Here is a 72,089-nt window from a genome sequence, read left to right as displayed (position 1 = left end):
TTCCAGTTATCCCTAGAAGAGAACACTACAGAGTGAGTTCCCTCCAGTTCAGCTCTGAACTCCATCTTCTTGTTTCCTAAGTGTAGGAACTTATGAGCTGCGAAGTAGGAGCATGTTTCATTAAACCGAATTGCACTGCGCTGCAAGACCTGACTTCAGGATTCTCCAGCTTCTCAGAGACTACTCAAGGTTTTCAAAACAATGACTTACACATTTGTTTCTCATTTACTGGAAAGAGAACGACTGCAGAGATCTGTGAAAGAAATGAGTAGATGAGCTGTATCCATCATCTGAAAACTTGGCTCAGTCAAAGTGTTGCCTGCAAACGGGATCAGATAAGCTCATGGTTCTTGAGATTTTTCTCTCAGAACAACAAGGGGTGGAAACATCTAAGGACCGCTATCTATCTAAAATTGACAGATATTTAAAGATAAGATCGGGGCGTATTGATGTTCAGTTGAGGACTAAACTGGCTAAACAGTGTCTTCATGCATGCATAAACAACAAGCATAAGCCTGGATTAGTCATATCAAATGATTAATGGAGAGCACATGGTAAGTCATGTACTGCTTTCTATCGCATGTCTTAGAGATAAGCATCTCCTCACTGCCCGTGGCAACAACATGCACTTTTTTCACTAACTTAAGCCTGTTTGATATTGCATTCCCCAAAAGTTCACAGTTCACAGACGATATGTTTTTTGCTTGTGGTTAAAACAGACTTTGTCATGGAATAAATGAAACCTTTTGGCCTAGAAACCTGTCCTGATTGGACCTTCGATTCCTAACCATAAAATAAAGGGTTTTCGTACTGTATTAGATGTTTTAAAGAAGTCTGTTTTAATCCCAGTCAGACTCTACTCACTATCCCTCATCTCAGTCTCTGACGCTTCCTGTTTGTGTTTAAATATAAAACTTTGATAACAGCACATGGGCACATTTTCTGCTCACAGTGACGGTGTTTCTCTGTTGTTATGGAAACAAACTAAACCATCTGGTGTGCACAAATATGAAGATGATGATGAGGTGTGGCATTTGCATTGCCTCTAACTATTCGGTAAAGAGCAGACCACACCTTGTCGGGTTCAGGTTTGTGAACCCCAGATTACCTACAACACTAGGTAATATTAATATCTTAAAATGATTGTGATGCTCCACTGACCTGTAAAAAGAAAAATAGTGCCTGTGTTTGTTTTTTCTACTCTGGTCTACAGAAACTGCACTATGTAACTTTAACTAACAGATATCACACATAGGAACATTTGCATTAACATCTTAGGTAACAGACATTGTACGCTATGGTAGTGGGGAATTTTATTTCCATGCACAATTGGACGTTAAATAAAGGCTTTGTCTTTAGAAAAAATATGATTTCATGACTGCAAGCAGTGTAGGAACATGATGTTTGTTTTGCTCTCACTGCCCAAGGCTTAATGCTATTTTGGCTTTGTAACCAATGTAATAAAGAAAAAAATTTAAAAATTTGGCTTGAATATGTACTTTTCACCCATACGTATGAAACTATAACCAAAATGTTATTTGTGATCTCTACACTGCCCTCTAGTGGCACACTGTATTTATGTCATAGTTCCTCAACATGGGAATGTATAATGTTCAATGATGTAACAATGTAAAATGGAGGTTTACACCTAAAATCCCCAATTGACCATTAGCTTTATATAGTTTAGTGCACATTTACTGCTCATTGTACTGCACTATGTCACTTTTAAAGGAAGGTAGGAAGCCACACCCCTCCCTCTCCCATCTCCCTTAATTTCAGGACAGTGCTTTAAAAGTGAATTACTTTCTGCAACTCTAGGGAGTGGCTTTTTGTATAGCATTCCTTTAAACCTGTACAAGATTAGAGTGCTATTGCTTCACACACAGATGGTCTACTTTGAAAACAAACTAGAGGCATTGTGCTGAAGTGTGGCATGAGTTGATATTTCATGAAGGCAGAAAAGCAGTGGAATATAGAAGAGAAATGTATCATATTTAACACGGAAGCTACTTTTGGACACCCTTCAAAGTTCATCTCTAAAGAGCAGTGGCCAAAATGTGGCTATGGTCAAAAGGTCTAAAAATTGATGGGCACTCAAAACACTGCAGATCTGGCAAAGCAGCAAGCTGCAAACTAACAAAAGCAGGAGACACTCATGCAAGATGTGTCATCGAGATGGCGACTGCTCAATGTTTGCAAGAACTTCTACAACAAACACGAGGAAATCCAGAATTTTTTTAAATTAATAAATCAGTTCTGAAGCTGGTTTTGTTCACATTTATGTGTGTTACTACACGCAATGTTTTATTCTTTACGCATATATAACATTTAAATAGTTAATCTTACATATATGTGTACAAGATACAGTCACAGGACTGGAAAAGGTCTCTTAATGCCATGACATTACACTGTAGCAGTATTTGGAAAAATCTGCCTACCCTGGAAAATGATCTCTCTCTGAACGTCTGTTACCCTATATTTTTTAAAAAAGTAAGATATGTAAATACATATTTGAATAGTTACTCCCAACACACACAAGCATGCACACAACAGTAAAAATAGGTGGCATATTACACTGAAGCTCCTCTAAAATGCACAAACATTGGCTTAAAACAAAGGTATAATACTAACAGGTATAACACATAGGAACATTTGCATTAACATCTTAGGTAACAGACATTGTACGCTATGGTAGTGGGGAATTTTATTTCCATGCACAATTGGACATTAAATAAAGGCTTGGTCTTTAGAGAAAATATGTTTGTTTTGCTCTCACTTAATGCTATTTTGGCTTTGTAACCAATGTAATAAAGAATAAATAAATAAAAATAATAATAATTTGGCTTGAATATGTACTTTTCACCCATACGTATAAAACTATAATGAAAATGTTATTTGTGATCTCTACACTGCCCTCTAGTGGCACACTGTATTTATGTCATAGTTCTTCAACATGGGAATGTATAATGTTCAATTATGTAACAATGTAAAATGGAGGTTTGCACCTAAAATCCCCAATTTACCATTAGCTTTATATAGTTTAGTGCACATTTACTGCTCATTTATTGAATTTAACATCACATTTTCATTCTGAAATCTATGCTGTTAAAACATGTCCCTATTTTTGCAGGATCCCCTTCTTTGCCATTACTTTTATAGTAAATGTTAAAAAAACTGTGGTGAGGATTTGATAGCATTCGACTACAAGAGCATTAACAGTTGCTGTCAGTATGCACAAAGCTCTCCAGGTGCTGGACTAGGCATTGTGTGAATGCATACCTCAGCTGATCTTCCAGTTCCTCTCTCCTTTTAGTGACCTAGACTTCTCTGATCCCAGGGGAAATGCTTTAGCTCAGGTGCCTCAGAAAGTAGGGGTGGGTTTACCTTCATCTTCCCGCCAAACAATATTGTACTTTATCAGAGATGGACCCCTCTGGCCCTCTAATAGGTCACATGACGGTGAAGAGAAGGAACTCTCAAAATGAGAACGGCTAATGGGACCTCCTAGAAAAAGAGGAGTGGTGGTGAATCACCATTGTTAAACATATTTAATAGAGAAAACTGAGGGTAAAGTGTGACATGGTGTTGTATTATGTATATGCATGACTTATTTATATTTATTTTTAATTGTCGCTGAAGTCACACAGTTGTTTCCTCATCACACAATGGCAAACTGAAGGGTGAATGCTAGCACATGCTTTGCACAAGACATGTCAATTAAACTATTACTACTTTTTTAAATGTTACTAGCACACCACTATTGGACGGCTCAACGTGCTTGGAGGAGAATGCTAAGTGCCCAGATGTGCTATGCCAATTAACAGATGCTCATGCACAACAAAGCCAACAGCGTGCCCATGGAATCCTGGCTTTGGGTCACTGAGACAAAGACAGGGAAAATAGCAGGGCCCCGTCTGCAGATGGGAAGGGTAAATGGCACATGTACTTTTTTAATGCATGAAGAATGAAGTTAAATCTAAGCCACTAAAAACCATACAGACAAAACAGGGCATTGTAAATGTACATAGAACTGACCCATGCCTGTGTAACACCCCTTAATAAGTATATACTTGGTAATATGTGATATCCGCACATGCAGTTTCTCAATATTAAATCAAGGCAGTGATGGGAGAGGTTATATTTCTGTTTGTTTAAAGGGGAGAGGTTACAGTTGAGTGTGTTATCTCACCGGTGCATGTTTCAACGCTTATTCTGAGTGGGAAAACACTATCAAACACAAACAATGACCTGGTCATACTTTAACACACAGTGAGGCCCATCTTGTTGCTCTTTCTCTTTACACATGAACACACACACCCTTTGTCTTCAAGGCACTTAGGAGAGGGCAACGTGACAAAGACAAGGAGGGAGATCGTAGGATAAGACAGTAGCGCAATTTTACACCAAGGTCACATGAAGAAGAAGAACACCACCCCACGGCCAGCGGCTCCAATCCAGACTTCGTTCAACTTGAGGACATTTAAACAAAGAGGCTTCTTCTCATATTCCACTTTCATCAGGTCTGTTAAAGCCCCCCCCCCCCGAAACACACTTCAGAGAGCAGTCACAGATAAAGCCTTAAACCACAGCCTTCAGTTGACTCTTTTTACTGCTTTGTCAGTCTGAACCCTATCAAGTACATTCATTATTCAGTGTGGAACATGAGATTAACACTGTAGAAAACAAAGTGTGCTAAGAGTTGAAATAATATCAACTTGTGTCATTTCACAAAATGAAAAACAAAAATAAACGGGCAACTTTGCACTGACGATTATAGACTACAAAAAGCAAGTCTTGCTTTTGTTGAATGTAGGTCACGGAGCCGTGAGTAAAGTCATAAAGAGAGTCAGTGGTCATGAGAATAATCCAAAGCTTTTATGATGAAGTAAAAAAAAAAAAAAAAAAAAAAGTGCCCTTAGGAATAAATCCCATCCGCTGCAGCTATATAAACAGCCCAGAACAAAAACACAATATATTTGATTCAATAAAAAAAGCAACGTTGCACAACTAACCACAGCCTGGCACCAGGAGGGCATGGGAGAGAAGGAATGTAAAGCTAATTTTTATATAAAAAAAAACAACAATAATAACTTTTTGGTAAATTATAGAATTCACAATTTTGAAAATATATAATTAACACATTTTACAGAATTATATAATTTGTTATTTTGAGAGATTACACTGTCATTGTGCAGATTATGAATTGTGTAGCTTTATAATTTGCTGTTTTTAAAAATGAAATATTTTGCTAATTTTTGTGAATTTATAATTTACAAATTTTGTGATTTTCAAAAAAAAAATTTTGAAAAATTTTGTAAATTTTTAATTTACAACTTTTTTGTATAATTATATCATTAAATCATGTCATGTACAAATTGTGCAAAATTAGACCATTTACAAATTCTGCTGGAGCCAGAGTATATAGTTGTTGATCATCCTTTGGGCGATTTTGAAGTCGGTGGGCCACATGGTGAACATGAGGGCCCCGTGGAAGCCGACTGGGTAGTGTTGGTGTGTCACGTCCACTCCGGCCTGACGCAGGCGAGTCACGTACATAATGCCGTCATCCCGCAGCACATCATACTCGCAGGTCAGAACGTAAGCCTTGGGCAAGGGCCTCAGAAGGGCGTCCGGCACCAGCAAAGGTGAGGCCCGTGGGTCTGTCAGCGAATGGGACAGGTTGTCGAGAGGCTCTGAGCTCTCTGAGCCCCCTATGGGTGGAGCACTGTAATTGTACGCTTGGCTGTATGACTCGGGCAGGAAGGCGCTCCAGTTGACAAACTTGAGGAAAGCTGCTGATTCTGGTCCGTTATGACCATTGGCGAGCATTGCCCAGTACAGGGACTTATCGCTGGTGAAGTACTGACTCCAGAAACGGACCATAAGAGTGCGGGGCAGGATGGGCATGTGCTGGTTCTGCTGGTAGGATGGGGTGTTGAGGTCCAGTGCCTGAAGGACTGGGTAGATCAAGGCCTGGATCTTCAGCTTTATATGCTGCTCTGGGTCCAGCTGCAACTGTGGTCAGATACACAACAGAACCACATTGGCATACAACTCACTGTTTGATTCACTGCCAGTTCCACCTGCTTGAAAGATTTCCCCAACACATGATGGCAGTAAAGTCTCTCTCTAAGACACGATGCTACACAACTTGCTTTTAAACTGCTGCTAACACAGTAGGTGGGTTTCAATCCAAAACGTTTGCATATGTTTTACTTAATAAATTAATATCAGCAGGAAAAAAAGCACAATGAGTCGTATTTCCATTCACTCCACTGCACTATTTCCATTCCCTGAGAGCAAGGAGACGACGGACCACAGTTGGCAAAGTTGGAGGTCCACTAGTGTTTTGCACAGCCACATTTTAGCACTTTTTTTCTTTCATTAGGTTCTTTTGTTATTCTTTATAAATAAGATTAATAAACACTTTTAATCAGCACAGTGTCAACATTTTTATCATTTAATCATTTTATATCAGGCTTATACTCATTATTATATCTCTCAGAGTTGTTGGTGATATTTGTATTAGTGTGTTTTCCAGAATAAAAGTCTCTGAATGTAAAATATGTGTGGGGAGATTATAAATGAGTTATATCCGGTACAAGACGGTAATCTGAGTGGTCCGATGGTGGACCAGCAGTGGTCTACAGTCAGTGGTGTGCCAGCATTTTAAGGCCAGTGGACCGCTGTCTGGGATTTAATATTTAACTGATTTAATATTTATTGTTTGGGGCGAATGTGTACTTTGTTGTATAGAGCTTGTTCTTAATGTTTTGAGTGGATAGTAAAATTCACTGTGGTCTCTGACTTTTGCTCAGTGCTGCTGTGTGTCTACAATATTCCACCCATGCTCTAAAAGAAGCAGCTCGGGTGCTGGTGTGAGAACAGAGTGGTAAAGTTTGGAGTAGAGGGAGAGTCGAGGGTTAGTCCATTAAAAGCTTGGGTTCACGGTGCTTACTTTTGAAAGCATTTGCGCTCACTTATATTTGTAGCACAAATGTGTGGTCTACTGTTATAAAAAATATTAATATAATTAATTTTCCAAAACCAAATTAATGGCACCTTGCATGACGTAATGGCTGCTAAGACTCCTCAGTGTCTGCTTTGAAAGTCATCACTGTACAAGGCTGCCCTCTAATGTAATACCTGTCTCTTACCTGTTGTGCCACAGCAGCTGCTAGGTTTCCTCCTGCACTGTCACCGGACACGGCAACGCGTCCCGGATCCACCTCATACTGCTCCAGGACGTCCAACCGGAGAAAGTACTTGATCACTCTGTACACATCCTCAAACGGGATGGGGAAGTGGTGAGCAGGGGCCAGTCGGTACCTGCACACAGTTCAGGTGAGGTTACGTTACACCAAACTCCACACAAAGAACTACTGTTAATTAAAGTGGGTGTGGCTATTCGATTGAGCGATTGTTTAATATTTTGCACGTAAATCAATAATTTTTTTAAAGGTTAGTTGTGCTCATTTATGTACCATATGTCTGAACTAAACATAAGAGATGTCCGATCCACCAGAGGGCAGTGTAAAATTAATCCCTGACAGAGGCTCTAGTGTGTAAAGCAACACTAAGTAAGATTGCTGGACTCCCTCTAGAGTTGCAGGGTGTAATATAATGTTACATCACTGTTCTGAAGTCAATGTGTAGGGTAGTTACATAGTGTAGCTTCTGCAGTGCAGTGCTGAGCCCAGAGCTCTGTTCTTTTCTATCACAGCTCAGTGGAGCATCATGATTATGAAGTTGTAATTTTAAGTTAAGCTCAGTATTCCTTCAATGCTCCACTCACAATAAGAAGAATAAAGCCCAAGTCATTTCTACTACATGCTCAGTGCTGCAGAAACTACACTATGTAACTTTGGTGGTGGGCAGGAAAGCAGTGGATCTTTATTCAGTGTGTTTTACATTGAGCCTGGATTGTATATGATACATAATTAATCCAACAGTTCTCATCTGAGTAAAGAGTATGGGCTGCTTTATTTGTTTTCAGATTAATAATAGCCTACATGTTTCCCATTGACCAAATGGGATCATATTATATTGATTATGTGATGGTGTTGCTCAGTGTTCCCATCTACAAAAGGCAGCACTAAGAGCTTCCCTAAGAGTCTCACTACGGTAAACAAGCAAACCAGAGAACCCTGCTATTCAGAGCTAAAAGGTTTGGGTTCACACCAGCCGTAAATCAACATTGTTTTATCTGTGGAGCTTTTCTACAATTACAGCTTATCTTGAAAGGATGGTGTAGCAAGATTTCACATTCTGGGAATCTTTTACTCCACATACTGGAACTTGTTCCAGGATTTGATGGTACTCTGCCATGGAAACATTAGTGAGAACAGGTACTGGATCACAAATGTCATTCCAACTTGTCTCAATATGTATAGGGTGTACATCCACCAATCCAGTGAAAGTGGTTCTGTGGGTTTAGACCCCTCTAGCCAACTCTTGTCATTGAGTATGTTGAGGTTAGGATCATGTGTGGCTGCTCTTGACCATCCCATTCTATCAGTCAGTGTTTTCTACGAAGATTATATCAACATTAATAAAGGCTTATTCCATCTAGTTTTCACAGCCGTCTTGACATTTTCCAGAATGATACTGACTAAAGAAGCTTTTATGCATGTTAATATAACTTTAAGCTTTTCGTGAGAACTGATTTATGCCAGCCTTAGAAACAGTGCATAACTGTAAAGTGTTACTTGGTTGGATCCAGCTTTTCCCTGCTGAATTTTACCAGTTTATAAAATGAATTTCAGCAAAGCCGCTGCCTTGTCTAATCAGTAGGCAATAACAGAACTGCTGGTATATTATTATCGTTCACTACAATTACGGTTTAATATATCCATTGTTTACTCCTTGGGCATTGCACAAACTCTGCCTGAAATTGAAGTCACTAATCATGTGCAAAGCAAAGCAGAGTACCCTGGATGAGGAATGTGTAAATAGCTGTTTTAGGTAGATCCATGGCTTCCTGTATTGTGCCATGCAGTCTGGGTGAGGCCAACCAGGGTATAATGTCCATCGTACATTGTTTGTAAAGCTTGATCTGATCTCTATTCAAAAAGGCGAGAGCTCTGTTCTACTGCCAAATGCATAAGAGGAGCCTGTGTGTTTCAACAGTGATATAGTCATTCATAATTCAGTTCTGCTAAACCCAGTTTGGGTTCAGACAAATGTTTAAGCTACTTTTGAAGTGTTACCACTGGCCAATTTCAACATACTTCCAGCCCCAAAAAACAAGGTAGTCTGGGTTTTGATAGAGGAAAGAGGTGACAGAATACTCACTCCACAGAAACAACAACCGCATTGAGCTCTGTGACCATCTGCCTGGCCAAGAGATCGTAGGGCCCCATTCCTGTAGTAAGAGACACAGAATAAAGGCAAAAGACACACTAAAATATTGGATAAGGTTATGCTGCGTTCTATTTGAACTCAGATGTCGGAACTGGAAAGCCCCCAAGTCGGATTTCAAACACTGAAAGACAGGCCAGCCTCACCAAAACAGTTCAGAATCCAAGATGGCTGCCCACACAGCACCACAGTAGTATTGTACAGTTTATTAGCGCTTCTATCTATTTATATCTCATTAAATCAGTCGTACATACAGAACTGTCCAACTACTGTATGTGTACGTATTTCCCTGGTGTTTAAATTCATAAAGCAGTTATCGCTAACAATGCCAACCAGGAACAAGCTAAAAATGAAACCTACGGCACAGTATTTTCCAAACGTTTAACTGGAATTTGGTCAGCTTTGATGTGACCCCCAGCTCTGACATCTGACTTATGAGGTAAATGGAATGCAGCATAAGAGCTAGGGTTAGTATCCACTGAATTTGTTATTTTCAGACCCGTAATCATGAGTTTTCTCACAGTGGAAAGATGGAATCAAACACTTGAGGGTTTGTCAAATCTAAATCTACATCTAAAATTTTTCTCCTGTCTTTCAAAGATAAAATATTTGATGAGGACAAATATGGTGGGATGCTAGGCCTTGGAAGGTCGTTTACTTTGCATCCATTCATCTGTTTTCACTTATTCAACTTTGACTTTCAACTTCCTTATGCAAGCATATTATTTTATGTTTTATCACCTTAGAATCAACGTGTACGTAATGACCGGAAAATAAAGAAGGAAGAGATAGTCTCAGAGGTTTGGCATGTTGTAATTTAACAATCAAGTTACTGTACAATGCCAATTTGGCCAAGACATAACAGAAGTAAACAAACAAGCAAAATACATATTATTTTACTCCCCAACCCATTAATTCAAAAGTAATGAATGCAGCTAAACTCCAGATTGATGTCAAGATGGATTTTTACATGGGGTCCCAACAGTGTAGCAGCAGTTGGGACCCCAAAAACAAGCAGTGAAGTGTCCTTATGTATCTCAGAATAAACGTGTTCACCCTCACAATGATGGTGCCACCATGTGCAATCAGCGGGAAACTAATAACCGGGGAGGAATTTCAGCAATAATCTGGGGATAAGACTTTTTTTTAATGGATTGTTATTCATTTCCCTCACAGTAGAAAATGAGGTTTGATGCCAATGACCGTAGTTGTCTGGCACAGTTGTAGCATGGGGTGAAGTTTGTTCTATGCTTCACTGATAGCAGCTTGATCAGACAGCGTGATATCCCATGTCACAGATCAGTTCACCAATGCTATGTCAGCCATGTTACGGTTGGTAACCGAGGATTGCCACTGTCAGGATGCATGTCTAACAGTTCCACCAGATGGTAAGGTTTTGTTTTCGCAAATGGGGTGTGACTTCACTCTGAGATGATGAAACTACAATTGCGCAAATGTATACAGTCAAGGAAACAATAGTGAGTCTCTGTAATTATTTTTGTATTGAGCCATGTATCAATCATTAAAAGCTTTTGTAAAACACCAATTAAATTACTGTTTACACATTTTAGAACAGATTTTTAAATAAAGAAGTATATAGAGTCGATAAGATATGAGATAATTCATTTGCAAAAGGATTGTAAGGAATATAAATGGAGAAAAACAAGTGTTTTTGAAAACAGAGATCAAAAATGTTCTAAAAAAACCACACAATATCAGACCGAGCACCAAAACTGTCCCTTACAGATCAAGAGTAATTAAATCTTTCATCTTTGTAACAAATAGTAGAAGATAAACTCCACCCATCCTTTAGATCTGAAAAATCCACAGGTGTTTGTGTCCATGCCCCCACTGAGAAAATATGACTGAAAACAAATGGGACTGATATGATGTGGAGCTGTGTTTCTCAGAACAAAAGACTGACAAACTGCTCCAAAGCTACTGCTCAAAGTACTTCAACGCTTTACTATCACTCAGGAGAGCTACACAGCTAAAAACATCACATCATTCAGTGTGGGTGAGTTTGCTGTTATCAACTCAATACTGATACTCATCACAACCAATGTCATCTCTGTTTAACATGGAGACAACACAATTTGTTACAGCTCAATTATTATAATAGATGGAATTGTTTTGGAATTAATGGAAAACACCAAGCTCGTGGCCTAATCTGAGCTGTTTTTGTTGTTGAGCAATTGAATTCATGTAGTTCTGAGTGGTACAGGACTCACTTGAACTGCCCAGGCACCATCCTCCCCCATGTAGGTAGATAATGGCTCTCCTCTTTTCACCAGCTCCTCTCCTGTGCTTCGGTTGATACACCACCACATCCACACCATCGAAAAGCTCATCCGCCACCTGAACCTTCTCATCTGACTCAGGCACCACCCGCTCAGCAAACGTAACGAACATCATAACGCCCATGTAGTCCTTCAGCCCCAGCAGCTCACTGAAGTCTGCCTATAGAGGGGAGGATAAAAACAGAGGCCAGAAATCTCAGGGTTTAGTGTGCGAGTTTGGATTCGCGCTCTCTGGAATGGACTGATAGGTAATCAACTTATTTGGCCTGAGCTAGCACCCCAAGATGCTAGTACAAACTCTTGTTTAGCATGCTAATGTTAGCTGACACAGTAATGGTCCTGGTGGGCTACCGTAGCCCAGAAACCAGGATATTCACCAAAACAGCATAATAACTACTTGGATTCAAAGCTAACTAGATAAAATATTATATATGGAGTGACTTTAGTGTCAAAGAAGGTAATGGAAACATTTCCCTGAGGCAGAATGTTTTTTAATGAGCAGGCAATACCAAGCAGTCTTTAACAAGACACGGAAAAGCCCAAGATACAGTTTCAACCCAACGTTGAATTAAACTTAATAAATAAACATCGGGGAAAAAAACAATAATAAATAAATAACAAGGCGTCTTCACACAAGGGGACCCACTCTACATGGGCAATTCCGCTAGGTCTTTAATGCTAAATTTTGGTAGTCATTACCAGAGATTAGCAGAGTCAAAGAGATTGATTATTTCCCTTTGGGCAAGTATTTTATTGCTAGCTTGCAGAGTGTGAAGAAAATATAGCCAAATGTTACAAGAAAATGTTCTAACCTAAAATATCTGATCACGTTTTAAAGCAAACGAGCATTTGAATTAAAGTTAAGAGAATAAATCTTCACCAAGTGTTTGAAATCAGACTGCTGTGTACCTGGTGTTGCTCTGACAATAGTAAGAATGAAGAAAATGGATGACTGCAAACATCTGAGATCATATGGTGTTTGCACACGGGTGTTGGTCAGATGACAGACATGCAGCCGGCAGGTCAGTTGATGTTAACTCTGATGTTGTTCTAGTGTACAACTCATTGACCTCACATATTTTCCAGGGTGAAAACAATTTTCTCCATTTTGTTCATAACCTAATAACCATTTACAACAAATACTACTGACTTTCATTAGATCATACAAGAACATTAGCCATAGTTATAGCAGCATGTGCTTGTAAGAGTGGCTTAGTGCAGTGACCAACATTGCTAATGGAGATCAAGCTTCCTGAAGAGTTTAGTTCAAACCTTAATCTGCCTTACCTCATCCAGATAATCAATCTCTTCAGAAGACCTTGATCAGCTGGATCAGGAGGTCTAGATCGGGGGCTGCAATAGTAAGTACTTGGCTTAGACTAGGGTTTCGCAAAAACTCTTTTCAGGTTTTCTTCACCATCACAGTTAGTCTGAGAAAATGACTTTCACATTGTAGGCTCAGCTTTTTCTAACAACCAAAATGAAAAACACTGACATTAGGAGTAGGAAACACTACTTAACCATGACCCTGCCACCTAGTGTCCTGGGTGTATTGGAGACAATGTACTATATTAATTTCAAACATGGCTGCCTCCACATGAACCTTGAAAGTTGAAAAAACGTCCAAACACAGACATTGAAAAGACGACTATTAGACGTATTTTGGACGTCCATTGATGTTATTAATTGGTCCTGAAATAAATTACTTGTTTAAAACGCGTTTTGGACGTCCACTGACGTTATCGATTGGTCACCACTTAACTAACTTATTAAGATGGAATTTGGACGTCCATTGACATTTAAAATATGTCCTTGACGGACAGACTACTTATTTGAACTACTTTATTATTGAATTATTTTATATACTACTATTTTGAACGTCTTGGGACGTTCCTTGTTTACTAGGTTAGATTTGTTACATCAAGAAACCATGACCATGGAAACTGCACTGATTCTTGTAACATATGCACAAGACGAGTTCGCAGTTCCATTGGGTAGATGTGTGATACCACAAGGAACATTAAAAAAGGCATATTCTGTAAATAATCAAAGGCATTTCATTGCAGTTCAGCTTACTATCAAGCATGAAACTATGAACGACTTGGCTTATGACTGGAGTTAGGAAATCCTGGCTTTGATTCAGAACACCTTTCAGCAGCATGTCGCCTGATTTCCCCCACTGCAAATCTAAGCATAAACCAGTTCATTAATTCTACCTTGTCAAAGCTCTAGCCCTGAGGCTTTAGCGGCGCACTAACCCTAACACTGCGCGCTCTTTTCCTTTCAGAGTCTTGTACAGTGGCCAAGCATCCACCAACTATGTGTCAGAATGAGACTGGGCTCTAGACAACAGGGCAGGGATAGTTCAGGCTTCATGTTTTGCAAAGTGGCAGGTTCAATAAAAACAGAGGATTTGTCAAGTTAACTATGTTTTGACAGCAGTGAGATCCCGAGGCCTGAGGGAGTACTTGTGAAAATGAGCACATCCCCAAAGCTGGATGACATGGACAATACTTTTAAAGCCCCAAATCAACAACAACGCAAGGTGAACAGAACTCGGGGATTTAGCAGCACCATAAATAAATATTGATTTCCATAATAAGGTCCTATTATTAGAACAGGTGAGCCTAGTGCTCGGATTATGATCTGATATAATCTGTTGTAACTGCCACTCTGCCTTGCAGTACTTAGGCCTACACATTAAACCTTGAGTAGTGACAAACGTCAAATATATAATATAGAGCTGCAGCACATGGACACACTTAAAACGTAAAATCCTGATTATATAAATACAGCGGTTTATTAAATTAAACTGCAGCCACTTTGTAACTACACTGACATTTTAATTAAACTAGAATCGTTGGATTCTATCATAATATTATGACACTAATGAGCTCGGGGTTAATAAATGCAGCCATAAATTAAACATTGCTTCTTCTACAAAAAATGTGTACATTTTTCTACATAATTTGCAAATTTAAAAAAAGTATAGTTCTAAGCAACTAAATGCATTAAATTACATAATAATAATAATACATACCAAGCGCAATTATTGAATTAAAATAAAGCATTTGAATCACTATAAGTGCACACATGCACATGCAACAATTACATGAAGGATGCACAATAAAAATACACATGAAATAGTAGTATATTGATAAACCATATACTAAAGCAAGTCGTTAGTAAGAATTAGCACTTGCAGTAGTGCATTACTGGTCCATTTACTGCGATAAACACATGCTCAAAGTTGTGTAGAGAAGCCTCTTGCTGCTCTAAATCCATAAATCAGTTTTACCAGGTGGCTTAAACTTCTGAAGAAGCAGTCCGTCAACATGAGCTTCCATCTCTCTTCAATGTCGTCCGGAATGGGCGAATAAACGTAATACGCCGTGAAAGCGCCTAGCACCAAAAACAAAATCACTGCTTTGGACCTCATTTTAATAAATTAACAAACCCTAGGAAGAGTCCACCGTGAACCGCGACCGCAGGGACTAAACTGGAACGGTGCGCGCTCCTGCTTATCAGCGCGCGCACTTCGGAGTAAATCCGCGAGAGTGTGGAGGGGGGGTTAATTTTGGAACGGACAGAGCTGGCACGTGTGCTCGTCTCCAAGCGAACGCGATAAGGCGCGTGGCGCCGTTCACGACGGAATTCCGTCCGCCTCCCAGATGACTCTTTTGAACCGATTCTTTTAAAGCAACTGTTCGAATCTACTCACAGGACTGACTTTTGTCAATGTCCAATGTTTTCATCCGTGGAACAGGCTCAAGACTTTAGAGGGAACCCTGAAAATCACAGGTTTAATACTTAAAATAAATTATATGTCCAGTTCAATCAATAATAACGGATATAATCCAAATTATTTTTGACAACAAATAAAAAATGATATCGTGCTATATCTCAGTGTGATGTGATGTGGAATAACTACTGAAAATAGAAAATAATGTTGTCACACTAATATTTATTTAACTGTATTTATTAGCTTTTTAGCTCTTAAATGTCCCAAAATAAAAACGAAGTTTGCACCAATATTTGACTTGTGAGCCAATGACAATTTCGCTTTTTCTACATATCTTTAGGTTTATCAAATAGAACTAATAATAATAAATAATAATAAAATACTCTGTTGTTCCATAGAGGTTTGTAATGAATTCTCGCAGAAACCTTTTCTAATATGTTGATATAAGGAAACTAAATAGTAAGAGTCCTGTGACTGCTCTGAACATAAAACCAAACTGTGTGAATTCCCTTGAAATTTCTCTCAGGAACCTCTTGCAGTTCCGTTAGTATGAAGATGATGATGGTGATAATGATGATTATGAGGAGGAGGTGGTGGTGGGATTATTTAGCTGATTTATAACTCAGTGAAAATGTCCTTGACACCCATAGTTCCAAAGAATCGGTTCAGGTCAGAGTCAAACTGACTCAAACCTATCAACACTCTTCCCAAATCCATTGATCACAGGTGCCACGCGCTCCTGTTGGGTGGGTTTCCCGGCTGCGCGAGCTGCAGTCACACCTCGTGAGGAGTTCTCAGGAGGCTAGCGATAAAATGCTAACGTCTGAAAGAAAGTCCGTGCTGTGAAATAACCCCCGAAATAACCCCGTGGACAATGTGGAAGTTTAGCGATGATTTTTCATCAAAAAGAAAAAGCCCTACCTAAATTATTTAACCTTTTTGATCAAAGAAAAGTGAGCTTGTAAGCGGCTTCTGCTCTAGCATTTATGAAAACTGTTTGGCTGGTGATGACCCGGTTCTCTATATATAGGCCAACCTCAGTGAGAGAGTATCAGATGTTTGAAACGGGAGCTCATTACGATTTTCACAATGTTAGCGTGTGACTGAAATGTGTTTTACATGTATATTAATATTCATTAAACGTTTTAATATTTACTGCTCAAGTTGCCTGTAATGACATGCAGAAAAATATGGTCAATTTTAAGCACTATTAAAACAAACATAAACACTATTAACAATATTGAACACCTGAGAAATTATAGCAATTATAATTAAGGAATAAATAAAGTTTAAATCTGTAGTTCTAGTGGTGTTTTAATAGAAATGTTGCTAACGTTTCAGGATGTGTGTCATAAGAAATTTCATTAAACATGAACCATTTGACATATATTTAGTCCTGGCATATAACTTTCATAGAGGAACTGAATTAACATATAGACAGATACAATTAGATTCTGTAGAACTACAAATGCATAAAAATGAATGAATAAACAGTAACCCTAACCCCTAGCCTAGCATTAACATGTTCCTGTTCTGGAGTCCACGGCACACATTGTCTAACATCAGTGGAATCCAAGCATAATTGGTTTTAAAAATTAATCATCTGCTGATACTAATATTAATATGGATGTGTATCCTTTGTCTCCTCAACATAATGGGGACAAATTGTAATGTATTTGCAGACCCATGCTAAAAAACAATCTGCATGATTCACAAGCTGTCAAGCTGTTTTTAATGAGCAATATTGTGTACTGTAGATGTCCCATAACACTGCAAAGAATTCCACCCTTTTCCAAACAAGCTCTTCATGGATTACATTGTTGAGGTAAAAACTCTAACCCGGAATCAGTAAGATACACTATACTAGCAAACGTATATCTGTGTCCAAGCCTTACATCACCAAGTGCAATGCCAATCATTGGATGAAGTGTTGTAAACCCTATGGATTAAGAATGGGTTCATAGGCGTGCACAGGAAGCCGAGCAAATATTTTGGCAATACAGTGTTGGTTTATTAATTGCTGCTTGCATGCACCGTAAGACAATTTGTGTCCTGGCCTCAGCGAGGGTGATGTGCCATGTGTCCACGCACGTGAGCCTGTTTTCCTGCACTCGGTGCTCTGTTCCGTAACTTCATGCAGGAGTTTCAGTTTTTAATTGGGCAGAGTGGGGGATGCTTCACTGTCTGCCTCCACCCGTGATCAGGACTCCTCATGTGTTGGGAGGTGGTCCAAGGCTGCTGGGGAAAAAGCCTTTAATGCAGTGCTGGAATATCAGAGTAGTTCCCAAACTGTGTGGGACTTCCCTTACAGAGTGCTCTTCTTTGCCTACGCAACAATCCTCGGTATGGAGGAAACCTCCAGCACAGCTTCTGGCCATGTGACACTACCATGTGACTTTCTCGTTCAAGGCGCTTTACATACCATCTCTCCATCTCCAGTTTTTAAATTAAGATACGGAAAAAAAGGAGTGTTATTTTTTTCTTTTTAAGATGAAAACGAATGGTTTCTGACGCCCAGAGGCTAGGACTCATGCTGTGTCTGAGACTCAAACATGCAGACAGAATCCTTTTAATTAGTTGAGTGTAGAGGAGCGAAACCTTGGCATATCAGCATATTTCCACAGTTCTGTAAAATGCAGAGAGCCAAGAGTCTGCCGGATGTGCTCAGCGTTGGTCAGGAATGTTGTTGTCAGGCCATACTGAGGCTAAGCTTGAGAGGCGTTAGCCAGGTCACAGTCACTTAACTTTTGTTAAACGGAAAATAATCCAGGACAGTTTTTGACAGGGCATCAAGTGTTTCTTTATTTCAAAATCTCCAAATATTTAAGACCTTATTCCCTGCTCTAAATGTTGAATGAGTTCTTGTTTATTTGTGTAAATTTAACACTAGGCTTAATACTTGTCACAATGTTGAGGTGTTTATTTTTCTATAAACACATTCTTTATAAAACATCTGTAGCATCAAGTCTAGGAATATTAAAGTTAGGATCAAGATCTCCTTATTGTACAGTGGTGGACATCAGCTGCAGGCAGTGACATGTAACTGTGAGGAATACTAAGTTAAACATGTCAAATTAATTCAATTTTCTACTTAAAAGGATTCAGCCTGCATGTTTGAGTCCCAGACACAGCATGAGCGCTAATCCATTGTAGAGGGGGGGGGGGGGAGAGCCCATACAGCCCATGGAGAAATTAAGTGGTCTTATAGTTCACATGGTTAACACTTATCTGTAGAAAAGTCTCAAGGATGGCCTTCCTTTTTTAAGCTGATAAATAAGTAGGTTAAATAAATAACCTACTTTCTGGGTCGGTAGGATGGGCCTAATTGTCCTCATTAGTCAGCATAGCACAGGTCAATACAGGCAGTTAGCATTCTCCTGCAAGCACATTGAGCTGTCTAGTGTTGTGTTAGGGACAGATTTAAAAAGTAGTAGCGTCTGACTTCACATGTCCCAGGGGAAGCGTGTACTAGCCTTCGTTTTCCAGCTTTGTAGCACTGTGTGATTGTGTGAGTTAATACTGCCAGTGAACTCCTTTCTTCCAGAAGGAATTAAATACTGCACAAATTATGAAAGTTGCTGGTTTCATGAATTTCGATTGAGCAACTTGTCTGTAATGATGAACTGTAAAATGTTTCTTCATGAGACACACATCATATTTAATGAGTTTAATGGTTTTTTTGCCGTGCATTTTTTATTTATTTTTTTGCTGTGTATAACTCATAAAATCACAGTAACATGCAATAACTTTATGCAGAAACACCACTCCAATCCCCAAAAGCTATTGGACACAGCTCCACCACAACAGAGAAAAAAACATTTCTAGCATTTTTGTGATTTATGGGTTTGTAATGGTTATATTTTGTGTTATTTCATGGCTTTAACACTTATAATTTGGGTTATTGTGGCCAAGGCCTGGAAGTCGCAAACACTCCTTTCTTTAAGGCTTTGAGGTTTAACCCTTTTGTGCTAGTGTCTTCTGGACAGATACTATCAGTTGTAAATGTTTAGCTAAAAGGCTAATTTTATGACCAACTCTTAACAATCATAAACAGTACATAATTCCAAGCCTGTTGCTGTGGGCTAATTTTGCTTCTTCACAAACATTACTTTGTTCAGCTAATGATATGAACTTCAGGGTTGAAATTCTGGGTTTTAATTCCTCTCAGATATGGACTTTGTCAGGGTTAGCATGAGAGTGACCCTTGAGGTAAACCTTGGATTCCCTCAGTTTGTTTTGTCTCAGAGGTTGACATTGTTGTGTCTAGAATCTGATTCTGTGCTGAGAGTGTGCTAACAGGTTAGCATTGTGAAGTGATGTCCATTAAGATGTTGTCAGTTAGAGGTGTATACAGCCCCCCTATAATTGGCTTTGAAGCAGTAAAACAGATCTCCTTTCTGGTAGATCTCCATCCATTATGTTTGGGATATGCTGGAATCCATAACTGAACAAACCTTAGCACCTGAGCTCAATACTATTGCGTGTGTGTATGTAATGTATTTGCCTGAATGCAAGACCTCCCAGCAATATTCCAACATTTAGTGCAAAGTCTTTTAGAAAATGTTATTATAACAGGGTGATACACTACCTCATACCATGTATTCATGTTTTATTTCAAAAGAAACGTTCGAGCAAGATAAAGAGCATGCCCATACGGGCAATAGTTAGTTCAAAGAAAAGTTACAAAATAGTCCCCCTTACTCCTAATATAGTCAATAAGCCAAACACCAAAACAAAATATCAGCTAGATTAAAAATACTCCCTTATTTAAGTTCAGCATTTTATTTTTCTATAAAGAACCAGCAGGGGGCGCCATAACATCTATTATTACATTTGTTACACAACCCTTGGAGACTCGGAAACAGAGAACATTTGGGCACAGTAATATTCATAGATCAAAAAGCAACACACTGACATTTGATAAGAACTGAAAATATATAAATACATTTAACATCTTAATTATTATATTTTATTCTCTTATGATTTTTATTTTGATGATGTATCTCTTTCTTGTTTTTACATTACTGCTCTTAGCCTACATAAATATATATTTAAATCATACTGATAAATCTATAAATTCAAATTTCATTTATTCATTATCTGTAACCCTTATCCAATTCAGGGTTGCGGTGGGTCCAGAGCCTACCTGGAATCATTGGGCGCAAGGCGGGAATACACCCTGGAGGGGGCGCCAGTCCTTCACAGGGCAACACAGACACACACATTCACTCACACCTACGGACACTCTGGAGTCACCAATCCACCTACCAACATGTGTTTTTTGACCGTGGGAGGAAACCGCAGCACCCGGAGGGAACCCAAGTGGACACGGGGAGAACACACAAACTCCTCACAGACAGTCACTCGGAGGAAACCCACGCAGACACAGGGAGAACACACCACACTCCTCACAGACAGTCACCCAGAGCGGGAATCGAGCTGTGTGACTGCGACACTACCTGCTGCGCCACCATGCCGCCCAAATTCAAATTTCATCCAGGTTTAACACTGTGTGAACAACAGTATAAGAATTGGTTTAGCTTTCGCCAACAGTTGGCAGCATTTCACAAGTAAGGAATCAAGCATTCTCTTCCTATGTCAGATATGTTATCAAAGGAGCTGTCGTCTGCAGAAAGGTAAATCAATGACTCTTTAATAGAAATCATAGTGTAGTGAGTGGTAATAAATACCCTATGGTAATGTTTTCATATAGTACAATGTAAAACGTAGCAGTAGGAGATTAAAATTAATATCGCCCTTATCAACCCACCAACCCCACCCTTACAGCTTTATCATGGATATCTGCTTTTAAGGTGGTTGGGAGATTTGTGACAAGCGTATAGTCAAGCCTGATTCTAGAAGACGTCTTCCCTTGAAATTGTTGATGTAATTTCAATTCCATTTATTAGGATTAGCTCTGGATCACAAACACCACTCCACGTCATCCCAAGACCACTGAATGGAGCGCCATACTCCAGAGAGATTTATAACTTTTGGGACTGAATAACGCTCTGTTCGGTTACAGCTTTTTGAAATGTCATTAATGATCAACTGATTTATTTATTTTTCTGCTGGTATTTGACAGACCCATACCACTTGGGAATCCACTTCTCTGCTCCAGTAACCTCCCCTGCTCCATCACTGTCCCTCTAACCCCACCTCAGTCATCACTCTGTCAGAAAGTCAGGAGGTCAGACAATGTCAATGCTCGAAAAGGCCACACAGGTATAGAGTCAACATCAGGTAGACGTACATATTTCATCACATAATGGACAAGTTCTTTACCAATGTATTTTCCCCCTAAATCATTATACTATATAGAGGTCCTTACAGCTTTAAAGAAAACAATTCTTCACTTTTACATATACATTCATTAATAAATGCATTAATTTATTTTCTGTAACCACTTCATCTTGATCAGGGTCACACACACTGCACAGGGCAACACACACTCACCCAGTCTCTCATTCACACCTGTTGACAATTCAAATACTCTCACCTGTGGACACGTTTGCACACTCATTCCCCCTACAGGTGCATGTGGACCATAGGAGGAAGCATCCTGAGGAAACCCATGCAGACACTGGGAGAACACCCTCACAGTCAGTGAACCCATGTGGCTAGTTGCACCAGCTGTGCTTAAGTTCAAACGTAGGCTAGTTGTAACGCAAGTCTTTATTAAATTCAGGTTCACACATTATTAAATCAAAATGGGTTGCACCACACATACTAGTATATATGTAGGAAATAGGAAGTAAATATTTACACAATATTTAAACATTCATTCATTCTCTGTAAGCGCTTATCCAGTTCAGGGTCGCGGTGGGTCCAGAGACTACCTGGAATCATTGGGCACAAGGCAGGAATACACCCTGGAGGGGGCACCAGTCCTTCACAGGGCAACACACACTCACACATTCACACACACACTCACACCTACGGACACTTTTGAGTCGCCAATCCACCTACCAACGTGTGTTTTTGGACTGTGGGAGGAAAACCGGAGCACCCGGAGAAAACCCACGCGGACACGGGGAGAACACACCACACTCCTCACAGACAGTCACCCGGAGGAAACCCACACAGACACAGGGAGAACACACCACACTCCTCACAGACAGTCACCCGGAGGAAACCCACGCAGACACAGGGAGAACACACCACACTCCTCACAGACAGTCACCCGGAGGAAACCCACGCAGACACAGGGAGAACACACCACACTCCTCACAGACAGTCACCCGGTGGAAACCCACGCAGACACAGGGAGAACACCCCACACTCCTCACAGACAGTCACCCGGAGGAAACCCACGCAGACACGTGGAGAACACACCACACTCTTCACAGACAGTCACCCGGAGGAAACCCACGCAGACACAGGGAGAACACACCACACTCTTCACAGACAGTCACCCGGAGGAAACCCACACAGATACGGGGAGAACACAACACACTCCTCACAGACAGTCACCCGGTGGAAACCCATGCAGACACAGGGAGAACACCCCACACTCCTCACAGACAGCCACCCGGAGGAAACCCACGCAGACACAGGGAGAACACACCAACTCCTCACAGACAGTCACCCGGAGCGGGAATCGAACCCACAACCTCCAGGTCCCTGGAGTTGTGTGACTGCTGCGCCACTGTGCCGCCCCAATATTTAAACAAATATACACACAAATTATGTCATTTTGTTTCATTCAGTTTTGAAAATATAAAAGTTTACAGTTTATTTGAAAATATAGATATTTAAAAATATACTTCCTTATAAAATTACTGCAGGATGCCATCCATGTTCCCGTGGCAGTGTGTTTGGCAGGTGTTGTTGTCATGGAAAAAGTGCCATTGTTTACCTTGGTTAGTTAAGACACTGCATATGGATTGGTGGTGTGTCCTGATTTAGTAAAAGGCCAATCTGAAACTAACTAGTGTTAACTAAAGACTTAGTAATAGTTTACACACAAACTTAAGTATGAACTTACGCAAAACCGGTGCATCCCAGTCCAGGATCTCAGGACCCTGACACTGTGTAGTAGTGACTGCAGCGCCATCAAGTTGCTGGTTGCACACATCAGCAGTTCAATGAAAGAATACACAGTTAGTCTATAGTCAGTAGCTTTAGTCACTGATAAACTGCACTGAGACATTAATGGACACATGGAAACCCTGCTATAACTTCCCGACCTTCAGACTCTTCAGAGAGAATGTAATATCCAGTCATTGGTCAGTCAATGCCAGCTGAAGACCAGCCTTCTGAGAAGGCCAGGTGACTCAGACTAATCTCACACTTGGGGAATATTTTCTAAACCTCTCCATTTTTCAAGAAGCTGAAGATCACTTCAGCCATTGACTCATGGTCTCCGAGGGGCCACAAAAGGTTTTAGCTTTTTCACAATAAATATTCTTTCGCAGGTTGCAGAGAACCATTTTCAGTTCCCTCGGATATGAAAGCTTGTGGAAAGTGAAAAAGGTCGGGGGAGGGAGGGGTGTTGAGGAGAAATGAGAACACATCACTTTCCAAAGAGAATCATGTACTTCTATTTCTGTGGATTTTTAGTTTACTGCATCATCTGAACACAGCACCTGTCCTTCACATTGTGTGATAATTACATGAGGAATGGACCAATAGAAATGCTCAAAAATTACTGGTGGATAAAACAAAAAAAGTATTTTTACATTAACATTTACATTCACTTGAGAAAATTTTTGGATAAATTGTACTTAAGAGGGGCGGCACAGTGGCACAGCAGGTAGTGTGGTGTGTTCTCTCTGTGTCTGCGTGGGTTTTCTCCGGGTGACTGTCTGTGAGGAGTGTGGTGTGTTCTCCCTGTGTCTGTGTGGGTTTCTTCCGGGTGACTGTCTGTGAGGAGTGTGGTGTGTTCTCTCTGTGTCTGCGTGGGTTTTCTCCGGGTGACTGTCTGTGAGGTGTGTGGTGTGTTCTCCCTGTGTCTGTGTGGGTTTCCTCCGGGTGACTGTCTGTGAGGAGTGTGGTGTGTTCTCCCTGTGTCTGTGTGGGTTTCCTCCGGGTGACTGTCTGTGAGGAGTGTGGTGTGTTCTCGCTGTGTCTGCGTGGGTTTCCTCTGGGTGACTGTCTGTGAGGAGCGTGGTGTGTTCTCTCTGTGTCTGCGTGGGTTTCCTCCGGGTGACTGTCTGTGAGGAGTGTGGTGTGTTCTCCCTGTGTATGTGTGGGTTTCCTCCGGGTGACTGTCTGTGAGGAGTGTGGTGTGTTCTCTCTGTGTCTGCGTGGGTTTCTTCCGGGTGACTGTCTGTGAGGAGTGTGGTGTGTTCTCCCTGTGTCTGTGTGGGTTTCCTCCGGGTGACTGTCTGTGAGGAGTGTGGTGTGTTCTCGCTGTGTCTGCGTGGGTTTCCTCCGGGTGACTGTCTGTGAGGAGCGTGGTGTGTTCTCTCTGTGTCTGCGTGGGTTTCCTCCGGGTGACTGTCTGTGAGGAGTGTGGTGTGTTCTCCCTGTGTCTGTGTGGGTTTCCTCCGGGTGACTGTCTGTGAGGAGTGTGGTGTGTTCTCTCTGTGTCTGCATGGGTTTTCTCCGGGTGACTGTCTGTGAGGAGTGTGGTGTGTTCTCCCTGTGTCTGTGTGGGTTTCCTCCGGGTGACTGTCTGTGAGGAGTGTGGTGTGTTCTCTCTGTGTCTGCGTGGGTTTCCTCCGGGTGACTGTCTGTGAGGAGTGTGGTGTGTTCTCCCTGTGTCTGTGTGGGTTTCCTCCGGGTGACTGTCTGTGAGGAGTGTGGTGTGTTCTCTCTGTGTCTGCGTGGGTTTCCTCCGGGTGACTGTCTGTGAGGAGTGTGGTGTGTTCTCCCTGTGTCTGTGTGAGTTTCCTCCGGGTGACTGTCTGTGAGGAGTGTGGTGTGTTCTCCCAGTGTCCGTGTGGGTTTAAACGGTCCAAAACCACGCGTTGGTAGGTGGATTGGCAACTCCAAAGCATCCATAGGTGTGAGTGAATGTGTGTCAAGCTATGAAGGACTGGTGCCCCCTCCAGGGTGTGTTACTGCCTTGCGCCCAGTTATTCAGGGGAGGCTCCGGACCCACCGCAACCCTGAACTAGACAATCAGTTACTGACAATGAATGAAAGAAATTGGGTTCTCTCTAGTTATAGGACATTACTGGCTCAATCAGTAATCATTATTTATAATGTATTTTGTCTGTGGTAATTTATCTCAGAAAAATACCTTATTTAACAGCCATTGTTCAGAAGGTATTTAAGACAGAAATTCAAAGTGAACTGTGTTCAATTTTGCTTTCACTACAAAAAGAACCATTGCATTCATATGCTTTACAACACCAGGCTTGCATCATGCATCTTGAAAAAGTATCTCTGAAATCTGGCTCAGCAGAACCTTGGATCGTATTCGTATCAACTCCTGTGACAATACTGACAGCCAGATGCGTTGAAGAGCAAAGTGAGGTCATTAAACTTAAAACCATAAAACAGGAGTAATGTTCTGGATGGAGACATTTGTATTTTTCCAAAGACCTACAATGACACAAAGCTGGTGTTGAACTTTTCAATGGATTTTGCGAAAAAAGCCAGAAGTTTAAGGCTGTTGTTTATACCGATGTTCCACCTCTTACCTAATCACATGATGTGCCACCCACCTGGGAAAGTGAAGACTAGCACATGCTTTGGAGACGTGAAGCTTGTTCTTAATTCTCTTAAAACTGGATCTCAACACACTTGGAGGAGAACACTAAGTTCCCAGATCTGTTATGGTAGTTAAGAGACACAGGCCGGTTTGCTTTCTTGGATTCCATGCTGAAACGGTCTGTTCTGAACCGTCCAGGACTGTTTATCCATGGTAAGGAATGTGTGTTGTTTGATGCTTGTGGTTTTTTGATCAAAGCTTGTCACAGGCATTTCATTAAGACACCAGAACTGTGTTAACTTCTGGGAAAGGGACATATTATGTTTCCTTCAAACAACTAGAGCATTTAGGTTAATCAAGATCTTTCAAATCCATCCATTTCAGACCTGCTGGAGTGGAAAAATTAATCTTTAAATAGATGATAATAAAACCAGCACTGGGTTTTCCATCATGGAGGATTTATTAATAATGGCCCACAGTAGGAATGTACGACGTTCATATGCTTTATCACTTTGAGTCCTAACGGTTTTCACTTTTACAGAGTCTCCTTCTCCAAATATATAATTAATATAAGCAAACACAAATGATATAGACTGAGGGTTATCAGAGCCATTCACTCCATATGGACTTTGCAAATCATTTAAATAAATTGAAGACCTCTACACAACATAAAAAGCAAATGTGTTGAACGTAATAAAGATGGCAGCTCTTCAGACCATTTCTGGGAGCCCATTAAGTTCCAAACATTTGGCCAGCTCTTGTTTTTCTGAGTTGTGGCAAGTGGGTGTGGTCTATTCCCAATATCTGCTGACCTTATGTTGTGCAGACAAAACATAGCAAATAGTCCTGAGCTGATGTATATGATGTTTAACAGCCCATGGACATGGTTGGAAACATTCAGAATATTTTTAGATAATGTTCCAGGACATACCCACCACTGCTCTGAAGAGTGGTCCACAGGTTTGGACACTTTGCTTGTCCAACTCTTCTGGGGAGACTTAAGCTTAGATGTTGGAACATTGCTGTGGGACTCTGGTTGCTACAGGAGTGTCAGTATGGTCTGGTACAGGTGTGTGGTGACTACAGACACCACAAATACCACTCCAACTCATCCCAGGTGTAGGACGTAGCTCCAACACCAACATCCAGTTTATACATCTCTGGTCGACACTTAGGCATAGAGTATGGTGGTCTTAAGCTCACGTGAGGCTTTTCCAAAGTGTTCCGGTTGATTTTATAAGCTGTGTGTCCACAAAGGTTTCAGTCTATCTCCCGCTTTCAAATGGTGACATGTCACATCTTACAAAACCTTGATTATATTGATCTTACAAAACCCTGGAGTACATTATTTACTTAAGCTCCTGGAAGTAATATTTCTCTTGTTGAACAGCACCTCTTCCTGCGATGAGTGATACTGAAGCTAAAGCCTCGGGAAGGCAGAGCTGTTAAAAATCACCCACATGTGTGTGGACATCTCGACCGGAAAGAGGACTGGGAAAGGATTACCAGTAGCCCCTTCATGTCCTCTAAAGACTTTACCATGTATTGGTGTTTTTATTAGTCATTAGGCACTGCAGGATCACCAGGGGGTGAGACCAGGCTGAGGGGCAAATGGGGGGTTTTATTTTGCCTTTAGTTCTGGGCTGTTGGGTCCACGTAAACAGCTCAAAAATTCAAAACACATGTCCTTCCGGAAACATCAAGTGATTCTGGTGGTGTCTACAGCCAAAGATTTATAGACACCTGCTCATCCTGCGTTTCTTCTCAAATCAAGGATTAGTCCCAGTTTAGTGCAGTACCAGCTCTAGGAAGCTTTACATTACTTCAGAACACTGCTGTGAAGATCGGATTAATTGTAGAATACTTGAGAGATATTGATATTGTAGGGTTACCCCAACTTGTGCTAAAAAAAGGTATTGGGCAGCCCTCAGATCATTCCTGAGAATGCAGTACCACTGCTCAACAGCTTAACACTGGGTCATTATACCCTTCTAAGCCTACTATTACTGTGTACCCAGTTTTCATTGATATGTTGGACATGGTGACGTTGCTTTGATGTTTCTGTCTCAGCCTGACATTTGAGCTCTATCTACATCTGCCATTCCAACATTTTTCGTATCGCTGCTGTAATCTCTTGGACTGAGTGTAGAAGTCCTGTGACTCATGCTAGCCACATGACAAGCAGTCAAACCTGGCAATAACCCACTTGTCTTCTGAGGGAGAGGAGTACTGCCAGAGGTTTGTGCAAGATTCAAAGGACTCGGAGGACATGTGGCCGGAAACCTCTTCATCCATTTCAGCAAGTGGATTATTTTTTTTTCTTCTTTAACTTGTGTGATATGCTTCGAGACCCACCAACATAGGCATGCACTGGAAAAAAGAAAGAAAAGATGGTATCGTCCTTGTAAGGGGCCGCCCGCGCCGTGGTCCTCCCACCAACAGGGGGCTACCACATCTCAGGAACCGTGTTAATCAGCCCGATTGACAACAGCTGGAGCTAACCCTTTATTAAGCCTTCAGTTTGTGTCTCAGTGCAGAGTCTTGAATTGCAAAAGCCAGACCTTGCTGGTAATTGGTATTTCTTTCTTCAAAAGAAGCTCTTGTTTACTTTTGCGCTATTTAAACATTGGGTTTAATCTCCCACGATATATCTTTTCTCTGTTCTCTAGTTGTCTGGAGAACACTGCCCTGTTGGGATTCTATAACCCACTGTTCCCCCTTTTCCTCCATCTGTTTTTATTCCCTTTTGGTTCCCTGGTAGTCACAAGCCCCATGAATTCTGCTCAAAATGTTTTACAGAGTTTCTATAAGACACATTATGAAATATAAAAGTTAACCAGTGTAACTGCAGGTAATTATACACAGAGTAAATGTAAAATATCAAATGCCAGTCCATTAGAGCTTCAAAGCTCACTTCTCCTCCAGCAGCAGCCATATTCTTGGTATCATCTATTGTTGAATACGTATATATCCTTCATATAACCACTAGGGTTGCTGTTGCCATTAATTAATGATGTGTTCAGCAACCAGCGACACCTAATAATTAAAAAACATAATTTAAAATGAATGTGGAGGATTTTTTTTTAAATCAAAGAACACAAGTGATTTGAAAATAAGTAAATAATATAAGTGTTTAAGATTTACCGTAGGGAGGGGGTAGAGGCCTGATCTGAACACAGCTCTTATAAACCCTTGCTTTAATTTCAAGATAAATATCCCCATGATCATTGTAACACTGTAGATTCTTGAGGAAAATTCCTGTTTCTATTGTGACCTGGTTTGGCCTTAGATATGTTCATTTCGTCAACATCTCTCAACGTGACTGGGAGTGAGAAGCTGAGACTGAACTTAAAAATGATCCCTCTTGATTTTTATAAGAACTTTGAACATATTTATGAAACATTGGACACTGTAAAACTGGCGAAGGATATATACAGAAAATATCAAAGGATTCACTATTTTAATGATGCTTTTCTCGTCCATTTTTGAAAAAGAATGAGTTGTAGAAGAAAAGTACTTTTGTCCAGTGAATTTTTTTTCAATATTAGTCTTCAATAATCAAGAAAGTACTGTATTAACATCTACATAAACAACAATCTTCACTACGAAAGTGTACCGCCTGCAGCCGGAGCCCTGACTCATCCACTCTGCAATCGGTACTCCACACATACTCAAGTTGTTGGAGACCAAGCACTCAACCCTTCCTGGAAGGCTCTCAAAAAAGTGACTCATAAATGAGCCCAGAACACACACGAAACCCCACGCTGCTGCCATCAATGTGGCGTCCACCCACTGGCATCGATCACGTTGTGTACAGTGTGTTTCACATTACCACGTCATATCAATGAGAAGAGATAAATCACTGCTGTGCCAAGGCAGACACTAGACTCCACTTCACCATGTGCCTTCAACATGGTCTGCTTTGGAAACTACACCCTATCACAGACTGGGAATGAGCAAACGTACGCAGCTATAGCTTTAATACAAATGCATGCTTTGGCAACAACTATTGCTAAGCTAGATGAACTTTCTCACTAAGAGGATCTGGGTCAGTTAGCCTTGTGTTAGCTCTTGAAAAGAAGAGCCCAAGACTGACCACAGAGTTCTCGGGAGGTTCCTCTTAAGTAAAGTCAGGCACAGGTGATATATGAATGACGGTCAATGGGTTTTTGGAAGCCTTCTGTGAAACTGGAATAACCTTGTAACAGTTACTACTATTAGGATAGTTGTGGGAGGAGCATGGACAGATTAAATTTACAGTAGATGCAGGTTAGGTAGGGGCCTTATTTCCCTCTCCAAGATTACAGTACATTAAAAAGGACTGTCCAGTAGGAATCTCCCTCAGCTCTGTTCTTATTAGATAGGCTTGACTTTGGGCTTAAATTATTAGGTTAACTAAGAAATTCTGCTCTGTGGAACACCCTCCAGAACTGCTGCGAGGTTAAAGGAATGCCATGGGTACCTGGGGAACCACAATACTTTAATGGAGTGCATGTGTGTGTGTGTGTATCATACCTAAAAGTATGCTATGAATGAAATGGCACACTGTGCACTTTCTGGAGCTTTTTTTTCCCTACATTTTTACAACATGCTGTGAATAACAGAGCTTATGTTTTTGGACATGGCCAAACTCTGAGCCCCGATAAAAGGCAGGGGATATTTTATACAGGGAACTAATTCTAAATAAAAAATCCCCAGATTCTTATTTTTTCATTGTCAGCAGAAAGACAGGGGAAAAGGATTCACAGGGTCTTAACAATGGAAACATTACACAACAAAGAGGCCTGAAAAAAAGGAGCAGATATTTGTGTTGGCGTGCTGTCTACACTGTAGTAGATTTTTCAGAGCTAAAGTATGTCCTGGTTTGTTGTCCTAAGAGTTTGTGGTTTGGAGAGTACGACTTGAGGCTTTTTACTGAAATTCAGCTCTTGAGTTGATTTCTACAGAGTGATAACTCTCTCTCTGACAGACGTCTCTTTTCAGTTAAACCCTCTCAAAAATCCAAATATACAAACGGTAGATAAATCAAGGAAAACCCATCCTAAAGTGAAAAAGTGTGAGGTGACGGGCCGTTAAAACAGCTTTGATGAACCTTGGCATTATTTTTACACGTCTCTGAAACTGGGCTGAGTGGATGAAACACCATTTTGTAGCAGTTACTGTAAATCCAGGAATCATAACATTTATACAGTCTATATAATACCTCACATACATACTCGGGTTCCATTTAAACAATATTACAGCTGTGTCAGTGTGTGTCAGTATTAAGTATAAAGTATAAAATTAAAGTATAAAGGCTGTGAAGGTAAATCCTCAGTAACAGCACCATCTTGTGTGATGTTGATTGTATGTAATGGTTTTACCAGGCCCTTGTTTATTATTAGCCACAAAAGACTGATTTGTTAGATTATTTAATTGATGAATAATTTATTTGGCTCAACCCACACACACAGTTCCCCTACTCAACTGGGACCTAATTGTGGCTGTAATGTGGGAGCTTGCACGAAGACCGTAGGCAAATGCAAGTTGGTTTTATTCGAATCCATTACAAAAATGGCAAAACATACCTGATTAGAAATAAACAGACAAGGCTTCACACTAACAACAAGAACCACCATTTCAAACATGATGCAAGGCAAAGAGCGAGTACATACGTACCAGACGTGGACCAAGGAACACCTGACCAATAGGTAACCATGGCTACAGACCATGCCCAGGTGCAACACAAAACCAGGGAGGAGCAAAAGGCAAAGAGATTGAGAGAGAAGCTGCGTCTCCACGCAGGGGCTGCAGGCTTTGAAGGATGCAGTCTATGGAGGTCTGTCCTTTTGATGGCTGCTGAGTGTCCTTTGAAGGCTAAATCCAAATGGGACAGTCTATGTAGGGTTTCTTGTCTGACTGCTGTTACCGTCACAAAACGCTAGTGATGTTGGATACCACCAATTTCCTTTCTGATCTGATACTGAGTAAAAGTTATGCTGATATCGGTGATACTTTGTTCAAATACAGCTAATGTCCCAGACGGTGAGCGCATATCCCTCCTCAAACTCATTTGAAATTCAGAGACTTTTATTCTGGAAAACAAACTACAGTGATCCCTCGTTTTTCGCGGGGGATGCGTTCCAAGAAAGAAAAAAATGAATTTCTGCGAAGTAGAGGAAAGATTATGTATTTAATGAGTATTTGGACTTTTAAACCCCTTCCTGTTGCTGTTAACAACCACACTTTGCATTAAACAGTCATTCTATAATGTTTTTCAGCTGGAACTACATGTGATATCCTACCAGTTTCTTTAATAGAGTCATTCCTAAGCTGTGATTTAGCGTCAGTAAATTTCACTCGGATGTGGACATGAACAATACATGTACTGTACGTAAGAAATACTTGTAAATGATATAGTTAGTCACCTACAGGCCTAGACATGTAAATAATAAAAAGAAATACTTTTAATTTACACACCATAAGAAAATGATATTTTTAGGCACATAGTCTATTCATCTTTCACAGTTTTCCTAGATTTTCCCTCAGTATCCGTGACTTAGCGGCCATAAGCCCCCTTGAAAAAAGTAGTGAATCCGCGAAAGATGAACCGCAAATTAGAGAGGGATTACTGTAACACAAATATTACCACCAACTATGAGAGCTATAATGAGTGCCTGATATAAAATGATTAAATGCTGAAAATGTTGACACCCTACTGGATTAAAATAATTTACTAATCTAATTTATAAAGAATAACAAAAGAACCTAATGAATGAACAATTTGATTGTGAATGGAAAAGTGCTAAAATGTGGCATTTTGTGTAAAATTCTGTTTAATCACCAGTGGTATAAACAATATTTTACAGAAATAATCACTGTGTGATCTGCTTCAGCTTCAGTCACTGTGTATTTACCTCAGACCTGTGTCGTTTAACAGCACGGGAGATAAATGAGCGATAAAAGAGTTAATTTATAAATAAACACTACATTGAGTTTAATAAACTGCTCATTGCTCCTTAAACAAAGGAAACATTCAAGTACTATTTTCTTTTTAATATTTGTATCGTTAATTATTTGATGTTGAGTACAGTTTTAAACCATGTTCGCTCCTCTGCTGATGTCACAATATTCTGAAATCCCAGCGACACTCAATGAACCATGGGATATCTCGGCTGGTGAAGTACAGTCCTGTTGCATCCTTTGTGTCTCAGGAAAAGAAGGAAGCATCTGTTGGCAGCATATGAAGGAGCCTTCGAAATGGCACAGTCTAGTCGCACCGCTGTGATGTAATCGGTCTACAACTGCGTCCTTTAAAGGATCCAGCCCCTGAATTGAGACACAGCTAGAGAGAGAAAGAAAGAGAAAATGAAAGAAAGAAAGAGAGAAGAAAGAAAAAAAAATAACCTGACAGTGGCCAAAGAATCTATCACCATTTACTACACACTAGTGTTCTACTTTGTGTAGGTCTATGTTACTGCAGGCCAGCTTTTGCAAGTATAAGAGATTTAAGAGTGGAGTTTTTAGGCTTTCCTGCTTGCCTTGCAAATTTTTCATCTCAGTCCATTATGATCCCTGATGGGGGGGAAGGGGGTGCTTCCAAAAACCCCAAACGTAGCTTCTATTTCTTACTGATCCTCCACCTCTCCGTGACCCAGAAACTTTTGTGACGCCATTTTAGAAGCACTCTGGCGCTCTGATGCAGAAGGTGCAGACAGCACAGGATCTGTGTCCTGCCATTGATTATAAGGGCATTTTGAGCATAATCAAGTCTGCTGTCTGAGCAGGTCTCTCCTGCTGTAGAAACCCTCTTTATCCCCTCATAGTGACTTTGCTGATGCTTAATAGAATGCACCTGTAAAGCCAAGCAATACATGAAGAGTTAAGTCTCTGTGCTGTTTTGTTGTACGTCCTCACTCAGGGAACATTCTGTCCAGGCAGATTACTTGGTTGGAACTAGCCGCTGTATAAAGCACAGCCCAGGCCATTCGCTCTTAATCTTCAGTGTATGAAAATATCTCTAAAGTGATGGCATCTTCTGTTCCTCACATGTGGTGGTCATTTAGCCTCAGTGAACATCCCAGCTCTCAAACGTCAGCAAAGGTCATTAGGTCATGGCTCTCCACTCTTACAAAGACCTTTAACCTTTTACTCATTCTAGCATTTCCACTTCAGTTTGGAGGGTCTGGATAGAGTATATATCCGTGTCTGCATATGGGGCTAATGTCAGAATGCTCAAGGCCAGGAGGGCTGTAAAAGACCACAGCACCGGGCCTGTTGCTAAAGCAGAATTAGCTCTAATAGAGATGTGTTTTCTCTGGTGTTGGGTCGTGTCCTCTGTGGAAAAGCTGTGCGTTAATCACTTTAACTCACAGATGTTTTTCTGTCATTTGAGTCTGTCTGCATAACAACTGCACTGAATTACACTTTACTTTCGGAAGAACCCCCATGGACAAAGGACCCCCCAACCCCCACAGAGCAGATTTGATTTGGTGGTGGTGTGTTAGTGTGCGATGTGCTGGTACGAGTGGATCAGTCACAGCAGTGCTGCTGGAGTTTTGTAACCCCCTCAGTGTCACTGCTGAAGTACTAGAAGACGACCATCACAAACTGTGCAGCAACAGATGAGCTACAGTCTGACATCTACAGAGTGGACCGAGGTAGGTGTGGACACAGCCCAAAGCAGTCTTTATGATACACCTCAGTTGCCAGTAGAACCTTGGGTGTTATGTAGTATTATGAATGATGACCTACGGTGCAGTCAGGGAGAGGAGGTGGAAGAGATATAAGAGCTCTCATTGCTGTCATTGTTGAAGTTGCTGGAGCTGTGGGGAGTGCATTGGCAGAGTACCTTTTATCTTGATCTGTACGCATCTGGCTCTGATCTGAAAGACAAAAGAATAATGACTAATGACCTACACAATCCCCTGACTGGAGCCATTTAAACATCAGGATTCTGGCCTTGATCTCTGGAAAACCGGGCTCCATCACAGAATTTGTGCAGTACAAAACTGTCCCATGTAGAGTATATACATCAGGCCCGTTCCAAATCGGAAAAACGGACCCTACTCCAGCACATTTACAATGGGAAGCTCCATAGCAGCCAGAATCCACTTTGCATTTCACCTGAGACAAAGATCATGTTGAGGCAGCTAGCCAGGTTTTTAATAGGCATGATTCACTGCTGAGAGTGGAAGACCTTATCCTCCTTCTTGAAATAGAGGTGGTCTCTAGGTGACCCTTGAGTCCAAAATAAAAATGGGTAACACTAATGAGCCTTTTATAATAACTCCAGTTTGCCCTTGAATCCCAGTGACAGACATAACACTGATGTGTTTTCTAAACAAGGCTCATACGTCAACCAGATCCATTTTTATTTTAGTTGCTCTACTGTATACACCCAGCGTGCTCAGGGTCACTATGCGCAATGCCAAGTGTCAGCTAGAGTGGTATAAAGGTCCTCAAAACTGGGCTGTGGAACTGTGGAGCATTCTGTAGAGCGATAGATGGTCTAAAACCTTCAGTAGAAGCCGTAACAACAGTCGAGGAGGTCAAACTACCTATTAACATCCATGATATCGTAGGACATTTTATGATGAGGTCTTTAAAATCTTTTGGCTATAATGTGTTGTAAATATTTTTGAATGTTTATAAACTTTTAATGAGGCCTGGACCAATAGAAATGATGCAGATCAATTTTAAACAAAGCTGTATTACATTAACATTCATTACATTTGAGAGCTCTGCTTTCCTTCTGGCATAAATTTGATCTGCAAAGATGGGTGTGGGGTGGGGTTAGTTACGGCAGTGACTGTATATAAATGGACAGAAGCATGTTTCACAGCCTGCAGTGTCCTGCCAAGTCTGCACTGGTGCATTACACTGAGCTCAAGGGGTTCAAAGCTAGACCACAGTGCACAGAAATTCCTGACAAGGGCTTTAAATGACTTTGATACTAAGAGTAGAGATGATGAATATTACATCACTTCTGGCTAATCCACACTCCAACATCTCCCACCCTGACACACACTACAGTCCCACCAAGCATCCATAGTAATCCATAAATGTAACTTGTTCATGTACGGACTCCTTGTTTCTTGACTGTGTCATATATAGGTGCCCCATAGAGTCCCATTCTATTAACAGTGCTTTTTATGGAGATATACGTACAAATGCTTTAACTGTGTCCTGAAGAGTGAATGAGCTCCATCCGATACCTGATATCAATCTATATATGTTTCTATCTAGTACCTAACACCGTGCTGTATGTTGTGAAGAACATCAGAGCTCATTACATAAAATGGCACCTACTCTGACCATGTTTTCCAATGAAGTTCTCCAGAACCCAAACTCCTGTCCCGTTAAAGCCTGATATTTACTGCCCAACCCTGTATGCTATTCCATCACTAAATCACTCGCGGTGGTTCCAGAACCACACAGCCTCACTACATGACCACAGCTTCCACAGCTTCCTCATCCCTGACCTCTCTGGAACAGTCTGACTCAAGGTGATTAAAATACATTACAGTAATCAGTTACGTTAGGAAACTTCGGTTGCTGTAATCATCATAAAAATGCAGCTGCAAATGAGCCTAAGCTCACCATGGCCAAGCATGAGCTAGAAGGACCTCTGTCTATACATTCATACATCTGAGTGACCCAGAACAAAGTAATCATTCAAGTCATAAATGTTCGTGTGGCTGAATACAAACTAATCCTTCTAGAACTGTCACACATCTAGAGTTAAGCCTTCAAAATAGTGTAAAAGTTGTTACTGTAGCAAAGAGGACAGTTTGCTACAAACTTTTAGACATAGTGAGAGGACAGAGAGGGCGGAACGATGGCGCAGCAGGTAGGTGTCGCAGTCACACACCTCCAGGGGCCTGGAGGTTGTGGGTTCAATTCCTGCTCTGGGTGACTGTCTGTGAGGAGTTTGGTGTGTTCTCCCTGTGTCTGCGTGGGTTTCCTCCGGGTGACTGTCTGTGAGGAGTGTGGTGTGTTCTCTCTGTGTCTGCATGGGTTTCCTCCGGGTGCTCCGGTTTCCTCCCACAATCCAAAAACACGTTAGGTGGATTGCCGACTCAAAAAAAAAAGTGTCTGTAGGTGTGAGTGTGTGAGTGAATGTGTGTGTGTGTGTGTTGCCCTGTGAAGGACTGGCGCCCCCTCCAGGGTGTATTCCCGCCTTTTGCCCAATGATTCCAGGTAGGCTCTGGACCCACCGCGACCCTGAACTGGATAAGGGTTACAGATAATGAATGAATGACTGAGAGGACAGAGCCCAGTCTTGGACTGATTCCTTTCAATGGGGAAGATTAATATTGAACACGGTTTGGACCAAGAGTACCCTCTGCATTAGGACTGTGGGGGTCTTTACAGCTTTGATGTATTTCAACTTGAGAAATCTGCACCTGTTGTTTTTTTATATGTAATTTATTGTGCCAGATAGGAAAGCAAACAATAGTTGCTAGGTGACGTGCTCCTTCTTGCCTCCAGAGCTATTGGCCCAAGTTGTGTGTATCAGTGCACAGCTGGAGAAAACATACTGATGATATAGCTGCTTGGATTTGGAGTATAACCAGGGTCCAGTGCTATGATTTGCTCACCATATTATTGATGGCAACAGGCAAACATTGTGATTTGGATGGCTTTGTTTAATACTGAACTTAAAAAATAATAATTGAAGCTCATTTCTAATGGCTGTTTGCACAAATCAACACCAGAGCATGTGTTGGCGGGACCCAAACATAATCATAAAACTGTGTGCCAACATTTTCAGTGTTTCTGTTATCACTAACTGCATTCTGCTGGTTCTGTGTAGACACTCACATGTGAAGAATGATGTGTGTATGAAGCAGTGTTTGTTTTCATACACTTCCAGGAATTAAATGGGGAAAACTGAGATCATGGATAAACAAGTGTAGGGTCTTCACGATTGGGGATATGAATACATTTCACTGGTTAAAACAAACCTGGGATGCTTATGAGTGAAGTTATTTATCACAGGCCAGTCTCATACTTTCTGTTATGTAACTGAGTCAACTTAATTTGTCCCTGAGGAGACATTCACCACAGGATCAGAAAGGGTTACAAGAGAGTGCATAAACATACCGAAGAATACATGGAAAGTCTGATAAATACATATTTGTATATAGTACACAATGAAGAAATAATTTACCTGACATCATTCAAGGCAGGGAGTCCAAGACGGCACAACTGGAATTGCTCAAGCTGGGTGTGTACAATGACCTCCTTTCTTCCCTTTACCACAAAGAAAATGCAAGCCAGCATTGTTGTCTCTGATATAACAGCTCTAGTTAGCATTCTCCTCCAAGCGTGTTGAGTTGTCTATTGGCATTGTGTTAGCAGTGGATTGAAAAGAAGCATCGCTGATGCATGTGTTGCCCTCACCCTCCTGATGGCATTGCGTGTGATTGGACAGATGGAACTTAACAGTGCTAAATTTGTGGGAAGATGAGGTAAAATTGAGTTAAAAGTGAGTTATTCAGTCACTTTGAATGTAAACAAAAACAAACCAGCCACAGGGTAGCCATCATAAATCTGTCTACTGAATCTCTTTCACCTGGGTGGGAAACGGAAACAAGAAGCTGGTGGTTGTGAATCAGCTCTAGTAGGAAGTTCGCTGAGGTGATGGAGTGGAACCAAGCATGGAGAACCACAGTCGACCTCAGCGATGGCCACAGGTCCATGACCACACAACAGGAAGAGCTGCCTGAGATCAGTGGAGACTGCAGGTATGTTTTGGTGGTACTGTAAACATGTCGGATTCTTTTTGTCGCTGACATTTTCATCTTAAGGACGTGGGAAAATTGGTGAAAAATACTTAATGGCTGATCATATTGTTTTGGCCATTTATCCTACAGTTATTTTGAAATGAAGATATTAATACGTTGAATGTCCCACTTTCTTGGATGCAGTCATTTGTAATTGAGTTCTAATTTAAAACACATGAAAGGGAGATAAGACTTTGAACAATGCTTCCCTGATAACTGCCATATGTTTGTTGCCTCCATCTCCCTCAGCTGGGTTCATTCAAAACAGTCTTGAGGCTGATGTTTCCCATGAGTCCTTCCAAAAATAAATGGCTATGTGTCCTACCATGTCTATAAATCTCTGCAGCCTTTATAGACCGTAAAAGCGCCCCTTATGTTAATGAGATTATGTACCCTTTGACACAAATGTCATAGAGACCTAGCCAACAAACTGGAAGCTTGTTGTCTCAGACATTTTGGCAGATAGGCTCACGTTTTTGGATTTGACATGCAGTAAATATGTTAAGAAGCTAGAGCTGTACAACAGAACTTTCTGTGAAAATCTTGGCTAAGCAAAATTTATCTGCAGCTGTTGGTAGTGGCACCCAATGGACCTTCAGGTCTAGTCCATAAAGAGTTATATATCTGTCCTTATGGAACCATATACATATATTGCTTTTGTGCTGAAATGATAACTGTGCTGTACGTCAGGGGTATTAATGTCCAGTCCTGGAGAAAGAGGGTCCAGCACATTTAATTTCCCTGCCCAAACAAACCTAAATTAAGTCATGTGTTAATGAAGACGAGAAATCCATCAATGCTGGACACCAAACTTCCATGACTAGGGTCACTATTGTTTTGTTTTTTTGTTGTTGATGTTTTTGCTTGCATTTCTTGTTGTTGCGACACACAAGTTGATATAATTCATCAAACAATGGTCGTTAATATTTGAATATGTCACAGGTGTTGGTGATATACTGTTGTTAGCCACTATCCTACTCATCATCATCATCATCATCATTTTCTTCTCCGCTTCTCCATTTCAGGGTCGCGGTCTATCCTACTCAAACTACTTTTATTAGGTTTGAGCTGTGTAATAGCTTGGCTAAAGGGTGTTAGCTGCTGGTATACAGAAACTAAATAAGCTAAAGTTTTATTGACCCTGAAGGAATCTGCAGCATCACAGTAGTGTACACAGTGCACAACAGAAGATATAAATGAATCAGAATAAATAAGGCAGGGTTATAGAAGTGGGTTTGAAAAGTGCAAGGGCAAAGGTGTGGTAAATAAGAGCTAATGAAAGTGAGAAGGGTCAGCATTTATGAATTCTCTACATAACCCATGAAAATTGGACCATCTGGGCAATCCAAACACAGGTTTATAAAGTTTTACACCAATGGAAGGAATGCTTCATTGCAGAGATCTTGTCCTCCTCTTGTGGAAATGTTAGTTTCTAGAGAAAGTAAAAAGGAATTGTCAGTGGTTCTCTAGAAAAGACAGGGGGCGATTGAAATTTGGTCTCTAAGAAGATCTTTTAAATTCTTGTATGCTTCTTTGCAATAAAATATTCTTTAATTTAATACATTTGTAATCACACTACAGCTCCACTGCATACAACTTCAGTTTTGTCCTCTTTAAGATTCTCCCTGCATCAATTATTTTAGGTTAATTAGTCTCTTAAGTAATTGTGCCATATATTTACGATGGAGAACCAGTTTCATATATATATTGCTTTTGTTACATAGCATACATAGCAAATTCATCAGTGTTACATTAACATTATTAGTGTTAAATAACCACTGAGAGTGTTGACATGTTTACATTTTTACACTAATGGGGTTGATTTAAAACTGGTGAATTGCTGTGTAGTTATATGTACCTTTAACATATATTTGCTTAATCCCCCAAAAAAACTATTCAACTCTTTTTGGCTACTATACATAAAACAAACTTTGCTAATAATACATAAATGAAAATCAATTTGGGACATTTTTGTCAATTCGGATTTTACAAGTCTTTATTAGTTCATGTGACTGTTGTTGTAAATGATGGAAACTGCCCATAAGTATGTTACGGAAAGCCCTACTTCACATCAAAACTGTCTGAAAGCATGTCTTTACAAGGAGTTATTCCAGCCGCCATGGCAAAAACCTGGAACTTACTCGCGTAATTTTACCTGCACGTGTTTTAAGAGCAAGAACGTAATGATTTTAGACTAATGATATGATAATGGCAGCAGGTCAGCCAAGAGACTTGGAGAAACGGCTACCAGCATGGGCTAAATCAAATACACATGTCTTTATGATCGCTGATATATCGGCCAGAAGCTGTTATGGAAGTAGCAGATGCCGGGCCAGATAGCGAAAACAGGCATTCCACTGAGTCACTTACAAATCTCAATACTTTCTGAAAAACAGATGATTTCACCCATGAAGTTCCTTCCTACATACAATACTGTCACACTCGAGATCAAGTGGCTTGATCTATTGTCGACTGGTCTATAATTATTCACAGACATTTGTTTCTTTAAATGCAGCAGCGGAAAAATGGTATGAGTCACAAACAATTGTAATGCATGTGTATTTTCAGTGATGAAATACATGTAATTCACATTTTGCCGTTTATGGTAAGTCTCTGAGAACAATGTCCACTATGATCTATGTACGTATGTTTATGTATATATATAATTTTCTTTTAATCATGTGAGATGTGGTACTTTTTTGATAAGTTTGATAAAGCCGACCATGCTAAATGTTTTTGTACAATTCACACATTGATGTACACTCTCCGACATAAATGTCTGGTACAAGTGAATTATTCATTACAATGTGAAGTTTAAACTGCAAATAAATAAAAGTCTGAAATTGAAACAGCTTTTAGAATATTTATTTGACCTCAAATTCTGCAATGAAAATAAAAGGTCCTGAGATGGTCTCACCACAATGACAGAGCAAGTCACCACCACAGTGACTCTTTTTCTGAGAATGTATAGTATTTCACAACTTGTGATGCCTTTAAATTCTAAGTCTGTGCTACATTATGAACCAGTTATTCAGAATTCTGAATCTGCTCAGGGAGAAATGTCCTTGGCATGAGTTCCACAAAAATACACAAACACAGCTTTAGCATTCAGCACTTTTTCCGAAACCAAAACAAGTTTCGGATCAAACTGCCCGACTCAAATTGTAAAACCACAGTGTCTCTGGTTATGAAACACCAAGTCAAAATTCATGCCTCTGTGGCACAGCCACACAATGAATTTCTCAGGGGGCCATGTGGACCGAATAACGCCTCTGGCTGCAAACACATACTTCTGTTAAAGCAGGTCTGTTTTGCTTTAGAAGGAGGTTAATACATAGAAAATGCTTTTGATTTGGTTTACACTGAGAGCATTAGTTGACTATTTTCTAGTTTGTCCTCATGAGCTCTGCCACAGATTCACTCAAAGTTCCTCATGGTGTCAATCCTACTTCCTTCTTACTGTGCAGTAGATTAAGAAAAGTAAAAGCTTACCATAGAATTGCTTTAAGGCAAGAAATCTGATTAAGACAGCTGGAGACATTAAGATAAAGTTTCTGAATGGTGCTTTGGAATTGGTCAAGGAGGATCAAAAAGGGTCTGAAGACCTTACACAGCACTTATAGTAATATACAGCATCCAGAAAGATGCACTTCATTTTCACCTCACACACAAGCACATACCTCTATACACAACAGGAAAAAAAAGGTTTTATATTCAAAGCACATTTCAGTGCTCTGATTTGAATAAACTTTGTTCCATATACAAAGCACTGCATTCTGTTATAATTCAAGTCGTCTAAATAAGACTTATCCCAATGTTCGCGTGGGTTTCCTCCAGGTGCTCCGGTTTCCTCCCACAGTCCAAAAACACACGTTGGTAAGTGGATTGGCGACTCCAAAGTGTCTGTAGGTGTGAGTGTGTGAGTGAATGTGTGTGTGTTGCCCTGTGAAAGACTGGCGCCCCCTCCAGGGTATATTCCCACCTTGCGCCCAATGATTCCAGGTAAGCTCTGGACCCACCGCGACCCTGAACTGTATAAGCGCTTACAGATAATGAATGAATGGATGGATAAATAAGACTTATCTTAATATATTAATCGCTTTCCACAGTTTATATGATTTATAAATCAGTCAAAACTGATTTACCTTGAAAAGTCTTACCTTCTATATTACATGGAGGGAATGCAGTTTCCAGTTTTCATCACCAACATTCCGGAGACCAGCAGTGGTGGCATGATTGCATAATATTTACTAAAGAAATTATTTCTTATGTATGTTGACCTTTATAGAAATAAACATAACAATCAATTGTATTTGTAGATGTGGATTCGATTCCCACTCCGGGTGACTGTCTGTGAGGAGTTGGTGTGTTCTCCCTGTGTCTGCGTGGGTTTCCTCCGGGTGACTGTCTGTGAGGAGTGTGGTGTGTTCTCCCTGTGTCCGCGTGGGTTTCCTCCGGGTGACTGTCTGTGAGGAGTGTGGTGTGTTCTCCCTGTGTCCGCGTGGGTTTCCTCCGGGTGCTCCGGTTTCCTCCCACAGTCCAAATAAAAACACACATTGGTAGGTGGATTGGTGACTCAAAAGTAGGTGTGTGTGTGTGAGTGAATGTGTGAGTTTGTGTTGCCCTGTGAAGGACTGGTGCCCCCTCCAGGGTGTATTCCTGCCTTGCGCCCAATGATTCCAGGTAGGCTCTGGACCCACCGCGACCTTGAACTGGATAAGGGTTACAGACAATGAATGAATGAATGTATTTGTAGATTCTGAATGAAGTAGTTTTATGCTCCATGGAGCGGGTCTACCATATGCAGACAACCAAGTTTAAAATAAATTTAGTACTGTGACACATCCAGGCTACTAGTTGTCAGTATAACAGCTGTTTCAAAAAGTTGAAACACTGGGGAAAATCGCAGATGGCATCTATAAAATTATAATACTTGTTCCATTATAAGTTCATTATAAAATAATGAACTAAACTTTACCTCGGCGTCTTACACTGGGCTTCAAGCCTGTGGCCGGCAAAACAGAGCCATGGACAGTTGTTGTTTTCTCTTACATATGTTTTCTGCTTAATTTTTTGACTACACCAAATAAATCAGTTCTGGTTAATGGTTGTTTTGAAAGGAAATGAAAGAAATGAAGTGGGACTTTGACTCACTACTGAACGCAAACCAAAGACCACTTCTTGTACGGACCGTTCTAAAGTAGGATTTACTACTACACCACACGCAAATGATATGTTCACACAATTATGACAGAAGGACTCTGAGACACGTGTGTGTGTGTGTGTGTGTGTGTCTGTGTGTGTGTTGGGGGACAACTCTGGGGAACTAAAGTGAAAAACCACATAAATATGATTTCAGGTCCAGTCGGTCAGACAGAGTAATGTAAACACTGCGGCCAGCAGACTCCCCTGAGTGCCCCCCCACCGGCTCTCAGCTTACACCAGGATACAAAACAGAACAGAGAGAGAGAGAGGCGGATGGAAAAGAGAAGAGCAAGAAATATGGAGAAAGTGATGTGAGACAGTGATGGAGAAAGGGATAGAGAGAGGAGAAAGACAAAGAGTTAAAGAAAGAGAAGACAGGGAGAGAGGGAGGGAGAGAGAGGGAGATGGATGGAAAAGAGAAGAGGGAGAAATATGGAGAAAGTGGTGTGAAACAGTGATGGAGAAAGGGATAGAGAGAGGAGAAAGACAAAGAGTTAAAGAAAGAGAAGACAGAGAAAGAGAAAGACAGAAAGAGAGAGACAGAGAGAGAAAGAGAGATGGATGGAAAAGAGAAGAGGGAGAAATATGGAGACAGTGATGGAGAAAGGAATAAAGAGGAGAAAGACAAAAAGAAAGAGAAAGACAGAGAAAGAGAGAATCACAAATACAGTGAAACATGGAGAGAGAGTAGGAGAGAGGGGTTGAAGTGGATGAAGAAAAAGAAAGACTGGGGGAGGGGGTGTTGGAGAAAGAGAGTGAGACAAAACAAAAGAGAGAGATTAATGGCACAAGGTCTAATATTGTTCCATATTACAGCAGCATTTCATAGTAACAGCACATTAACCAGCAGCTCCACAGAGAGTAAATGCAGCGTAATCAAGCATGTCTTTTATAACATATTCATCTCCATTGAGGTCAATAAGTGTAATGTGTATTTATTTAAGTTGGTTTCTCCCCTCACTTAATACACTCATGTAAAATTTAGCATCAGCAAAACTCCACTGAAGAAAGGAGGAAAGTTATTTTAAGCAGAGGAAATTATGATGGCCAGTGTTAAAGGGTCAATGCAAGGTGATGCTCCAGGTGAAAAAACGCCTCCCCCGCTTGGTTTCCTGTCCTTTCCCAGCAGCCTGAACCCATCAGGACTTTCCCAACTAGTCTCTGCTGGATGTGAATTGTGGAGGTGGTGTATTTTTCTCTTTGAAGTGAGTAAACTGTCATATTTATGGATGTAGGGTCCAAAAAAAATCAAGCGTATCAACAGATAGTTCGTTCCTCTTCACTACAGTAACAGCTTCTAACCGGAGAGGGCCTGACACTAGATTTTCAAGAAAGCAGTTGTGAAGAAGCTCTGGAAGTTGAAGGTAACCTGAGCTGCTTTTCCTGCAGGGTGTAGCGTGGCTGGTGGCCATGAGGGCCATTTAACAAAGGCTAAAATAGATGCCGTGGATCAGAAACAGCAATCGAGAAAGGGCTGTTCCAACTCGACTCTACCTGTCATCACTCATACACACTGGTGGAGGTCTAAAACGAAACCACACAAACATAAATACACACACACAACCTCCATTTCCACTGAGACCCATCCTTTTGACATACACACACACACACACACACACACACAGAGAGAGAGAGAGTTCCTGACACAAAGTAATCACTCAGTCTTATTGTTGATCTTTGAATTCCTTCACAGAGACCGCCCTGACTTTGAGTTAAAGGAGCAGTGAGTCAGATTCCCCTCCAAAATATAGCAAATAATGTTTTTGAAAATGTTTCATGTTTTTATTTGCCCTGTGATGGACTGCCACCCTGTTCAGGTCGAGTCCCTGCCTTGCGCCCTGTGATTTCGGGAAGGCTTCAGGTTCACCGCGACCAGGCACTGAATAAACGTTACAGACGCAAAATTAATATTTTTATTAAGTGCAGCTCACATGAGTTGAAGAACAAAGCTGTTTTGTAGTTCCCTAAATGATCCAAATTATGCTCCACAGAGTGGATCCTGAATGTTGTTTATGTAAAGATTTCTGATGCACCCAGGCTACTAGAAGTCAGGATAACGGTTGGTGTGTAGCATGAAGGACAGTCATTACAGAAAATAGTGTATTTCTCTTTCTCTTTCAATGAATGTTACATTTTCAAACAGCCTCCTCTCAGAGAAGGGTTATGAATATTTATTTTCATTCATTCATTCATTCATTCATTCATTCTCTGTAACCCTTATCCAGGAATCATTAGGTGCCTGGAATCATTGGGTGCAAGGTGGGAACACACCCTGGAGGGGGATATTTATTTTTGTTGATTTATTTTCTGCAACATTAGTAATTTTATATTATTTTTTTATTTGTAACTTCTTTTAAATTTCCCTTTGGACCTATATGCAGGTGCTGGTCATAAATTAATTTGTTTTCATTAGTTTTCATTTATAATCATCAAATTAAAAGAAATAAACACTTGAAATATATCAATCTGTGTTTAATGAATGAGTATAATTTACAAGTTTCACTTTTTGAATGGCATTACTGAAATAAATCAACTTTGTTTTATGATATTCTAATTTTATGACCAGCACCTGTGTATGTGTGTATATATAAATAGAGAGAGAGAGAGAAAGAGAGAGAGAGAGAGAGAGAGAAAGAAAGAGAGAGAGAGAGACAGAGAAAGAGAGAGACAGAGAGAGAGAAAGAAAGAGAGAGAGAGAAAGAGAGAGAGACAGAGAGAGAGAAAGAAAGAGAGAGAGAGAAAGAAAGAGAGAGAAAGAGAGAGAGACAGAGAGAGAGAGAAAGTGAAGAGGAGGAAAGTGAGATGAAAGCCAGAAGTGAAAAAAACATCAAAAGTGAGGGAGGGAGAGAAACAGAGAAGACAGAGAGTGGACAGCACAATTATTATTAAAATAAACACAGTTCAATTTCAGACATAAAATATACAGCCGTGGTTCTAATATTTTGATCTGGAGGTGGAACCCTAACCAAGGGACGAAATATGTGCTGTTTACATTTTCAGAACTACTTTTTAGAATGTATTTTTTTTCACTATACATTTGAAATAGTTACAAACGGGATTTGAGGTTTTTAGATACAACACACTTGAAAACTGTGGGCTGTGGCACAACAAAACTGTGTTCTCTGGAGTGATGGATATGTTTAGCTAGAGTGTGTTGCATTGTTTATTGGTGGAGGAGGTTTTTAAAAGCTGCTGAAGTAAGAGGACCCCATACCTCAGGGTCTTTTTTACTACGGCTTTTCAGTGTGAAGCATGAGCCAATCATAGTGAAGTGGGCAGTCCTTGACAGAAAACGAGTGGAGAACAGAACTGGACTCAGTGGTCAGTGGATGTGAAGTTCACTCTGCTGGGTGTATGGATGTGAAGTTCATGCTTGGTTGGGTTTCTCCTGATGAGGGTCTGGAATTAGGATTTCTGGGGATTGGGTTGTTGTTTGTTTGAGGGAAACCTGGATGGATCGAATGCTGAACTGACTGGACTCTGTTTTTTTCTGGATGACTTTCTTGCATTATGTTGGCTGAGTAGATTGCTGAGTGTCCAAGGAATTGTGTACCTTCAGCTGAAAAGCAGTGGGTAAGTTCTCTCGGCTTAGATTGTGTCCAGTGTAAAAATGAATAAGATGAACATCTTAAAAACCTGATTATTTTCACTTCACATAGTTAATCACTGGGCTACCTTAAAAACCGACTGAGCAAAAGGTACATATTCCTCTACTGAAAATGCATGATTAGTCCTTGGAAGATTATTTAAATCTAATTTTAAGGCAAGAACTTTTTCACATTTTTTTCATTTTAAAGCAAAACTATGTAGTTTTCTTTTACCTTGAACTTCAGCTTCAAAAATCAGCTTCAAAATCATATACCGTTACTGAGCTGTAATAGGGAGAAGAGAGCCTCTGCCATTGCTACTCCAGGTTAGCACTGCAGAAACTGCACTATGTAACTTTTGGAAGAGGGTAATTACATCACTGAAAACACTGACATTGTGGTGGTGTGTTGCAGTAACACACTGTGGTCTTTCTCTTGGTGTGTGTTAATGGGTGTTGTGCAGATTGATCAGACACAGCAGTGCTGCTGGAGTTTTTAATGCCCTGAGTCTGGACTTGGAATAATCTAACAACTAAATATAACCAGCCAACAGCATCCTGTGGGCGGTTTCCTGTGTCCACTGATGAAGGACTAGAGTTACATTCTCTGACTTTATATCTACAAGGTGGACCAATGAGGGAGGACTGTCTAACAGAGTGGACACTGAGTGAGCACAAGGATAAAAACTCCAAGCCGCACTGCTGTGTCTGATCCACTTGTACCAGCAAGGGACACTCTAATACACCACTACAGATAGACAACAGTGTGTTATTGTGAAAGTACAACGTGCACCTCTAAGATTAATATAGAAACAAGGAGGTCATTTTATGATATAGTATGCCATGTGTTTAGGAGTGCCAGTATTTCTTGCACATGACTGTAAATGTGTCCCACAGTGTTGCAGTTGTCAATGGCTCCGTGAGGTTCGTGTCCAGCCACTGTGCACCATGCGCGCTCCACCATGCTTATTTGTGCTCTCCTTGGTTCTGTGGGAGGTGGGCTGGAGCGGCGCGTGCCCTGCATCCTGCGCGTGCTATGTACCCACAGAGGTCCACTGCACCTTCCGCTACCTGAGCGCCATGCCCACTGACATCCAGCCCGCCGCACAGAGGATTAACTTGGGGTGAGAACGCATGACACCGTCTAATGTAACAAAGGGTTAGCAAAGGGTTAGTCCTAACAGCTGGCTGAGTGTACTATGGCTGGTTTGTGCTGGATGCCTGCATTTCGTTGTGACTGACAAGTTTCTCTGGCCAATCAGCAGGCTGCAATGTTTACACATCACAGTTTAGTCCCTACCCTGCTTGTTTGAGCCACATAGGAGCAGGTACCAAAAAAGTACCCAGTTCCAGGGGCAGACAGCAAACTTGCCAAATGGAAAAGCTAAAAATCCAAGTAGAATCAAGCAGACTAGAGCAGCATATATGACCAAAGTTTGTGGACACCAGGGTTTTAATGGTTCTTGTAAAATGAATGTGGATGTAGAACGGTTAGTAGTTTCGGTTAGCATTCAGACACATGGTCAGTGAAGTCAGGTATTGATGATGGAGGATTAGTTCTGAATCACAGACCCCACTAGAACTCATACCAAACATTTCAGAGAACACTCTTACACAGCCCAGTGCTGGGGGCTTTAAACTCTTCTGATATTTAGCCTGGGGTATAATGACCTTAGGGAAGTGTGCAGTTGCTCCGGAGCATTATATTTCATGTCATGATTTTCTATGGAGATTATACAAACTCTGTATACACAGTTAAATGCCACAATGTGTGGCCACAATGGATGCACTTTAAAATGAGCTGAATTCAGTAAATACAGGAGACGCCCACAAACACTTACAGTATATGGTACTTGAGATGCCTTAGGGTGTAAGATCTTTGCTTACAGTTATTAAAGCAACAATAGGTAGTATTTTTACCTTAAAAAGTCAGCTTCAAAATGTCTTAATGGACATGTAGTAGGGAGAATAGAGCCTCTGCTTTTGCTGCCCAGGGGATCAGCACTGCAGTTTCTAACGTTTAGAGGAGGGTAGAAAAGCACCCCCACCCTCCCCTGTCTCTCCCTGTAACTGTAGGGGAGAAAACATCAAATCTTACCTAGTGTTCCTTTAAAGTGGTTCTGCATATTATTGTCAAACAAGTGTGATAGAAAATAATACGGTCACTAGTTATTAGTAAGTATGATGTGTAAATACTCAAGTTATTTAAGGTTATGTATAAGTCTTTTTTGATATTCCCTGTGCTCCAGGTACAATAGCCTAACAGTCCTAAGAGAACATGATCTGTCGGAGCTGACAAACGTGGAGTTATTGATGCTGCACAGTAACATCATCCAGAATATTGAAGACAGGGCCTTTCTCAACCTCAAAGCTCTGCAGGTGAAGAACATCATTTGTTTAATTTTCCTACGCATTGTACACTGCTTATAGAAGATTACATATATTTCATTAATTAAATAAGTTTAGATTCAAAGAACACAGTTCCAGAGACCTGGAGGTTGTGGGTTCGAGTCCCGCTCCGGGTAACTGTCTGTGAGGAGTGTGAGTGTGGTGTGTTCTCCCTGTGTCTGCGTGGGTTTCCTCCGGGTGACTGTCTGTGAGGAGTGTGGTGTGTTCTCTCTGTGTCTGCGTGGGTTTCCTCCGGGTGACTGTCTGTGAGGAGTGTGGTGTGTTCTCTCTGTGTCTGCGTGGGTTTCCTCCGGGTGACTGTCTGAACTGGATAAGGGTTACAGAAAATGGATGGATGGATGGATAGATTCAAAGGGTTTTGACAAGCCAGTTAAATATAAACAGTTATATATATATATAATTGTTTGGTAGATCATGAAATGTGAAATAATTAATTGCTGCCATATGGCTAAGATGTGCAGAAAACCATTAATATAGTATTTACCTGAATTGCAACCCTTCTAATATGGCTATAAATTAGACTCCCACTTCAAACATGTTGGACTGATTGTTTCTTGATGATTTCATTCTTACAGGTGCTAAAGATGAGTTACAACAGTGTGAAAGAGCTACGAAAGGGCACATTTCAAGGCCTCGACAATATACTACGTCTCCATCTGGACCATAATCGCATTGAATTCATCCATCCAGAAGCTTTCTATGGTCTGACCTCTCTACAGTTAGTTCATCTCGAGGGAAACCTGCTCCAACAACTTCACCCGGACACCTTTGTAACTCTGAGACACAGCCAGATCTTCAAAATATCTTCCATCAAGACTATTTATCTGTCTGATAATGCATTGACCAATCTACCAGCTACTCTGTTCTCTGGCTGCTACCAGCTTGAGAATCTCTTTCTTAATGGAAACCCATGGTCATGTGACTGTCAGATGGACTGGTTTGACATTTGGATGAAACAGAATCCAGGTATGGGCAATTGGGAACAGTTCCAGTCACTTTGTTCCAACCACATTTTCTTTCACCCCACATTATTCATAAACACAGAATGCTAATATGTATTGAATATTTATATTGTGTTATTTTTTAAGACAAAATCTGGAATGTTCATTTAGTGCTCATGAAATATCATGTAATTTCTCACTGTATTTACAGGTGTCCTGAAATGCAAAAGAGACAGAAAGTTTGCTGGAGAACAGCTCTGCCCCATCTGTCAGTCCCCAGTTACCTCCAGAGGCAGAAATCTATTTCATCTAGGAAGTGCTGCCTACAGTTGTTCTAAGCCCTGGATTCACCCTCGGTTGAAACAGAGGAATATCACTATAGATGAAGGCAGCTACACTCCGGTTTTCCCTAATGATTTTATTGCTCCAATTGGGATGATGGAAATGAACATTACAGACCAGTTCCACAATGATGCCAACATAGCCTGTGTAGTGCAGAGACCAGGAGGGCTGGACAACTTGAATCTAACTCATGGAGTCAAGGGTGAAGGTGTTACAACACTCACTGCCACTGTGGCCACATCCCTTGTGTGTAACGTTGACTATGAGCACATACGTCAGCTTTGGAGCATTTTGGCCACTTACAGTGATTCTCCAATGACACTTGAGAGGGGACTTCTCTTGACCATGCCCCCAGATATGATCTACAAATACAAACAAGCAAGGCCAGCCAGTGATGAAATCTTTACAGCAATCCAGGCGGATATTAAGGCCAATCCTGCCTGGCTAATGCAAGGGGTCATTAGTTTGCAGCTGGACCGCACCACAACCACATACTCAACTCTCCATATCAAATATTTATCCAATGTTGAAATGAATATTGAGAGCAATAAGGTAAAAAGAGATCGGTACAGCTGGACTATGATTAAACGGGACAACCAGACTAAGACCGAATTTACAGTACTTTCCGGTAGTGTGGCTGAGCTCAACTGCCAAACCCAAGGTGATCCTAAACCCTCCATAGAGTGGATATTTCCAGATGGAATGAAGGTACGAGCACCATATATAAGTGAGGACCGGAGGATGGCAATTGCAGACGATGGGAAGCTTATTTTAAGAGCAGTGGACGGCTCTGAAGCTGGCATTTATCGTTGCATTGCCACAAACTATCTGGACGCAGATGTCCTTTCATTCAGGATAACAGTGTTGTCTCCAGATGTTGAGGAGGAAGAAATCAATGGGGTGCAGCTCTCAAAATCAGTGGGTGAGAGCTTAATTCTTGATTGTGAAACAACAGGTAACACACAAGCTTCTGTCCACTGGATACTACCAGACAATACAGTTATCGACAGGTCCTATGGAAAGAAAAAGATCTACCAAAATGGCACCTTGGGAATATATGGACTGACAGAAAGGGACAGGGGATTCTACAGATGTGTAGCTGCTAATGATCTCGGGGTTGATTTATTAACCTCGTTGGTGACCATATCAAATAATGGCTCACAAAGTATAGGACTGGAGGTTATAGAAGGTTCAGGTGAAGATGTTCAGCCAAGTGTAGACCACAGAGAAGATCTTTCCAGGGTTAGCCAGGAGTCAAAGATGATTACCTCAGATCGACCATTTCCTAGGCACGGGCATTCGCGTCGCAGGGTAATCACAAATCGACGAGGGGGTAGCAGACGTACTGGTTGGGGCAGAAGGGTATTTGACAACACCTCCAGGAAAGTAGATCCAACAAAACTGGCAGACTTTATCAAGAGATCTCAAAACAAGAAGCAAGGAACAAGCACGGTGAATCCTGCTGAGGAATCAGAGACTGTTGATGGAGAGATAGGTTCAGGCAATGGAGAGGTTGAAGGTGATATTTTCACTCCAAGTCAAGACATAACAATTATAGAAAGTTCAGAAAATAATTATGAGGGTCTTGTGACCACAGATGTCCCACGTAAGAACAATGAGGACAGTGCTGCTACAATCACAGATCTGAACAATTTTATGACAACAGCAGGGAATGTCAAGGCAATGACAACAGAGTCGTACACTTACACAGATGCCAGCCCAATGCAGGCAAGTGTCACCCTTCAAAATTATGAAATTCAAAGAGATGAGACAACGCCCTATATGGATTATATGGTTCCTTCTAGCAACAGCAAATACTACAGTCCTGAAATAAGTACAATCCAACCTTTACAACCAGTTACTTTAAGATTTACAGTTACTGACAACATGGATGAAATGGAACTACAATTTTCTGGGGATGTGCCAGAGACTGCAACTGAACAATTGTCAAATCTTAATACACAGACGCCTAACATGACACCCATGATGGAGCAGTCAACCCTAAAGATGAACCCTGTGGTCCACACATCCACAGACAGTGACAGCCAGACAACTTTTACAGCAGTCACAACAACAGAAAGGGAGCAGGATGAGATCACATTTCATACCACTCAAAAAATCAAGTCTCCTCGACTCCCTCCTGGTTCCACCATTATCTCTCACCAGCAGATCCATATCATTCCTCCCAATAAAAAGTGGCTAGGAAGGAGACGCAACTTTCCAAACAGACGCAGGATTATCCGGCCAAACAAAATCACAGACATACAGTCCTACCTGGATAAATTCAGAAAGCCATCTGTAAAGCATCAGGGCAATGCTACGGTTCCATACACAGTCGAGCTGACCACAGAATCAAAAACATCAGATAAACCAACTATAGCCAACCCAACAGCCAGTACCTCTTTTAAAGAGACAAAGACATTATTTACAACAGCTGGAAGTCCTATACTTGTTACCTCCCAAAAGATGTATACTAAACCTAATTCATTTAAAGCTGAAACTCAGTTACAACCTAATGCCACCAGTAAATATGTTACCTCTACATATGCCCCTAAGCAAAAGCCAAGACAAGATCCTATGAAAGTTTCAACCACTATGACAGCAGCATCCACAAACATGAAATCTTCCAAAGTCATACGCGGTAAAATACCATGGCACAGACTGTTTGGGGGCAAAGGAAGTCAACAGGAAATTCTTAACAAACTCAAAAAACCAGTTAAACCATCCACTACAAAACAGAGCACAACATCAGTTAGATCTATGACCACAACTTTACCATCTATGGTGACGACTACTTTGCCAACTGTGGGCTCAATAGTAGCACCCGTGACTTCCTCTCCTCAGAATCAAGATCATTCTGAGTCATCTTCTGATGACTTATCAGGGTCTTCGTCCTTCACAGAATCACAGACTTATAAAGTGATCCTTTCATTTACAACTACCAGTCCATCTAGCAATCCACATACAACAGATGTTCTACACACGCCGGCAATTACACCTACATACGGATCCAAGTTATCCACAGCTACAGAGTCCAAAATTACTCCAATTCTCCCAGCACCACCAACCACTAGATCTATGTCCAAGGAAGACACCTTGGAGTCCTCTGGGTCTGACCTCAAGGAGTCTGGAGGGGTTTTTGGCAGAAATTCAAGGTTTCGGAAGCCAGGTTTCCACAGGCGACGATTCAGAGGAAGACGGCCCATAAAGAAAACAACCACACATGCACCACATACTAAATTTACTACAGTGGAAACCACATCTCTAGCACAACAAACAGAGTCAGGAGTCCAAAGAACCTTGTATACACCTGCTGGAGAGGCCAGGGAGTCATCAGTATCCAAACCATCTGTCAGTAAGTCTAGTAAAAAGATTGAAGAGAGGGGAAACCTAGCCAAAACCACAGTTGTGCCAAAAACAACCACTGAATCTAGAGTAACCCAGGCAACATCCTATAAGACTACTAATACACCAAGGCCATACACCACACCACAGTCCCAAATCCAAAGTAACAAACGAAAAGGAGGTGAAAAATATCAGACACAGAGACCCACAACCAGAAGAGTAAAGACAAAGGTCTCAGTCAATAAACATCGGGACCATCTCAAAAAACCAAGACCAACAGCTTCACCTGAAAAAGACAAGGAGAGAGCTAAGGATAAGATGAGTACCACAAGAGCAATAACTTTTGATACAGTAACTGTACTCACAGCAGAAGAAGGCTACAAGAGCAATTCATTTCCATACAACAAGGACATTGCCAACAGTCTTGCAAACACATACGATCACACTACAGGATATGACTATACATCATCAAATGCCATAGGTTTTGAGTCAACCACAAAGGATATGACCTCCAAGCCGAGAATACTTGGGGGAAATGCAGCCAGTCTCACAGTTGATTCAAATGCTGATGCTTTCCTTCCTTGTGAGGCTACAGGCAACCCTGAACCTACCATCAGCTGGAAACGACTTTCGTCAAGCACAGGTACATTTATACTGTATTTGCTATAAGGGATTAAACTAAGACTTATATACAAATAATTAAAGGGTTGCATTTTTACTTTTGACAATTACAGCTTCAAAATTGTGTTGTTTCACTGACCTGTAACAGGGAGAATAGAGCCCAAGAGCAAAAATAACAAAATAAAAACAAAAATAAAAAATTACCTAGTGTTTCTAAATTGGTATTATTTTCTGTGAATCTGATTTCACATCTTTACATTTATAATTTATTCATTTCAGTAGTTTGGTAAACTGACATTTTATTTGTTGTTTTTACATATTTTACATCGTTTTTCTGTGTCTGTCTTCATTTCAGGCAATACGTTGACCATTCAAGGTAAAATGGGTAAATTTGAGGTTTTCAGAAATGGAACTCTGTTGATCCAGAATGCCAACGTCAAAGACCGTGGACAGTACCTCTGTCTGGCTGAGAACAATTACGGCTCTGACAAGCTACTGCTCATGTTGTCAGTGCTGGCCTATCCTTCGAGGATATTGGAGCCAAAAGTGCGAGAATTTAAGGTCCATGCCAGTGAAACAGTTGAGATCAAATGCAAAGCAGAGGGCAGACCAGCGCCTGTGGTATCATGGATTCTACCAAACCGAACTCAAGTTAGGGGTCAGAACAATGATCGAGGCAGAGTTCAAGTTACAACAGAGGGTACTCTTGTTATCCAGCAGGTAAAAGTTAATGACAGAGGACACTACAAGTGCATTGCTAGTAATCCAGCTGGGGCAGATACAGCTACAGTGCGTCTGCAAGTGGTAGCAGCACCACCAGGTATCTTGGAGGAGAAAAGGCAGCTGATACGGACTGATGCTGGCCATGGTGTTTGGATTCACTGCACTGCCCAAGGAGACCCTCAGCCCACTGTACACTGGGTCATGTTTGATGGGACAATTATAAAAGCCCCTTATGCTAACTACCGTGTTTCTGCGTTTCCTAATGGTACATTTCACATGAAAAATCCGGAAATCTCTGACAGTGGCAAATATGAATGCATCGCTACAAGTTCCACAGGGTCAGAGCGGCGGGTGGTCACTTTATCTGTTGAGAAATCAGAGACTGCCCCTCAGATAACTGAGATATCAGACCGGAAAACAGAGCTGGAGTATGGAAGTCAACTTCAGCTGAACTGCTCTGCAACTGGAAATCCCAAACCTAGAATTATTTGGAGGCTTCCTTCAAAAGCCCTTGTGGATCAGTGGCACAGGTGAAAAAGAAAATTAATTCATATATATGTATATATATGTCCACCTCCACTGACCATACAGGAGCACTTTGCAATTACAGACTGATGTGTATATATACTTATGCCCTTTTCACCTTGCAATTCAAAGGTCAGGATGCCCACAGAGCAGGTACGATTTGGGTGGTAGATCATCATCTGCGCTACAGTCATACTGACATTGTGGTGGTGTGTGCTAATATGTGTTGTGCTGATATGAGTGGATCAGACACAGCAGTGCTGCTGGAGTTTTAAAACCCCTGAGAATTGTGGCCTGGCCTGTGTCCAGTAATGAAAGGCTAGAGGACGACTAACAAAAATTGCTTAATTCTCTCTGGTTTTACATCTACAACATGGACCAACGAGGTAGGTGTGTCGAACAGAGTGGACAGTGAGTGCTGAAAAACTCTAAAAGCACTGCTGTGTTTGATCCACTTGTACCACCAGAATCATGTGATTGAGAATGATCCACTTCTCAAATCACACCTGCTCTGTGGGAGTACTGTAAGGGTCCTGACATTTGAAGAACAGGGTGAAATGGGGATAAGAATGTATTCAAAGCAACAGATGAGCTACAGTCTGCAACTGTAGAACTACAAAGTGTTCCTGTGTGGTCAGTGGAGCTGATGCAATGGACAGTGAGTGTAGATAAAAGGTAAGTATTCCTAATCTAGTGAGCGGTCAGTGTTTATGAGTGTATCCATAGACTGCATTATAACATTTTGAAAGGATTTTACAAAGATGTTAGTGTTTGTGTGTGTGTGTGTTTTAATAGATCATCTCAGGCCAAAGACATGTCTGAAGTAAACATTGAACTCTATCTACTATATATTAACCACAGCTGCATTTTAGCTAAAATATGCAACACAAATGCCTTGTTTTCTCTTTTATTCCGTAAGCTTTTCCCCTCTTTAAAATCTCAAAACAAGCCCCAGCTTGCAGTGAAGTGTCTTTAATTCAGTTGTAGATGCATCAGCTAATCTCCCAGTCTTTTATTAATTAACTCTAGCACATAGTTGGCAAAAGCTTACGGAAAGCATGAGGATGGAATAGCTGTTGGACATTTATCAAAATAACAAAGACATGGGAGAAAGCATCTACACAGGATTGTTTTGGGCAATTGTCTTGTAATGAGAACCAAGATTTGGAAAATGGATGCTGACACTGAATGTGGTTTTCAATGTTGTATAAATATTTGGAAGCTTGCCATCGGTGCAAGCCTCAAATTTGAAAAACCGGTTCCTCCTTGTGACTTTTCAAAGTTTTTTCACGGCAAAAACATGAGATATGTTTAATAAGAAGCTGAAAGATTTGTTTCGGTTAGTTGTCACTGTAACAAATGTGTCTGGATACTGTTGTCAGTACACAATATAATTTTACCAAACTAATGAGTCATTTATTTTGTTTCAGAATGAGCAGCCGGATCCAAGTGCTGAAGAATGGGACGCTGATTGTTGACTCAGTTAGTGAGAAGGATGCTGGGGACTACCTTTGCGTTGCTCGCAGCAGGTTTGGAGATGATCTACAGCTGATGAAGGTCTCTGTGTCCATGAAGCCAGCCAAAATTGAACCCAAGGTTGTTGGCAAGACGCAGGTCCCCTATGGCAAAGACCTAAAGGTAGACTGCAAGGCCTCTGGTGCCCCCATACCAGAGATTTCTTGGGGGTTACCAGACGGTACCTTGGTGAACAGTGCCCTTCAATCAGACAGCACCAGAGGAGGTCGCACCAGACGTTACATCTTGTTTGACAATGGAACGCTTTTCCTGAACCAGGTGGGGATGGATGAAGAAGGGGATTACACCTGCTATGCAGAGAACACGGTGGGCAAAGATGAAATGCATGTCCACATCACAGTGGTAACTGCAGCCCCTCGGATCCGTCCTCCAAAGCTCACCTACGCCAAAGTAAAGCCAGGAGGGAATATCCGCTTTGACTGTGAAGCCGTAGGAGAACCCAAACCAAAGATCTTGTGGATGCTACCATCCAGTGACATGATTGCTGCATCAAACGAACGGTACTTGATGCATGTCAATGGATCTCTTGATATCCGTGAGGTTAAGTTATCAGATGCTGGAGAGTACATCTGCGTTGCTCGCAATACAGCAGGAGATGAAAGCAAATTGTACAAGCTAGACATTAATGGCAATCCACCAGTCATCAATGGCTTTTACCAGAACAGAACAGTAGTGAAAGATACGGCAGCAAAGTATTCTAGGAAGCTAATAGACTGCAAGGCCAAAGGGGATCCACCTCCAAAGATTACTTGGATAATGCCAGACAACATCTTTCTCTCAGCTCCTTACTATGGGAGCAGGATTAACGTCCACTACAACGGGACTCTGGAAATACGTAATGTTAGACCAACAGACACAGCAGAGTTTATCTGCATGGCACAGAATGATGGTGGTGAAGCTGTCATGGTGGTACAACTGGAGGTCACCAGCCAGCTCATGAGACCCATTTTCAAAAACCCTTTTAATGAAAGGATAAGGACACAGCTGGGTAAAACTACAGTACTTAACTGTTCTGCTGATGGCCAGCCACCTCCAGATATCATCTGGACTTTGCCTAATGGTACTCAGGTCACTGCAGGGCCAAACCGGGGTTCTCATCAGTACCTGAGCAAAGATGGCACCCTTGTCATCTATAACCCGAGCAAAGAAGACACCGGCAGGTATCGTTGTGCCGCCAAGAACAAGGTTGGCTACATTGAGAAGATAATTGTCTTGGAAGTTGGACAAAAGCCATACATCCTTACACGGCCAAGAGGGATTATCCGCAGTATGTCTGGGGAACCTTTGTTTCTTCACTGTCTTGCTGATGGAAGCCCTCGTCCCACCATCATTTGGACAGTTCCTGGGGGTTATATCCTGAGCCATCCTCAATCAGCTGGTCGATACCATCTAATGGACAATGGCACCCTGGTCATTCACCAGACCAAGGTGCACGATCGTGGGAATTATGTGTGTCGGGCAAAGAATGAGGCAGGTGAGGCTGTGCTCACTGTACCTGTGGTCATCATTGCATATCCACCTCGCATCACTAATGGACCCCCAGCAGGTGTCAGGACAATGACAGGTAGTCCTGTACAGCTTAACTGCATTGCTACTGGAGTACCAAAACCAGAAATCTCCTGGGAGTTGCCCGATCGATCGGTTCTCTCTACAGCTGGGAAAGGACGTCCCACAGGCAGTGAGCTACTTCACCCACAGGGCACTCTCATCATTCAGAGGCCCACAGTAGCAGATTCTGGACTCTACAAGTGTCTAGCAAGTAATTACCTTGGCACAGACACAAGAATCACCTATATGAGGGTCATTTGAAGAGCCGAAAATCTGGAAAACCTAAGATGCCAATGTTACATTGGGCTCTCCTGATATTTTCCAGGGTGCTAACTCCAAAGGGATTGGAATTGAAAAGGGAGCAAATAGACATTGCATAGATTGCACCACAGATTTGTAAAAAGTCCAGAGCCCTGTTCTAGACTTATATACATGCAAAGCCTTAGCCTCAGAATGTATTGTAGAAGGTACAGTTTTTGTAAACTAGAGTGTAAGACAGAGTGCACTGCTTTGATTGCTTGATTGCTGCCCAAAATTGCCTCAGTATATTTCAGATCATATATTGCAATAAGATTCATTTATAGCATCTATTTCAAGAGTTGTACTATATTTAAAAGTCTTCTTTTTTAACATGGAATTAATATATTTTGATAGGGGATGGTTTACATTCATTGTTGATCTGGCCAGATAATTCAGGCTAACATGGATATAATATTGACTTTTGCCTTTGTCAATTTCTTCATAAATACTTTCTAGATGTAAATGTTGTATATTTATTGTATATGACTTTCACATTTCAAGCCTAATACAAGTGTTTCCTCAAAAGGCTAAATAAAACAGTGCCTATATTTCATATTATAGTTCAGGCATTTGCATGTTTATCACACAAGTTTGAGTAAGTGGGGTGGGGGTTTAATTGGCAGGGAATGTGATAAGTTTATAAGTTGAATGTTACAGGTCATGAAATATGACAGAAGACAAATGTACAAATCAAACTTAACAGAATATTCTTTCATGTTTATTACATAGAGGAAATACATCTGAAAATTCTAAGATGGTTGATCATCTCTAAATGATGTTTGTATTGAACTTCCACAGTTGCATGGATTAAAAATTGAGCTTGTATATTTTATCAGAAGTGTAAGATAGGTCCTTAAACTACAGTTCTTTTCTAAATGCTGTGTTCCCAGTCATGATGTCGCTGTAACATGTTACAAACCTAATGTTCTTGTTCCATGAACAGTGTTAATGCTTCTAAATCTCTGCACCCACTATGACACTATGTCTGAGTCTCAGACTCCTTACTTATGAATACATATTAAGCCATGGTTATGAAACTCAGATTAAATGTTATAGCCAAACAGTTATAGGCCAAAAATTTGTTAACTGGGAAAAATTGGAGTAGTGACATGCAGCTGTTTGTTCACTTTGTGAGGGAGAAAATGTCCTGCTTTGGACGTGTGCAGACACTGATAGGTTTCCTGTTCTATTAGGGAGAAAAATCTGACATGTTTATGCTATAAAACAAAATGTATCTTTTTATTTTAAGATGAGATGTAGATTAAAAAATGATAAACACATTCACACAAGAGCAGAAACTGAGGAAATTAGCCATAAAAATACTTCGTTTTCAATCACTCCACTGAGCATTCGCATGAATGTATCATTTGTTTCTATGAAAAAGAGAGAAATTGATTATACACAAAGCAGATACTTTATTAAGGCTGTAACAGACACTGCAGGGTTTCTACTGAACTATGACTAAGGTCTGTGTCCCTGGTTGAACTTTCATTCCTCTTGTGACCAAACACTGTCCAGAAGAGGAAGATACATAAGTCACTCAGATTGGAAAACGTCAAACGCTTTTCCATAATCTCTGGAATGTGGGATACTGGTGTCTGGAAGACCAGGAAACTGCTAGCATATGTTCACAGGGCAATCAAGCAACATTAGCAGCTTTGGCAAGATGTGTCTCTACTTCTGTGGAAGTTATAGCAGAATCATAGGAAAGGTGGAGTCTTCGTGCTTGTTTGGAACTGAAATTGAGGTCTAGGATGGAAACAGCCTCATTCCTGTAATAGTGATATCAGCACTACTTTCCGAAATTGTCCAGCAGTTCCTCAGAGACTTCTTCAGCAGACTGTCCAGATTAATTTTTACAAACTTGATTTTTTAAGGCCCTTGGGACAATTTGTGGCAAATTAACACAGAAAGCAGTGACTGGTAAATGCATACGGACCTGTGTATAAAAAAATAAAATAATAACATGTACTATGAAAAGATATATTTAAGGTTTCAGCATGTCCTTGTACATCTAAATTACAACCTGTGGTCTATCTGTTGCTCTGCATGCTTGGACAGCCCACTTTCTCCCTCTTATTCAATGGCTAGGACCCCCACAGAGGTTTCAGTGGTAGCTCATGTTTAGCGCTGCAGTGAGATGCTGGTGGCGTGTTAGTCATGGAACTATATTGTCAAATCAACTTGAGGCAAAAAGACAATAGTGACATGTTTAGAAGGATCTCAGAACAGAGCCATAGGCCATGCCCCTTCACAGCTGAAGAGTGAGTTTGTGATTTATTGAAACCCTGTAAATCATCTTTAAAACCCAGGCCTGTTTTGGTGTCCCTGGGCTGGAGGGTGGGCTTAACATCACTGACTGTGCTCATTAAGCTGAGCTCATCTGGAGTGAGTTATTCAGATTTCATGAGCTTGTTTATGGAAAGCCCTGTTTGGCTTGGAGCAAAAGAAGTCACATACGTGCAAGTAGCTGAAAAAACATTTCATGTCCACACCCCAGAGAATTGGTGAAGCTAGCCACATTATGGTGCAGTCATTTGTACACAAAGCTTGTTTAATCTCCACAGAAAATAATTCAATTAAATGGGATGCTCTAGAGAAGCTACACATCTGGTAGCCTAATGCTACCAGAACCAGTGAAACGTGCTGGTTCAGACTCGTGTACATATTATACAACTTGCATGTATTTTACTAGAAGACTGTTGCTAGGACTTTTAAATTGTGTTAAATTGTGTGAATTATAATTAGCACTTGAAAAATGTGTACTATTCATCATTTGCGGAAATTTTGTGTTCATGTGAATTTCTGGCAACAAGAAGATATTAGCCTTAAAAACGTCCCCTAAATGATACCTAAACTAAATCTTAAACCTAAACTTAAACATAGTCATAATTGTAGGGTTTTATGCTTGTTTACAGTTAACAGATTAAAATAAAATCTAACCCTATACTAACACTACACCAAATCCTTAATCCTAAGCATAACCACAAAAGTAACACTTAAACTAATTCATTCATTGTCTGTAACCGCTTATCCAATTCAGGGTCGCGGTGGGTCCAGAGCCTACCTGGAATCATTGGGCGCAAGGCGGGAATACGCCCTGGAGGGGGTGCCAGTCCTTCACAGGGAGACACAGACACACACATTCACACCTACGGACACTTTTGAGTCGCCAATCCACCTACCAACGTGTGTTTTTGGACTGTGGGAGGAAACTGGAGCACCTGGGGGAAACCCACACAGACACAGGGAGAACACACCACACTCCTCACAAACAGTCACCCGGAGGAAACCCACGCAGACACAGGGAGAACACACCACACTCCCCACAGACAGTCACCCGGAGGAAACCCACGCGGACACAGAGAGAACACACCACACTCCTCACAGACAGTCACCCGGAGGAAACCCACGTGGACACAGAGAGAACACACCACACTCCTCACATACAGTCACCCGGAGGAAACCCACGCAGACACAGAGAGAACACACCACACTCCTCACAGACAGTCACCCGGAGCAGGAATCGAACCCACAACCTCCAGGCAACTGGAGCTGTATGACTGCGACACTACCTGCTGCACCACCGTGCTGCCCACTTAAACTAATGCTAAACCTATTTTTAAACCGAACACTAAGCTCCAAAAGAATAAAAGAGGCAGAGTTTTGTCACTTTCATCTAAAACCAAAAACTGTTAACTCCAAATGTGTGGAATCGCATTATGTTGTTTTCTCATGTCTGAACCTCCTGTGTGCTCTTTGAATTGATCTCTTCTGTCTTTTTGTCGTACCTCCTGTTGCTTTCATTCGTTACTTTTTCTTGCTTGTTTCTTTTGTGATTATGATCTCCTGTTAGTGTCTCCTGTTGTTAAGTATATTTCCTTGTAGTTTCTAACCCAGTGTTCCTTCTCCTTGTCCTATGGCATTGGTCTAAGAACCCTTTGTAGCATCTTTATATTTAAGAATGTATGATGAAGCAAAAAAAGGTTCTGTTGGGCTTTTTTTAATGAATGATCTTGCAGTTTGGCTAGAGGGGTATTAAACTCCCAGCTCTGTAAATCAGACCAGAGTTCCACCGAATATCAATGGCAGTAATAATTCACCATTAGCACCTGACCTCACTAATGCTCTCATGGCAATTTAATTTGGACAAAATGTATCTCAGTATAAGACATGAATCAGTTCAGTTTACTTTGTCGATGGCATTCATCTGGTCATCTGACACCTTCAAACTCTTAAAAGTCCAAAATTCAAGAGTGTCCCTAGGGGAACATCTCATCAGCATGTTTCCCCAGCTGGAGAGAACATTTCTGGGCCTCCAGCTGGGAGAGAGTGAGTCTGACTGCTCCACAGTAGATCAAAGGTAAAAAAAAAATAAAGCCCTTTTCACTTCGAGGGTCTCTCTGAGGTCGGCTGTGTTTGTTTGAGATTCTCAGTCTGACACGTATTGAGTCTCCTGACCCTATGGACCATCTCTGATGAATGGCATTCACCCTATAGGCCTTAGGTAAACTACGCTCATGTAAAATCTCTCAAGGTAGTAAAAATGTACACGTCTGCCGTCTAATTTACGGTTATTTAAAGTTTATCTGAAGTAAAAACTGGAATAGAATGCTGTGGAGCAGACACATATGGGGCTAAGGTCACCAGCATTGATCTGATATGCAGTGGACTTACATTTTGTGGAGGATCAGGACTGATGGAGCTACATCCAACACCTCTGAACCATGTTAGTATTCCATTACTACAGGGCATCTGGTTAAACTATTCCATAGCCCAAGGTTGGGGGGAATTTTAGTGACTCTAGCCTTGCTTGGCATTGAGTACGGTGACCTTACGCTCATTTGAAACTGTTACTGAGTGTTTGGTTTTATTTCATGATTTTCTATGTGGGCACAACTGGAGTTTTGGACTTAGTGTAGCAAGTAATGAGTTTTTGGGTGTTTACTTTGGCTAAGGGACACATTTGGACTGGCAGTAAAACCAGCAGAAGTCAGAAATATAATGCCTAATGCTTCAGGAGAGCTGTTTAACAGTAATGCTCTATTTACTGTGAACAGCAGAAAAATACAGAAAACTCTGAGTCAAGTGAGAAACCATGAAAGCCAAGGAGTAAAAATGTAACAGAATCCAGAGAGGTGGGATACCCTGCAGAGAAACATCATTTTGGGTTGAGGCAGGAATTTGTTTGGGTTTCTCAGAGTGTTTCATCGGGCCGTATTAAATGCTTTCGAAAGAACATGGAAATTTGGCAATAACCACAAGTAGTTTTAATTTTCACTGAATTTGGTGGAAAAGCAGTAAGTCATGACTTAAACCACACTTGTAAATTTAACAGATCTAAGGAGCAGTGGAGAGAAATGCGATCAAGTCTAGACCATAAAGACCAGTGTGGACTAACAATGAATTAATGCTGGTGTTTGAAATCTAAATTATTATAGATAATGTGTGCTGTGTGCCTAGACATAGACCAGCTGTTGGAACATTTCTTAAAGGATTTGATGGCATTCTGCCATGAGAACATGAGCCACTGCAAGCCACTCACCACAAAGACAAAGAGCTCATTCACTCAAGAAAACAGGTCCACTGCTCCACAGAGCAAAGCTGGGGCTCTATAGCCAATTAGCCTATCGTCGCTATCCAATCAAAACACGTATCTCTATTTTCGTCAACTTTAAATTTACTACATCACTTGAACACAACAGCTGTCCTTCACATTGTGTAAAATTTCATGAAGAACAGACCCATAGAAATGCTCCAAAATTGTTTTTTTTCCTTCTCCTATAAAGTTGCTATTACATTATTAAAGCTAATGAATAGCATTTAGCATCATGTTCCTGAAGGAAATTATTAGGCTGTGTTTACTCAAAGAAATATGAAAATGTGAATAATTCCACAACGTTTTTGTTGCATCTCATTGAGTGTTCAGTGACTTTTTCCCCTTAGATCGCTACAGAGATTCTGGAATTTCACAACGCCGCCTTAGAATCCACACCTCTGTCCTACAGACACAAAGGCTAGATTCATCTTTCCGCCAACTGACCCTGTAATGGAATGTATAAATAAATATTTTTAGCACAGCAGCATTTAAACAGCTAAAATCTTAGAGATATTGCTGTTATATTAATGTGTGATCACAGAATTATTACATTGTGAATATATATATATATATATATATATATATATATATATATATGTATATATATATATATATATTTGCCTTCCATTTACAAGTTTGAGTTTATATATTTTACATTTTTTCTGTTCCTTTAAATGACTATAACTAATATGTCTAAGGCTGTAGAAAAATCACAATAAGCACAATAATAACAGTGAGTAAAGTAGCTCCTATCAAATACTTAATTAAACTTGTAGTAATCTGGGTAAATATAAAGGTAAAGTGAGGTTGTTGTATTACACAGTTAACCACAGCCCATTCATGCCCCTCTAGCCAACTCTTGGCAATGATCATAGTGATTGATTGCAGTTGCTCCAGAGTGTCACAGTTAATTCCATGTATGTTTGTTTTTGTTTGCTTGTTTTTTTTTGGGGGGGGGGTTTGTATTTTTTGTTATTTTATGAAGTTATACAAGCTGTGTGTGCAAACTGAGCACCCATGTGTATACCTTGACATAGGATTGTAACCAAGACAGAAGCCCAAGCCTTTGCTTTCCCTGACAAATTCAGGACCGTGCTCTCAAATAGGCCCCAGATGGTAGTTTATATGCCAAGTTTAAGCAGGTGTGCAGGCCAAAAGTCCACTGTTGATTAGCCAACACTTCCAAGTCAATCTAATTATTACCACCCCTAAGGTCCAAACTCATACCTTAAAACATGGACCAAATTTGTGAGTCTGTCTCTTTTTGTTCATTAATATTCATTACGTATTCTACAGCACTGCTCACCTGGGGCCCATAGGGACTTCCTCTATTTATGGTCATTACTTTTCTCCAGCCAAGGCAGTTGGAAATAGAGGATTTCATTAAAGACAGATGAGCAAACAGAGGTCTGAATGTGTGCCCGTTTGGTGTTGTTCTAGCAGCAGTGGGTGGGCCGGCAAGGATGCAGTCTTCCACTGTGAGAAGCACAGGCAAAAGTGAGATTTTAGAAAGTGAAATCATCTTAAATCTAGTCAATATTACTTATATATCTCATTATGATACAGTTGTGAGAATGTTCTTTAGTTGTTCCACCTATTTCTAGATGCTTTGTACTTGTGTTTTTGCACCTAAAATAGGTAATATGTGCCAAAAGAAAAAGAGAGGACACTTTCTCTAGTAGTAATGGCTAAAAGCAAGTAAATATTCTGAATAAAGTCATAATATCCATAATCTCTTAAAGACAAGAATCAACATATCCACTAGACTCAGTGAATCATCAATCAGACACAACGTACCTTGATTACACTGTGAACTGGGGACCATGGAACTCTCCAGCTGTTTCAAATCAGCAATGAAATGCTTTTTTTCTTAGCTCAGATGGCATGACACTCTCTGTGATCAAGAACTGGGGTTGACAATGACAGATTGTTTGGAATAGGTTCTAGTCCATGAAATGTGGTTATTGCAACTAGGCTGAGATTTGATCCTGATTTACACTGCAGAGACGCAAAACTTAACACAGCACTCCATTCAGACAGAGACTCAAGCCTGGACTCACCCCTCACACTTGACTCGAATCTAGATTTGGTTTTTACATGTCATCACTGTCCCCCAAAAAAACATACATCTGAAAAATAGTAACTTTACAGGAGAAGGAAAAAACGGTCTTAAATTTCAATGGAGGTCAATGTAAAAAAGATTTAATTCCAAGTCATTTTGAAGCATTTCTATTGGTCCATTCGTTAAGACATCGTTTACACTGTGTGAAGGACACTGTGCTATGTTCAAATTTTGTTGTAAACTAAAAACAAACAAAAATTGCAAATGTATGTTTTTAATTGGACAACAAAAATATAATGAAATGTTCTGCCAAAATGTAAACATAGCATGTAATTTAAAAAATAGCATGTAATTTAAAAAATTCAACAGTGAGGTCAGCACAGGTCAACAAGAAACATTCAAGAAGCTTGAGCCAAAAAATGTGGTATTTGAAAAGTGAGGTCAGGTCTGGAAACACAAGTATCCAATTCTCCAAAGGACAAGGGGCAGCAGTGGGTTAGGGCTTCACACAAACTTAAGAGATCTTAGTCTGGATCTCAGGCACCATGGCAGGAGCAATGTTGGATTACATCTGAGAGGATGCATCTGCCTTTACATTTGACAGCTGCCAACATGCCCTTTAACAAGACTCTTAACCCCAGGCTGATGTGGGGGTGAGACACATTGTCCAGTCCTATGTCCACAAGGTGGCACCAGTTCTTTTATTAGCATAAGAGCATTAGTGATGTCAAGTACTGATGTTTGATGATGTGCTCAAGGCTTAACTCTTCTTTTGCCAACAGTTGACACTGGACATCCCAATCTAGGGAGAATTTACAAGCTTTCATTTCTGTTTCTGCTAAAACAGTGCACCCCAGTATCAGGTAAATTCACGCATTATAAAAGGAGTTTACATATGTTTGGACATACAGAGTACTTCTGGAAAATTAATTCTGGAATTCATTTTAATGGCCATAACGTGTGGTTTCTGACTTTTTCGCATTACTAAATGTATTAAGGTTTTCGTTTTTGTAGCTCCCCTGAATGGTTAAAGTTTTGTGGCTGTGGAAATTGTGGACAGGTCTGTGGTACTAACATACCAACATTTTCCTATTGGCTTGAAAGAATGAAGTAGGTATAAATAGGTGTGTATCTGTGGGTAGGGACTTTTATATGACTTTATAGGAAGCAATCATATCACTTCCTCGTCTCTGTGCTCACTGTCCATTTTATCAGCTCCACTTGATCCAGATAGCACCATCACAGAGCAGGTATGATTTGGGTGGGGATCATTGTCAGTGAATGGTGTGTTAGTGTGTGTTGTGCTAGTGGGAGTGGATCAGAAACAGCAGTGCCACAGGAGGTTTAAAAGCCCTCAGTGTCACTGTTGGACTGAGAACAGTCCACCACTCAAAAACATCTAGCCGAGAGAGTCCTGTGTCCACTGATGAAGGACTAGAGGACGACAAACCCAAACTGTGCATCTACAAGGTGGACCAATGAGGTAGGTGTGTCTAATACAGTGGTCAAGGTGGACACAGGGTTTAAAATCTTCAGCAGCACTGAACAGAACTGTCTTAAAGACTTTAAATGTAGGAATGTGCAACAGAGATATGGATCTACCAACAGCTTGTGGTCACGTTATGGTTAAAAAACCTTAACCTTGGTTTAATCTTGGTCTTTAACTTCTTTAAAGATAAGATTCTCTTACTTTCTTTGTACAGGTACAGTCAGATTCATTTTGGGGCAAAATCTCATTGTAGATGTTGGTGGGCTAGACGTTTTGGAAGTCACTTTCAGCCTCAAAACTTGACGTGCTTCTGATGTGCTTAAAAGAATAGTATATTTAGCATTTAAGTGAAAATCAAAGGGGCCAAGAGACATTTTAAGGGGTCATTTCTAGCTAAATCTTCAGAATAACAATATGCAAAAGGTCGTACACAACAGTCCCAGAGGTAAAGTTGCCTGACTCAGGTTGTGATTCAGTCAGAGTGGACTGTCAAGTAAGTGTAAGTTTTAGCATTCCAGCTAGCTTGGTTCTTTGAGTCCAGATCACTACTCTGATCATTTCATTGCATGTAAATTTCTGGATTCCAAAACACCACTGCACCTCACTGAATTTAGGCAGAAAACCACAGCCCAATACTTGGGGGCGTGTAGCCTCCTGACACTTGGCATTAAAAAGGCAGGAGAATGTTCATTTGAAGACCACTAAATTGGGACCACATAAAAAATATTCTAGCTAGTCAAATCCCAAACAAGACTTTGTTACTACATGAGCCACATCGTGTGTTTTGCATTTCATCAAATGACATCATTCACTCAGAGCAAAAAACTGAAAATACAAACTCTGGACATTAATGGGTATCTATATGCACTCAAACTCCAACATTACGGTATCATTGCAGCACTTTGTGACCACATGACATTAAATGGTCAGTGAAATTAGAAGGGCAATAGGGATGGGCATATTTTGTCCACTAAATGTCTTACAAAGAAACTTGTTAGAAGCATTTCTCAGCAACTCTTGACCCCACGACTGCATCTGTGAGAAGATATCAAAGTAAAACTCACACAGCTCAGCTCTGATATCCGCAAATGTATTAGTGCAGGATGCAATTAATCCATCTAGATGAATTCATGGGAATGAACAAACAAGCGCACCACCACCAGCTGTGGAACAATGGGATCTTGGTCAGCACCACATTCCACTTCACAAACACGATTTCAAAACTGGAAAAACAAATTGCATTATATATTCAAAGAATATGTATTGGTCATAGGGCGGCACGGTGGCGCAGCTGGTAATGGCGCAGTCACACAGAGGTTGTGGGTTCAATTCCCGCTATGAGTGACTGTCTGTGAAGAGTGTGGTGTGTTCTCCCTGTGTCTGCGTGGGTTTCCTCCGGGTGACTGTCTGTGAGGAGTGTGGTGTGTTCTCCCTGTGTCTGCGTGGGTTTCCTCCGGGTGACTGTCTGTGAGGAGTGTGGTGTGTTCTCTCTGTGTCTGCGTGGGTTTCCTCCGGGTGCTCCAGTTTCCTCCCACAGTCCAAAAACACATGTTGGTAGGTGGATTGGCAACTCAAAAGTGCCCATAGGTGTGAGTGTGTGAGTGAATGTGTGAGTGTGTGTTGCCCTGTGAAGGACTGGCGCCCCCTCCAAGGTGTATTCCTGCCTTGCACCCAATGATTCCAGGTAGGCTCTGGACCCACTGCGACCCTGAACTGGATAAGGGTTACAGATAATGAATGAATGAATGTATTGGTCATGGGTAATACTTTAAAGTCATAGTTCATGATTGTGAGAAAAAAAAACTCAGAAAATTCAGAAGATGTTTTCACACCATTTAGTTAGTTCTCCAGTCTGTTAGAGTGCTGGAAACAGGTCTAATGTGTTTACAAAGCCCCAGTGTGCCCCAGTAAAAAAAAAAAAAAAATGGCTCAGTCTGGTATGCTAGGATTTTCTTTCTCTCTCTCTCTCTCTCTGTTCATGGCAGAGGCATGTGCAGTTTATTAGACAACAGAGAAAACTCCGATCCTGGAGGTTGTGGGTTCGAGTCCCGCTCCGGGTGACTGCCTGTGAGGAGTTTGGTGTGTTCATCCCATGTCATCCCAGGTTTCCTCTGGGTGCTCCGGTTCCCTCCCATTATTATTATTATTATTATTATCGTTACACTTATATAGCACCTTTCTAGACACCCAAGGACGCTTTACAATCCACACTGCTCAGAACACTCAATTCACACACACTGGCGAGAAGCGGCAGCCAAACACGCACAGCGTACTCTCAACCAGAAACGACCGTCCACCTGGAGGACTGCATCGGGCACTAGGGTTTAACCCAGGACAGAGCGCCAATCCATATCTGGGCTCACACATACAGACATTCATTCACACACCAGGACAGTTATTAGAGAAGCCAATTCACCTACCCTCCATGTTTTTGGACTGTGGGAGGAAACCGGAGCCCCCGGAGGAAACCCACGCAGACACGGGGAGAACATGGAAACTCCACCCAGATGGGACTTGAACCCAAGATCCCAGCGCTGGGAGGCGAACGTGCTAACCACCAAGCCACCGTGCCGCCATGGTCCAAAACACACATTGATAAGTGGATTGGTGACTCAAAAGTGTTCGTTGGTGTGAATGTGTGAGTGTTTGTCCCCTAAAGCACAATTCAGATGTGACCCCACATTACTCAGGACTATATTATGTGCATCAGAACAAGCAGCAGCATTATCGCTTACAAAAGGAACAAAAGCACTTGGAAAACACTAGCATCAGGAGACCAAGGAAATGATCATATATCTACAGCAAATAAAACTGGTTTCTTTAGAAACCTTGTGAGTGTGTGTATGTGTGTGTGTGTGTGTGTGTGTGTGTGTGTGTGTGTGTAATAACCCCACTGGCAGAGAAATACTAGAGTGATGACATCCACCCATGGTGGGGGAGCCAGTAAAGTCTGACCCGGAGGACCTCGATGCTCATCTGAAGTGAGCATGCATACATCAGTCATTCTTCCATTGGGTCTAGGAGAGATGTTAGTAGTGAAGGAATTTTCCTTAGTAAACTGTTAAATGTCTAACTCTGTTTTC

General features: G+C 41.0%; 2 protein-coding genes and 1 pseudogene across 2 annotated transcripts; 2 read left to right on the top strand and 1 right to left on the bottom strand.

The window, feature by feature from the left end:
• The window catches only part of LOC136676074 (cysteinyl leukotriene receptor 1-like), a 1,270-nt pseudogene extending 1,234 nt beyond the window's left edge, over window positions 1-36 (top strand).
• Window positions 37-2,357: 2,321 nt separating this feature from the next.
• LOC136675692 (arylacetamide deacetylase-like) lies at window positions 2,358-15,308 on the bottom strand. Its single transcript, XM_066652399.1, has 5 exons — window positions 14,959-15,308; window positions 11,592-11,820; window positions 9,295-9,364; window positions 7,158-7,329; window positions 2,358-6,015 (listed from the first exon to the last, which is right to left on the bottom strand). The coding sequence occupies exons 1-5, from the start codon at window positions 15,097-15,099 to the stop codon at window positions 5,395-5,397; spliced, it is 1,233 nt and encodes a 410-aa protein (XP_066508496.1). The 5' UTR covers window positions 15,100-15,308; the 3' UTR covers window positions 2,358-5,394.
• Window positions 15,309-38,632: 23,324 nt separating this feature from the next.
• igsf10 (immunoglobulin superfamily, member 10) lies at window positions 38,633-60,081 on the top strand. Its single transcript, XM_066652924.1, has 7 exons — window positions 38,633-38,736; window positions 48,472-48,690; window positions 49,816-49,945; window positions 50,551-50,941; window positions 51,128-55,246; window positions 55,580-56,477; window positions 57,903-60,081. The coding sequence occupies exons 1-7, from the start codon at window positions 38,633-38,635 to the stop codon at window positions 59,815-59,817; spliced, it is 7,776 nt and encodes a 2,591-aa protein (XP_066509021.1). The 3' UTR covers window positions 59,818-60,081.
• Window positions 60,082-72,089: the final 12,008 nt, after the last annotated feature.

This window comes from Hoplias malabaricus, chromosome X1, assembly GCF_029633855.1.
Source record: "Hoplias malabaricus isolate fHopMal1 chromosome X1, fHopMal1.hap1, whole genome shotgun sequence".
Classification (NCBI taxonomy): Eukaryota; Metazoa; Chordata; class Actinopteri; order Characiformes; family Erythrinidae; genus Hoplias; species Hoplias malabaricus.
Note: the sequence above shows the minus strand (reverse complement) of the source record. Positions and strands in the feature narration are given on the sequence as shown.

What these genes read in the sequence shown, in the direction of transcription:
- igsf10 (XM_066652924.1), top strand. Translation starts at nt 38,633, where the DNA reads ATGGAGTGGAACCAAGCATGGAGAACCACAGTCGACCTCAGCGATGGC. An exon ending in TCAACCTCAAAGCTCTGCAG is followed by an intron (nt 49,946 to 50,550) that starts GTGAAGAACATC and finishes TCATTCTTACAG; the next exon opens with GTGCTAAAGATGAGTTACAA. An exon ending in TTGGATGAAACAGAATCCAG is followed by an intron (nt 50,942 to 51,127) that starts GTATGGGCAATT and finishes CTGTATTTACAG; the next exon opens with GTGTCCTGAAATGCAAAAGA.
- LOC136675692 (XM_066652399.1), bottom strand. Translation starts at nt 15,099, where the DNA reads ATGAGGTCCAAAGCAGTGATTTTGTTTTTGGTGCTAGGCGCTTTCACG. An exon ending in TCAGAAGTTTAAGCCACCTG is followed by an intron (nt 11,821 to 14,958) that starts GTAAAACTGATT and finishes TCCCCTCTATAG; the next exon opens with GCAGACTTCAGTGAGCTGCT. An exon ending in CAGCTGCTGTGGCACAACAG is followed by an intron (nt 6,016 to 7,157) that starts GTAAGAGACAGG and finishes ATCTGACCACAG; the next exon opens with TTGCAGCTGGACCCAGAGCA.